Source organism: Colletotrichum navitas (genome assembly GCF_030913465.1).
Source record: "Colletotrichum navitas strain CBS 125086 chromosome Unknown LY79scaffold_35, whole genome shotgun sequence".
In the NCBI taxonomy this organism is placed as follows: domain Eukaryota; kingdom Fungi; phylum Ascomycota; class Sordariomycetes; order Glomerellales; family Glomerellaceae; genus Colletotrichum; species Colletotrichum navitas.
Genome location: NW_026850581.1, coordinates 19,134 through 80,081, shown reverse-complemented (window position 1 = coordinate 80,081; position 60,948 = coordinate 19,134). Strand labels below are relative to the sequence as shown.

General features: G+C 50.6%; 17 protein-coding genes across 17 annotated transcripts; 8 read left to right on the top strand and 9 right to left on the bottom strand.

The window, feature by feature from the left end:
- Positions 1 to 203: 203 nt before the first annotated feature.
- On the top strand, positions 204 to 1,875 carry LY79DRAFT_517033 (flavin monooxygenase-like protein; the record flags this gene model as incomplete). The annotated part of the gene is made up of 4 exons (XM_060554883.1): positions 204 to 243; positions 305 to 979; positions 1,037 to 1,686; positions 1,765 to 1,875. The coding sequence occupies 4 exons, from the start codon at positions 204 to 206 to the stop codon at positions 1,873 to 1,875; spliced, it is 1,476 nt and encodes a 491-aa protein (XP_060413402.1).
- A 751-nt stretch (positions 1,876 to 2,626) lies between these two features.
- Positions 2,627 to 6,519, bottom strand: LY79DRAFT_230127 (armadillo-type protein). Its single transcript, XM_060551671.1, has 3 exons — positions 6,373 to 6,519; positions 3,850 to 6,142; positions 2,627 to 3,638 (listed from the first exon to the last, which is right to left on the bottom strand). Exons 1-3 carry the CDS (start codon positions 6,416 to 6,418, stop codon positions 2,765 to 2,767), a joined length of 3,213 nt encoding a protein of 1,070 aa, XP_060413401.1. The 5' UTR covers positions 6,419 to 6,519; the 3' UTR covers positions 2,627 to 2,764.
- A 1,491-nt stretch (positions 6,520 to 8,010) lies between these two features.
- Positions 8,011 to 8,541, bottom strand: LY79DRAFT_516791 (cerato-platanin; the record flags this gene model as incomplete). The annotated part of the gene is made up of 2 exons (XM_060554860.1): positions 8,011 to 8,187; positions 8,311 to 8,541. The coding sequence occupies 2 exons, from the start codon at positions 8,539 to 8,541 to the stop codon at positions 8,011 to 8,013; spliced, it is 408 nt and encodes a 135-aa protein (XP_060413400.1).
- A 2,611-nt stretch (positions 8,542 to 11,152) lies between these two features.
- On the top strand, positions 11,153 to 12,370 carry LY79DRAFT_516841 (homoserine kinase; the record flags this gene model as incomplete). Its single annotated transcript, XM_060554863.1, has 3 exons — positions 11,153 to 11,582; positions 11,650 to 11,948; positions 12,020 to 12,370. 3 exons carry the CDS (start codon positions 11,153 to 11,155, stop codon positions 12,368 to 12,370), a joined length of 1,080 nt encoding a protein of 359 aa, XP_060413399.1.
- LY79DRAFT_230011 (PfkB family carbohydrate kinase) lies at positions 12,257 to 14,065 on the bottom strand. Its single transcript, XM_060551670.1, has 3 exons — positions 13,721 to 14,065; positions 13,399 to 13,593; positions 12,257 to 13,332 (listed from the first exon to the last, which is right to left on the bottom strand). Exons 1-3 carry the CDS (start codon positions 13,866 to 13,868, stop codon positions 12,581 to 12,583), a joined length of 1,095 nt encoding a protein of 364 aa, XP_060413398.1. The 5' UTR covers positions 13,869 to 14,065; the 3' UTR covers positions 12,257 to 12,580.
- A 164-nt stretch (positions 14,066 to 14,229) lies between these two features.
- Positions 14,230 to 14,568, bottom strand: LY79DRAFT_670267 (uncharacterized protein; the record flags this gene model as incomplete). Its single annotated transcript, XM_060563760.1, has 2 exons — positions 14,230 to 14,391; positions 14,515 to 14,568. 2 exons carry the CDS (start codon positions 14,566 to 14,568, stop codon positions 14,230 to 14,232), a joined length of 216 nt encoding a protein of 71 aa, XP_060413397.1.
- A 1,671-nt stretch (positions 14,569 to 16,239) lies between these two features.
- LY79DRAFT_516879 (uncharacterized protein) lies at positions 16,240 to 16,957 on the top strand (the record flags this gene model as incomplete). The annotated part of the gene is made up of 2 exons (XM_060554868.1): positions 16,240 to 16,566; positions 16,610 to 16,957. The coding sequence occupies 2 exons, from the start codon at positions 16,240 to 16,242 to the stop codon at positions 16,955 to 16,957; spliced, it is 675 nt and encodes a 224-aa protein (XP_060413396.1).
- A 3,973-nt stretch (positions 16,958 to 20,930) lies between these two features.
- On the bottom strand, positions 20,931 to 21,912 carry LY79DRAFT_633316 (uncharacterized protein; the record flags this gene model as incomplete). The annotated part of the gene is made up of 1 exon (XM_060562212.1): positions 20,931 to 21,912. Exon 1 carries the CDS (start codon positions 21,513 to 21,515, stop codon positions 20,931 to 20,933), a length of 585 nt encoding a protein of 194 aa, XP_060413395.1. The 5' UTR covers positions 21,516 to 21,912.
- A 1,702-nt stretch (positions 21,913 to 23,614) lies between these two features.
- On the top strand, positions 23,615 to 24,109 carry LY79DRAFT_555932 (uncharacterized protein). Its single transcript, XM_060557969.1, has one exon. The coding sequence runs from the start codon at positions 23,822 to 23,824 to the stop codon at positions 24,038 to 24,040; it is 219 nt and encodes a 72-aa protein (XP_060413394.1). The 5' UTR covers positions 23,615 to 23,821; the 3' UTR covers positions 24,041 to 24,109.
- On the top strand, positions 24,085 to 25,278 carry LY79DRAFT_608318 (uncharacterized protein). Its single transcript, XM_060561906.1, has 2 exons — positions 24,085 to 24,663; positions 24,769 to 25,278. Exons 1-2 carry the CDS (start codon positions 24,493 to 24,495, stop codon positions 25,258 to 25,260), a joined length of 663 nt encoding a protein of 220 aa, XP_060413393.1. The 5' UTR covers positions 24,085 to 24,492; the 3' UTR covers positions 25,261 to 25,278.
- Positions 25,279 to 25,644: 366 nt separating this feature from the next.
- Positions 25,645 to 27,537, bottom strand: LY79DRAFT_229919 (WD domain-containing protein). The gene is made up of 3 exons (XM_060551669.1): positions 27,027 to 27,537; positions 26,509 to 26,960; positions 25,645 to 26,427 (listed from the first exon to the last, which is right to left on the bottom strand). The coding sequence occupies exons 1-3, from the start codon at positions 27,291 to 27,293 to the stop codon at positions 26,070 to 26,072; spliced, it is 1,077 nt and encodes a 358-aa protein (XP_060413392.1). The 5' UTR covers positions 27,294 to 27,537; the 3' UTR covers positions 25,645 to 26,069.
- A 1,261-nt stretch (positions 27,538 to 28,798) lies between these two features.
- On the bottom strand, positions 28,799 to 30,237 carry LY79DRAFT_590752 (uncharacterized protein; the record flags this gene model as incomplete). Its single annotated transcript, XM_060561195.1, has 2 exons — positions 28,799 to 29,543; positions 29,615 to 30,237. 2 exons carry the CDS (start codon positions 30,235 to 30,237, stop codon positions 28,799 to 28,801), a joined length of 1,368 nt encoding a protein of 455 aa, XP_060413391.1.
- Positions 30,238 to 33,466: 3,229 nt separating this feature from the next.
- On the bottom strand, positions 33,467 to 34,692 carry LY79DRAFT_516904 (phosphoglycerate mutase; the record flags this gene model as incomplete). The annotated part of the gene is made up of 3 exons (XM_060554870.1): positions 33,467 to 34,186; positions 34,243 to 34,467; positions 34,540 to 34,692. The coding sequence occupies 3 exons, from the start codon at positions 34,690 to 34,692 to the stop codon at positions 33,467 to 33,469; spliced, it is 1,098 nt and encodes a 365-aa protein (XP_060413390.1).
- Positions 34,693 to 35,706: 1,014 nt separating this feature from the next.
- On the top strand, positions 35,707 to 37,895 carry LY79DRAFT_555923 (cytidylyltransferase). The gene is made up of 4 exons (XM_060557968.1): positions 35,707 to 36,016; positions 36,079 to 36,196; positions 36,260 to 37,034; positions 37,155 to 37,895. The coding sequence occupies exons 1-4, from the start codon at positions 35,917 to 35,919 to the stop codon at positions 37,506 to 37,508; spliced, it is 1,347 nt and encodes a 448-aa protein (XP_060413389.1). The 5' UTR covers positions 35,707 to 35,916; the 3' UTR covers positions 37,509 to 37,895.
- A 4,034-nt stretch (positions 37,896 to 41,929) lies between these two features.
- Positions 41,930 to 43,865, top strand: LY79DRAFT_229797 (branched-chain amino acid aminotransferase). Its single transcript, XM_060551668.1, has 2 exons — positions 41,930 to 43,177; positions 43,245 to 43,865. Exons 1-2 carry the CDS (start codon positions 42,080 to 42,082, stop codon positions 43,416 to 43,418), a joined length of 1,272 nt encoding a protein of 423 aa, XP_060413388.1. The 5' UTR covers positions 41,930 to 42,079; the 3' UTR covers positions 43,419 to 43,865.
- Positions 43,866 to 44,956: 1,091 nt separating this feature from the next.
- LY79DRAFT_516863 (uncharacterized protein) lies at positions 44,957 to 45,793 on the top strand (the record flags this gene model as incomplete). Its single annotated transcript, XM_060554866.1, has 1 exon — positions 44,957 to 45,793. One exon carries the CDS (start codon positions 44,957 to 44,959, stop codon positions 45,791 to 45,793), a length of 837 nt encoding a protein of 278 aa, XP_060413387.1.
- A 1,134-nt stretch (positions 45,794 to 46,927) lies between these two features.
- On the bottom strand, positions 46,928 to 48,757 carry LY79DRAFT_580288 (alpha amylase; the record flags this gene model as incomplete). The annotated part of the gene is made up of 1 exon (XM_060560092.1): positions 46,928 to 48,757. The coding sequence occupies one exon, from the start codon at positions 48,755 to 48,757 to the stop codon at positions 46,928 to 46,930; it is 1,830 nt and encodes a 609-aa protein (XP_060413386.1).
- Between the last annotated feature and the right edge of the window lie 12,191 nt (positions 48,758 to 60,948).

Here is a 60,948-nt window from a genome sequence, read left to right as displayed (position 1 = left end):
GCGCCTGACTCTATTTGATACGTGGGCCAATGACCAGGCAGTAAACGAGTGATATTGCCATGCAGACCGCAAGTATGCCTGTCAGCACTACTCCTGAAAAGAGTCGTCAGCCTGTCATACATGATATAAGTCAAAGGCCCCCGCGAAGAATGCCGCCTGCTGCTGTAATCGTTCGTTCTGCACGCTATCACCCACGGACGAGGATGGCATCGCAAAGCAAGCGCGTCGCCATCATCGGCGCAGGTAAGTCTCGACCGGCTTCGAGCCCGGGAAGTCAGACGCTAAACGCTGTTTGCGCATCCAGGCCCCAGCGGTCTCGCGGCGATCAAGGAATGCCTCGCCGCCGGGCTGACGGTGCAATGCTTCGAGCGGGCCCACGCCCTGGGCGGCCAATGGCTCTATGAACCGGCGCCGACGGCAGACACCCACTCGTCCGTCTACGCCGGGGTCATCCTCAACAGCTCGCGCGCCATCTCGGGCTTCAGCGACTTCCCCATCGACCCGGCGCGGTACCCGATATACTACTCCCACAGGTTGCATCTGAGGTACCTGAACGAGTACGCGGCGCACTTCGGCCTGGAGAAGCACGTTCGGTTCAACACCTCGGTAGTCGGGTGCGTGCAGCGCCCCGACGGCGGGTGGGAGGTCAGAGTGCGCAGCGGCAGCTCGGGAGGCGACGACGGGGAGGAGGTCCTGACGTTCGACGCAGTCGTGTCCGGGAACGGGCCCTCGAGCAAGCCCGTCGTTCCTGAATACGAAGGGAGGGAGCGGTTCAAGGGCGAGGTGCTGCACAGTCACTATTACCGCATCCCAAGCGCCTTTGAGGGAAAGAAGGTCGTGGTCGTCGGGCTGGGGTCGTCCGCCGTCGACATCGCGTGCGAAGTCGCCCCCCTGGCCAAAGAGCTCACCATCGTCAACCGCCGCGGGGGGTGGGTGCTCCCCCGGTTTCTGTTCGGGAAGCCGCCCGAGGCATGGGATAGTGGGTTTCTCTCGTGGAGATCTCGGGACGGTCCCGTCCGCTGACAAACTGCAACAGGCCGCGCCAGCCAGTGGCTTCCAGCAAGCGTGCAGGAGTACCTCTTCCAGGTGGTCGTGGGACACGCCGACGGCAAGATGCCGGCAGAGCTCCAGCCGGATCACGGTATCACCAGCCAGCTCATCACCATCAGGAGCGACTTCGTGGAGAAGCTGCGGACGGGCGTGCTCTCGTTCCGCCGGTCGACGATCGCGTCCTTCACCGAGACGGGCGTCCTCCTCGCGGACGGGACCGCCATCGACGCCGACGCGGTGATACTAGCCACGGGGTACCGCATCTTCGACCAGCCGCACCTGCCCCCCGGCGTGCTGGCGAGCCAGGACATGCCGGCGCCTCACGTGGACCTGTACAAGATGGTCGTCCCGCCGCGCTGCAGGGGCCTCTATGTCCTGGGGCAGACCGAGCAGGCCGGGCCCGCCAACGGGGTCGCCGAGGCGCAGGCGCGGTTCGTCGCGGCCGTCATCGCGGGTAAGGTGCGGCTCCCGGGCGAGGAGGAGATGATGCGCGACGTCCGCGCCTTCCGGCGCTGGCAGCGGGCGCGCCTGATCGACTCGGAGCGGCACGCCGTGTGTGTCGAGTACGTGCCCTACGTCGACGGCCTGCTGGCGCCGCTCGGGGCCGTCCCGTCGTTCCGGAAGCTCCTCGGCCGGGTGTTCACGAGCGGGCACCCGCTGCGCGCGCTGAGGGTCCTCTCCGCCGTCATCTTCGGCGTCGCGGCCCCCGCGCAGTGGAGGCTCTTCGGCGAGGGGAGCGCCGCCGAGTTGGCCGAGGAAACGCTCTTCAGGACCGGCGCGGATGCCGAGGAGCTGAGCGAGGGAGAGAAGGCCGTCCTCCTCTGAGATATTGCCTGTAGCGATAGTGGAAAGCGAGCAGGGTGTGGTTTGGGGGGACTTTGTGTTGTGTAGTGTTGTTGTGGTCTATTCACAGCTCCGCCACGACCCAGAGCAACTAGGGTTCCAAGCCTGGCTATAGTGCAAAACTTCTCTGATCAGAGAGCCTCCAAGGTCTGATGAGAGAAGGGCAAGCTTAGCACGAGGCAAAAAGACCGGCTCCAGTTCGGATTCCAAGAAGAAGAAGCATACGCAAGTGTGTTGTTCTATTTTAATTATCTATGGTGGTCTGATAGTTTAAAGGGAATTCCAAGTGATCTGTCTAAACAACGGAGGCAATATTCCCCATCCCCAACTCCAACAGCCATAGTGCTCTCTGAAAAGGATGCCACCAAGGTCAAAATCTGCCTCGCACAACGTGAAAGGTTGATCTCGGTGACGGTTTCACGCTCCGGGTTGCTTTGCTCGTCGGTGCTGTCGGTTTACATGTAGCCTTCCCGACCCCCGCTACGTGTTTCCTAATAGAATAGGCGGATGTTGGGACCACCGTACGACTGGTGGAGATGCTCAAAAGGCCGGACTTATTCAGGGCGCAGGACGTGCCCATGTTGGAGGAATTCATCTGACGTGTCTACTACATCAACACAGCGAGCTTTTTCCATTGGTATAGGCAACGTGTTTAAAACATGACAAAAAAAAAGTTGATAGAGCATTGGGAATCGTCCAGGAATCCTACCCTGGTAAGTCTACGAACCTATCTACAGACTTTTGAAAAAAATGGGGGTCTCGTCCACTCATCACTCATTAACAGCCCATTGGGGGCAACACAAAACTTTTTCTCCGTTCACCAATCTCTCTCTCCCCCCGCTCTCCTCTCCAGAACATACTGAACGACGATCTAGTGGAGCAGCGAGACAAGCTTCTGGATGAGCTGGCGGGTCTCGGGCTCGAGCTGCTCCTCGGGCGGGCTGAGGACGGACTGCAGGATTGGCAGGATCTTGGGGGTGAGGTTGCCGACGGTGGGGTTCTGCTGGTCGTACAGCTTGGCGATGGCCTGGTAGATGGGGGCGTTCTCCTCGTAGTCCTCCTGGAGGGGCAGGACGCCGACGACGGCGGGCAGGACGCGCTCGACGAACTCGGGGTTGGGGTTGCGGAGGATCATGCGGGAGATGCAGCCGGAGACGTTGTCGACCATGCGGGACTCCTTGACCTGCAGGAGAGGCTCGAGCTTCTCCAGGATGGCGGGGTACTGGGGGATGGTCTTGTCGGTGGACTGGGAGTTGAAGATGAGCTGGCCGATGGCGTAGGCGGCGTTGGACTTGGCGAGGGAGTCCGGATCGGTCAGGCGGTGAGCAAGGACAGGCAGGAGGGAGTCGGTGAAAGGAGTGACGGCCTCGCCCATGTATTTGATGGCCTCGGCGATGACGCCGACGGCGGTGGAGCGCTCGAGAGCCTCCTGGGAGCTGGCGAACTTGAGGATGGGCTTCTCAAAGATCTTCCACATCTCGGCGAAGTCGCCGCCGAGGGCGGTGGCGAGGCCGAGGACGACGTCGAGGGCGGTGTCGATGACGAGCCAGTCGAACTCGGAAGAGCCCTCGGCCTCCTGCTCCTCCTCCTCGTCGCCCAGGTCCTGCTGGCAGGGGTGGGAGCGGGTGATGAGGGTGCCCAGGATGGTGATGCTCTCCTTGAGCAGATCATCGTGGGTGAGGATGGAGGGGCCGCAGGCCTTGAGGGTGGCGGCGACGTTGCGGTTGATCTCGGTGATGACGCTCCTGAGAGTAAAATCGTTAGTATGAGTGTCCAACGAAACAAACAGTCATCATGAAACATCAAGTTGCCCAATGGGTCAGACGTGATCAAACGTGTTCTCAGCAACCGCACACTTTGTGTGCGTCTGAGTGAGCTGGGTATAACGCGAGTTGCTCATCCTTTTAGGGCGGGGAAATTTGGGGGAGATGAAGAAAGAAACTGCGTGAAACATACCGTTCCGTGTCCTCTTGCCAGACGCCCTTGGTGGCGTCGACGACCATCTGGCCGAGGTTGAGGATGACCTCGTCGGGCTGCTGCTTGGGGGGGAAGCCAGCCTGCCACTTGGTGCCGGTCGACTCCTCAAAGAGCTGCCAGACACGAGCATAGGAGCGCCAGAGGGTGGAGATGGCGGCCTTGCGGGCACCGTCGTAGGGGTGCTCGGCCAGGGGGGCGACCTTGCCCATGGCGTCGCCGAGGTACTGCCTGATGGCATCGGCGCCGCAAGAGTGGGTGATGACGTCGCCGAGGACCTCGAGAGCGATTTCCTGCTCGAGGGCAACGGCGGTGACACCGGCGAAGTCGTCGAGGTCCTCCCAGTCGGCGTCCATGTCCTCCTCGTCATCCTCGTCAACGGCCTTGAAGTTGAGCTTCTTGCCGCCGGAGAGGAGCAGACCCTCGGGGATGTCCTCCTCCTTGAGGCCGGGGATGGAGACAGACTCCTCCTCGAGCTCGAGGCAGTCGAAGAGTCCCTTGAAGACGCCGGGGAGGAAGTGAGCGAACTCGCTGCCGTAGACCTTGGACAAAGAGGCCCAGAGGATGAAGCTGGTCTCCTTGAGGCGCGCGTTGTCGAGGCTGAGGGCCTCCTCGCTGGCCTTCATGAGGTCCATGACGTAGGGCTGGAACTCCTGAGCGCCGACAGCATCGGCGATGCGGCCCATGGAGTCGCAGACGGACGAGCGGAGAGCGAGGGCCTCCTCGCTGTCCTTGATGGTGACGTACTGACCGAGGGCGCCCATAACCTCCTTGAAGTAGGGCTTGAACTGCTCGCCGCCGAGGGCGGAGGCGATGGCGCCGATGGCACCGGCAGCGGCGGCCTTGACGGCGAAGTCGTCGTGGCCGAGAAGCTTGCCCATGGGCACAATCAGCTTGGGGCCGAACTCCTTGATCAGCTCGTCGTCGAGACCCTCGCCGATGAGGGAGTCGAGAGCACCGCAGGCAGCACGAATGATCCTGACACCCTGCTTGTCGGAGGAGCCGGAAACAGCCTCGAGGTTGGTGAGGAGGGCGCCGATGAGCTCACGGTGCTGGGGGGAGAGCTCGTCGGCCATCTCGTCGGCGAGGTGGATGAGGCCGACGAGGGCGGCGTGGCGGACAGAGGCGTCCTGGTCGTTCAGGAGCTGGAGAACGACGGGCAGCAGAGGCTGGAGCTGGGTGGCGATGAAGTCGGGAGCGCCCTCGGCGGCAGTGCCGAGAGAGAGGATGGCGGACTTGCGGTGACCGGGGTTGGGGTTCTGGGCGAACTGGGTGAACTGCTCAAGAAGGGGCACGATGACCTGGCGGGGAGGCAGGTCGCTGGCCAGCTGGTCGATGAGAGACAGAGCGGTCCTGGCGGGAGAGTTGTCGTCGTCCTCGTCGTCGGTGTCGATCTCGGTGACGACCTGCATGCTCTTGACCATGAGCAGGGCGCCCATGTCCTTCATGGCCTGGAGCTTCATGCGACGGTAGCGGGCGCACTGGCTGAGGAAAGCCAGGGCCTGCGAGCGGGCGTCCTCCTCGACCTCGGTGTTGACGGCAAGGTCGATCATGAAGTGGATCAGGTCCTTGAGGTGGGCAGCGAGGAAGGCGGAGTCGTAGGCCAGGAAGGACTGGAAGACCTCGAAAATGTCCCTGTACTGGTCGTCGTTGCCCTCAGAGATGGCGTTCTTGAGGATCTCGACCATGGGCTGGACGAGCTGCTGGATGAGGTTCAGGCTCTGGGTGTCCTCCTCGGGGTCGACGAGCATCAGCAGAGCGCCGACGGACTTGACGGAGCTCAGGCGGACATCGGCGCTGGCAGGGTCGACGATGGTCTTCTGGACGAGGCCGAGGAGCTGCTGGGTCTGCTCGGCGAAGTGGGTGGGGTCGTTCTCGAGGAGAGCGAAGAGAATGTAGGAGCCGACCTCGCGGTGGGCGACGTTGTCCGAGGTGTTCAGGGAGAGGACTCCGCGAACAAAGTCCTGGCCCTCGCCATCCTCGAGGTCGAGGCCAACGGCGCAGGCCAGAAGACGCGACTTGGAGTGGCGCGAAGAGGCGGACTGGTCGTTCAGAATGCTCTCCAAAATGTGCTTCTTGGCCAGCTCACGCTTGTCAGCAGCGAGCTTGGACCAGTGTCTGGGCGTCAGGCGCAGAGCCTGGACGGAGGCCAGCTGACGGATGGCGGCGTCATCGTGGGAGATGGTGATCTCGATGAGGAGGAGAAGAGACTCGGGCTGGGAGTAGTAGTTCTTCTGCAGCTCGGCCGTGACGGCCTTGACCTTTTCGGTGTCGGCTGGAGAGAGGAAAGCAGGTTAGCAAGATATATAACTCCCGAGTTTGCCTGGTTCCGGAGGATGTCAAGAGGGAGGGAAGGGAGGGAAAAAAGCGACGTATGATAAATAGGCGAGAGCCACAAAGCTAAAAGAAGCGAAAGCGAGGAAATGAAGGAGGCTGGCTTTTGACTGGGTTTGCTGCCGGGGTGGCACAGGGCGACGGAGGCGTGGAAGGGGGGAGAAAACTCACGGATCTGGCTCGCTTGGAGCAGCTGGACCAAGTTTCCTTTGTCCATCTTGTGTTATATTTTGGGGGTATCTCGTCGTCCTCCTTCGCGCAAAAAAAAGAAGAAGAAAAGACAAGAGGGAGGGAGGTGAGAAAAGGAAAGGAAGAAAAATAGGACTCGGGCGACGATTTTTAACCCAGAACAGAAGGGGAAGGAAAAAAAAAACCAGGACGGGGTTTGTCGGCCAGACGTGCTATTGATGCCCGAACCACCTATGACAGCGCCGCGGCTCTCGAGGACAAATAATATTGGGAAGGTAAAATGAATAAAGCAAAATAAGGGGACAAAAAGTCACCAAAGTGACCCTGAACCACACAAATTCTAGGGGACCAGCGTGAAAATTTCGAGATGAGCCCCGCCACGTCAGATAAGATAACGAATAATTTACAGCCGTTCTGGAAGAAAATTTCCTGCAAGGCGGGGTTTATGTCCAGGTACCCCTCCTCAAGCAGAATTTGCTACCTACAGGTAGGTACGGTACGTACCTCTCTCTGCCCCTCCATTCACGTGTACCCGAATGCCAATCCCGCCTTCTTTACTTCTTCAGGGAGCACTTTTTTTTTCCCCTTTTCTTTTCTTTCCAATCGCAGATTAATGTCTTGGGAAGCTTCCGATTCCTACATAGCTACTGTCAACGCTAGGCGGCCAAAGTAGCTCTCTGGCACTTGCCTTGTTGGGACCAGGGGCAGGACGGACGGACGGACGGACGGACAGACAGCCACCCATCATCTGCCACTGATCTCATTGCGCAGCAGGCCATGAACTACCCGCAAAACCTGTCCCGTCCCGTCTTTGCCACATATGAAACCCGAGTACGCTGTATACCCAGTCAATATCATGCTAAGAAGGACAATCTCCCTGTCCTGTTCTGTGCTGTGCTGTCCCAGTAACACACGCGACATGTCCCTATGTACAGGTATAGGGGAGGAGGAGGAGGAGGGGAGGGAGCCTACCCTGGAAGCAGAAGCTCTGCCATGGGACTATGCAGAATTTTGCGAGGTCTTGCCGCATGAATTGTGGGCTCGGGCTGGTTTCAAGACAAGTCTCATGCCGACCTCGAGTCCTCACCGACACTTGCCGCCGCCCGGGTCGGTGCCCCACTCCGGACCTTATCTCCAACTCGGTATCTGTATCCACAATTAATCCGGGTTTCGGGGCTGGCTGCGGTGCTCCGGACAGTCTCAAAGACGTGGACCTGTGCAGGAGGCGCTTTCGAAGCCGGGTGTCTGAAGTCATTCACCGGGTAATCTATATCGATACGCAACTAAGTCCTGATGCACTGTACTTACCTTGAAGCCAAACCACAAACCTATTGTTTTCATATGTCGAGGTAAATCGCAAGTAAAGGGGCTTTGTTGTCGTTTGCAAGATGATCGAAAGTTCCAGGTCTGGCCATGACAATAAGCCAGGCCGCATTATGATTTAGTGTTTTTCTAAGGAATGTATCGTAATATGCATATGCCAAATGATTGAACAGCGCCGGTTCCATGCAATGTCGAATGCCCGTCATTAACCCCCGCTATTGATAAGCCCAATTACCCCGTTTGTCGCATCGTGACCATGGTCGTCTTTGTTTCTCTCCCCGTCTTCCTGTCGGCCATTTACAGACCACAGGCAACCTGGGTGGCCTGGACGTCGATGCGGCCGAGCTGGGCAGCCTGGCCGTTGGTCAATTCGTTCATGGCGCCGAGGGCGATGTTGAAGCCGGAGCTGACGTGGTCGATGACGAGCACGTTGATGCTCTTGCCGTTGTAGGTGAGCTGCCAGCAAGTGCCGCACTGAAGGAGAAGTGTTAGTCCCGTGGCCTTTTTACTGGAAGAGACAACAAACGGTTGTTGTTGTTTTTTTTTCTCCCTCTCCTTGTCTCGAAAAATACGAGAGGGGAAGGAAGGTCAACTTACGTTGGGGGAGTTCCAGCCGCCGACGACGTCGGCGCCGCCGATGTGGGGGAAGCCGGCGACCTGGCCCTGGTTCTGCCAGCCGTACTTGGTGATAAGCCCGTTGGCGCCGTCGGAGCAGGAGACGGAGGTCAGGGAGCGGGAGCCGTCGTCGTAGCCGGTGTCGTAGGAGAGGGAGACGGCGGCGGCGGCGGCGACGGAGGAGAGGAAGGTGATAAGGCCGGAGAGCTGCATGTTGGCTGAGGTGTGCGCGTTTGTGTGTTTGAGGGCGGCGAGAGTGGTGTTTGTAGAGGGGAGCTCGAAGGCCTTGGAGTTGGAAAAGTTGTAAGTGGTGGTTGAGGAGGTTGATGGAGAGGAAGCTGATGAGGATGAAGGCTAACAATGAGATTCCAGACGAGGCGAGAGAAGTGAGTCTCTTTATACAAACAACTTGGACATCCCATTGCTCCATCACCAGTTGCGAGCCGAGGCGTGACAGGTCCTCCCCTGCGGTAAACGGAGAAAAACACAAACGAAGGCACCAATGACGTTGTGACCCCTCGGGCAAAAACGAGAGAGCATCATGTTACAACATGACCGGCGCAGGGACCCGGGGCCCAGCTTGGCGCGAGTGCCCCATCCTGCATATCACGTCGTATGGGGCGACTGCCGGAATGGGCGCAGGCCTCACTATTCCTCCGGTTCGTATTTGCGGGTGAGAGTCGAGAGTTGGGAGGCGGACAAAGCCCGATACCACCCTGCCCAGGAAGGCTGGGGAATGCGCAGCGCCGATGACAGATCTGGGTATCAATGTGGGGAAGAGAGAGAGAGAGAGTGTGTGTGTGTGTGTGTGGATGCCTGTGTGCTACGATAAACCGTGAAGGAAGAAGCGAGCATCTCTGCTCGTATTCACTAGCCTCCCAGATCCCTGGCCCGGCGTTGGTACCCGTTTGTCTTTGGAGAAGGGAATGGGAGGAGAGAGAATGTTCGTTTCCTCCCGTCATGCTGCTGTTTTTAGCATCAAAAGACCGCTAGGGTCGGTTCGGGGTTAGCGGCCGTAGCCAGCGAGCGCAGAACGGGACATCAGCAGACTCAATCAAGCACTGCCGCAGTAGGCGGGATATCCATCCGTAACTTTCTAAACTGCCTACCTAGTCGAGGTCTTATGGCTGTCGATCTCGTTTGATTCATTCAGAGAACCTCCTCCCCGTGTGCCTCTTTTTTTGTTTCTTTGGTTTTTTTTTTTCTTCTCCTCCAACACAGATCTTGTTTCTTCCCTCTTTTTTTTTGTTTTTCCCCACACCTGTAGGTGGGTCCCCTTCCTTGGCGGAAAGGCGGGCCAGCACCAGTCAGGTGGTCTTTCTTCGTGTTCGCGGAGAGACGAGAGACGGAGAGTGGGCGTCTCTCGGCCGACGCATGCATCTGATTGTCGCCCTGTTTGTTGCTGCCGCTTTCCAACCTCTTGCCCTGCCTCATCATCCGTTCGAGAACTCGATCCTCTCGAGCCTCAAGAGTGGCCAAGAATGAGGCTAGCGGCTGTGGCGAACGCCCATTGTCCTTCCTCCACATCCTGTCACCATTCCTACATGCGTAACTGAGTAGGCGACCACGATAGGAGGAGACCAATAGACGTGACTGCGCTTCTTCACGCTGACCGATCGCGGCGTCGGGCAACGTTGCAAGCGCCCAAGCGCGGATCGGCGGTCGGTCAGACTGACTAGTGATGTTACCTGACTACGGTTCGTCCGATGCATCCGCAACTCGCCGCTTCCCACCGGCCGAGAATAGACTCGGAACTCTGTCGAGTGGCAGCTCCTTGAGCATTACATAGTAGGTGTCGACTGTCTGCCGACATGGACCGACCAACAGGCATCCGCATGATAGACGGTGGAGCTCGCGGAACACGCCAGAACACGAGCTCTAGTCTCGTTTCCCCCCGCTTGCCTCGATCTTGGAAGCGGTGTACGATGGTCGCCTCGAGAACCTGTCGGGTCCCAAGAGTCGTTGCATCCAGAAGTGATACTCTGGGGAAATAGTCGCTCATAAAGGGGATCCGCAGAGTTGCGTGCATGTGCAACCTTACGAGAGATCGCCAACTGAACTCGTCAGGGTCGGACAGTCGTATTTGATGTCTTGGCGCGAGAATGCATGGAATCCCATTTGACGTCAGGGCCGCCATGCCCGCCCTTCCTATGGTTGAATTGGCCAGCGTTGTAAAGCAGTCGTATCATCAACCTCGTCAAGGCCTCTGAGCATGAGGTGTGGTCGGAAGAATAGGCCACCATTGGCAAGAGCCTCGAGCCGAGAAAAGCGTAGAAGGAGGGTTGAGGGAAACCTGTGCGAAGATAAGATAAGAAGGCTGCGGGCAGCATCACGCACGCATTGGCCAATGCAAGGCTTAGAAGGCCACCCCGCACTCGACCAGGTAAGAATGTACCTAGATAATTTTACCTACCTACCTAATCTAGGTACCTACCTCCTCCTCCCTACTGATGCGAATAGGGCTGCCCCCCCACCACCACAACGGCTCAGCCGCTGAGACGCTCCGGTCATCGGGGTGACCTCAAATTTTTGAGTCAGGAACAACATCAGTCGGGTATCGCGTGATAGGCTCTCACTTTCGCTCACAGTTCCCCGCCCTTTTTACAGTCGAGCTCATTATCATCTTATTCAGAAGTTAGACTTTCATACGACTGAATCGCCAAATCTGCCTCAATTGCTTTCGTCATCGGCCGCTTGCCTCCGTGCCTTACCCCTCCTTTCACCTACCTCATCATCGTACGGCCGGTCTCCCCCCCCCCCGGCTCCCCTACTAGTCTACCCCCCCCCCCCCCTCCCTCATCACGACTTACACCGCCTGCCCGTCATGACCAAGGAGACGTTCGTGATCAAGACGCCCTCGTCCTCCGCCAACATTGGCCCGGGCTTCGACGTCATCGGCCTCGCCCTGTCCGTCTACCTTGAGCTCCACGTCACCGTCGACCGCTCCCGGACGGCCTCCTCGGAGCCCCTCAACTGCCGCCTCACCTACGAGGGCCAGGGTGAGGGCACCGACGACATCAGCCTCGACCCCTCCGTCAACCTCATCACACGCGTCGCCCTCTACGTCCTGCGCTGCCACGGCCAGCGCATGTTCCCCGTCGAGACCCATGTCCACATCAAGAACCCCATCCCCCTCGGCCGTGGCCTCGGCAGCTCCGGCTCCGCCGTCGTCGCCGGCGTCATGCTCGGCAAGGAGGTCGGCCACCTCGACCACCTCGACCTCGACAGGCTCTTTGACTTTTGCCTGATGATTGGTGAGTCCCACCCCGTCCCGCGCCCGCGCGCGCCTTGTCGTCCATGCTCACGCAGGAAACCCCACAGAGAGACACCCCGACAACGTTGGCGCCTCGCTGTACGGCGGCTTCGTCGGCACCTACCTTCGCCCCCTGAAGCCCGAGGACGTCCAGCGCATCGAGATCCCCCTGAGCGAGGTCCTGCCCGCCCCGGCCGGCGGCGTCGACACCGGCGAGACCCCGCCCGAGCCGCCCCACGGCATCGGCCACCACATCAAGTTCCCTTGGGCCAAGGAGATCAAGGCCATCGCTATCATCCCCGACTTCCAGGTCCCCACCCACCTCGCCCGCGAGGTCCTGCCGCCTCACTACACACGTCCCGATGTTGTAAGTGGCCATTCCCCCCCCTCTCGCCCCTTCTGACTCCGTCACTCATCTCCGGCTGACTCCCAACGCAGACCTTCAACATGCAGAGAATAGCCCTTCTTCCCGTGGCCCTTGGCACCTCCCCGCCCGACCCGGAACTCATCCACCTCGCCATGCAGGACAAAATCCACCAGCCCTACCGCCAGACCCTGATCCCGGGCCTGGGCCAGGTCGTCGAGAGCATGTCGCCCAGCACGCAGCCGGGTTTCCTCGGCGTGTGCCTGTCTGGCGCTGGCCCCACCATCCTGGCGCTCGCCACGAGCAACTTTGAGGAGATTGCCGAGAGGATCATCAAGATCCTCAAGGAGAACAATGCCGACAAGAATGTCGGCTGCCAATGGAAGGTCCTGGAGCCCGCTGAGGGCACGCAGGTCATCCGGTGAACAGGGGGTCATGAGAGTCGTTTGTTTTTGGAAAGGAAGGGACATGGAAAGGAAGGGACAAAAAAGGGGGGGTTCTTGTTTCGGAGAAGAACATTATAGAGGTTGGGAATTCTAGAAACTCCTTATGATACCCACATGACCACCGGGATCCTCGTGACGATACGGTCCCGGTTCTCTCTATGCGCGTCGTGTACTCGGGCTCGTCGGCGGTCACGTCGCCACCTTGGCCTTGTACTTCTCGAGCCTGTCCTCGAAGCGCTCTCCGTTCCAGACCTCTTTACCGTTGACCACCTCCTTCTTGGGCGGCCCGATCTGCTCGATCACGAAACTGGCCGCGACGGCACCCCACGCGGATGCCAGGGCATCGTCCCCCGTCTTCGCGAAGGCGACCGCGAATGCGCCGAGGAAGGCGTTGCCGGCGCCCGTGGGGTCGACGACCTTGGGCGAGCCGTAATCGTGGAACGGGGGCCGCCACACGGGGCTGCCACCCCGGCGAACGGTCAGGCAGCCTTGGTCGCCGCACCTGATGACCGTGATTCTCCTGTCGGACGTGTCGGGGGCGGAGGGGCCGCCCGGGAGGTCCTCGCCGCCACCGCCTCCGCCGCCTCTGGCGAGCCGGACGGCAAAGACCTCGACCAGCGCTCTGTTGTAAGGGATCCCCGGACCCTCCTCCACGCCCATCATGCGCAGCAGCTCGTGGTCGTTTGGCGAGCAGACGTCCGACCAGCCAACGGCTCGCATGTGGTCGTCCTCCCTGTCGGAGATGCCGATGGGCGAGGGCTCCCATGCGACCAAGGGGTGAGGGCTGTCGGCGCCTGCACGGCGCGCCATAAGGGCCGAGACATGTCGCTCGAGGTCCTCGGGCGTCGCCAGGACATGGACGACCGACGACTCGAGGAGCGAGGCCGGAAGCCGGTCCACGGTTGGGTGGAGAGGGGGCGTGGTGTACCGGAACGTTTTCTCTGCCCATCACCGTCAACACGCGCTCTGCGTCAATGAAAAAAGAAAAAGAAAGGGGGGGGACGGACTCCCAAAAGCGTCATTCTCGTACTCCAAGAGGCCCCTGGTCGAGCGTGCACCGGGCACCTGTTCCAGGTGCACGCTGACGCCCCATTCCTCGATTTTTTCCCTTACCGAGAAAGGGAAGTCGGACCCGGCCGTGATGAGGCAGCAAACGGTCGCGGACTCGTCCTGCGGGACGGCGAGGCGGGCGCCGAGAGTACCTGTTCACTCAGACGTGGCTCAGCAATGCGCCCCAGGTCTCGGCGGGCAGTTGGGGGGGAGGAAGATCCCCAAAACAGGCTTAGAAAGAGAGGGCAAGGGGAGCAAGCAAGTAGGTAGGGCATGTACCGTAGAAACCGGAGCCGCCGGGGATGTCGCGGAGGATCCTGCCGTCCGGGAAGCGAATCTCATCGAGGACGACCATCCCGAGCGATACGAAAGCCAGAGCCGGCGCGGGGAGTGGGTCCGGAGGAATTCGGGGCGTGGGTGCGGTCATGATTGGGCTGGCACGCGCAGGAATCACGTATAGACTCGTGCATCAAAGGGAAGGGGGGCGGTTGTGACTTGTTGAGCCCGAAGTGAGGACTCACACTCTCCACAAATAACCCCTCCCCGTCAATTGTGGACGAAGAGGAACGCAACCTGATTGGATCGCCGGCGTCGCGAGAGCATCGTCGTGCCGGCGGAATGCAAAAGCGAATTTGTTCCCTCTTCCCGCGCTGCGACAAAACGGTAGGGAAGGCATGCGATTCGGTAACTGAGGTCTCGCTGGGGCCGTGTATAAGACCGCTGTCGAGTGCACTCCCTTTAGAAACACAGCCTTCTAGCTGTACCGGACCGGAAGCCTCATTGCAGCGCTACCGGTTTTTCTGTGGGTTGAGCGTGACAGCGGTCCGGTGGTAGATACCGCTTTCCGAATCTAATCCAACTTTTGCGAAGAAGGGCCCGATGTTGTCGGGCTTGACAAAGCTGCTGAAATGGCCTATCGCGATGATGGCATCCCATACGTCAGGAGACTTCTAGGTGAGGGCCGAATCAGTAATAAGCACGATGGCTGGGGGCGAGTTCTGTTGTAGGAGGTTGAGGGCACTGGCTTGCTCTTTAGCCTATTGGATGTTTGCCTTTTCTAGGAGTTGACTAACCAGGCTGGCATATGTCACTTCAAGAGAAGGGTTGTAGTTTAATGAGACGGCCATGACGAAGGCCTTCGATTGGGTTGTGGCACTTATGATGGTGATGTGAAATGAATGCGTCTTTATTGTTTAGGCCTTTATTGAGGGATGAGACTACGGGAGGTAAGTATTACATTCCTAGGTGATTATGTAAGGGCTGCGTATATAAGTATATATACGCTTACAGTTCATTAGCTGCATTGCGTCGTGCTGCTGCTGCTTGCTTTGTCCTGGCTAATTAGCTGCCCTGAAGTAATAGGAGGGCTCATATAATATGTAAGATTCGTTAGTGGTTTTGGGGTGGGATATGGACTAAATCTAGCTATATACCTAACCTTGGTACGTACGGATAATCTATTACAAAAGCAACCCCATCACTAGTTGTAAACATGCATACACTAAGGGGCTGCACCTGTATTACCGCGCTGTGTGGTATACAGGCTGCTAATAGACTGATAGACTTTATACTATTATTGAACCCCCATAACTTATAAGGAAGCCAACTACTGACATCAGTACCGAGGGCCCCTAGTCCTCTGACTGTATTCTGCGACTTGGAGACAAAATGCAATTGGCTCATTATATTGCTTTCATTACTTATAGTTTCAAAAGACTTTCAGAGATAGCGTCAGCTTGTATTGAGGAGCCGTTAAGCCAGTAGTGGCTTCTCATACGACTTAATTGTAACAAGGTGCAAGGAACTGAGAAAGTTGAAAGTATACAGGGTCTACTTTGGGTTCTAGAGGGCTACACAAGTGGAGGTATGTTGGCTATTGTACTTAACGTTAGACAACAGCTGAATTAGAAATTTGTTTATAGAAACGCTGTACTACGGTTTTCTTTTTAACAATGTACTAAACATTAGGAAAAGTTGAATCTTGAAGAGATTAATGCCACTCCAAGACCTTGAACCATCATATTAGAGTAGCAACAGATATTACTTAAAGTTGACTTATGTTGTAGTGGCTTTAGAACCTTGAGAATCGAGGGAAATTAACACCGATTTGCGCAAGCGTATTAATTCCAGCTTCAGGCTATGATACAAAAGCTCACTTCAGAAAAAGGGGTTTCTTATCTGCTCTGGTGGAGTTAAGGGCACGCCTTCCTCTTCCGTTAGTTCCTAGTTCTGTTGCGATACCTAGAGGCATGTATAACCCAGGAACTTTCACGGGACAGATTCGGGCGTGTTTACCAGTGTCACAACAGGGCCTGTCGTCCGTCAGCCATGATCCTGGGGTCGTACTACTCTTCTCCGTCTTGGTTCCTGCAGGAGAAACTGTGTTTCCACGCTCGATACATTTCAGTGGTATAGAGATGTTCGGGTAAGAGTTTGGATGATTAGATAGACTTACTAAATAGCGTGTGTCATTATGACTTGTGTTGGGAATGACAGCGCCATTCATATACACAGGAAGCTAGGTAGATCACAGTCCTACGTATAGGTCGTCAAACCGGACAGAAGCCAAGAGATCACGGCAAAATGGCTGTCGCACTACTGACCGATAAAGAGCCTATTATAAGTGCCTGCCAGCAGAAAAGCTTAGATCACGGACTAATTCGCTATCAATACTTTTTTTGGTGTGCGCACAGCAGAGGACTTAGGAATGTTAGCCTAGATCCCCTCCCTAGTCTAAGAACGCAGCCGGATTCACCTATTTGCGTTTCGATTCATTGTCATCTACCAGAGCAGTTAGCATGAAGAATCTCCCGTTCTACGACATCGCTCGGTGGCAGGTACACGAAACTGAAGATGACTGCGACCTCATTATACAGACCAATAACAGACAAGCCTTCTATTGCACAGTCTTTCCGTCAAATTTTCAGCGATCACTCCAGCTCACAGACCAGTGGACTAAGTCTTACCGTCCATCAGATGTTGAGATATTGTACAATCGCTCTGAAGACGTGTTAATCAAACGACTACACAGGGTCCATGTTGATAGTGTAGTCAAGTGTCACTTCAAACCTTTTGGGCTCTCATTTGGTGCAGCACGTGCAAAGAAGGAGCTTGTAACGTTAAAAGTAATCACTACAGCGTGAATACCTCCTCCCCCTGAAAGCATAGATCTGTTGCCTACACAGAGTTGTTTACGACAGGGACAGGTTAATAGGAATACTGTCTATTTGGATTAACACAAAGGGGGTGCTGTTAAAAGCAAGAGCAGAGCAGAACCCACCCGATCTGAGGAAGCGTTGGAAAACACAGATCAACACATCTTTGGAGAAGCTGCACCAGAAGGGCATCACCTGGGGCGATGTTGAAGATGAGAATGTTCTTATCGACAGGGACGACAACGCATGGATCATCGACTTTGGGGGCAGTTATACCTGTAGATGGGTTGACAAGGAGAAGGCTGGGACACTGGCAGGCGACGCACAGGGCTTAGCAAAGATACTCGATATTCTTCAGTAAGAGACATGGAACCCAGCGCAAAACAGATGTGGCTCACCGGTTCCTAAGACATGAGATTGTTTGCGCTACATCGACTTAGCTACCTTCCCCAAGTCGGACGCGTCCTGTCGCTCTGCGCCGCTGACAACGTCGTCTGAAGCCCATTACGAATTGTCCCAACCTCACCGCCTTTCGAAACATACAAGAACCGTCTTTTGAGACGAGAGTCGGGGTTTGGCCAGTCTTGGGGGCAGAAACGTATGTTCCCGGAGGAATCCATCATCGGTCAAGGTGTATAATATCCAGCCATTGTGATCAAGGAACACGAGATTACCATCAATGTCCCCAGGGGCATGGGCACTTCTTAGGAACTTTTTTTTAGCAGTTTCAATGACTTTTGTGGATGTGTCACAGTTTGGAGGGCTTTTGCCTATTCCAGAGTGCAAGTCGACTGTATGTTAGCTTCTGCTTCAGTAACTGCTTTAGCCGCTGAATTGATGTTTTCCGTAATCACTTTAGCCCCTTCCCCTGCGCCCTGTTAATAACCTTTATCTTCGCTGCGTTATACGTACTGTATTTCCAGATGGTCGATGCGTAGTTCTTGTGGGTTCCATCACTGCTACGAAGTATTGTCTCGCTGTTGACAGCGAAAGGAGCTGAAGTTAACTGAGCTCCAGTACAGCTTCACGGCTGCTTGGCACCATTTCTGCGACGTGGTGCTCGAACTGGAGATCGGTATCCAACCCCCCCCTAGAACCTTTACATGGTCTTTAGACCGACGATGTCCCCCTTGATATGGAAATGGACCAGTCCTCTGGCTGTCGCCACGCTTGGCACATTCACTGGAACGACCACTGCCTGAAAATATTGGAAGATTCTCCAAGAGTGTCAACGTATCTTTGCCAGGGAAACACCTGACAGCTCCACGACAGCCTTGTGCGGAAAGAGGCAACCACTCTTGCATCGCTTAGAGCTGTGTTATCAAGACTGAGTGGCTAATTGTATTGGGTGATGCAGCGACTCTACACATGTGTGGCTGCAGACAAGCGGCCAAAACAATTGATTGTTTATTCCATGCATACAATGAACAGCGTTAGAGCTGATTATTAGGAAATCCTCTACTAATTATATAGTATTTTTTCTAGTTAGATTACTAGTAAGCGCTAGAGAAAACACCATAATATTACCATCCTGTTGCGTAATAATTACAATATGCTAGCTTCTTCCTGCCCCAGGTGCTTCGGGGGGGCGGGTTTTCTGCGTTCCTCCTTGGGCGTGGCCTCAAGTTGAACATCGTCTCCCTGATGATCATCCGAAGGTGCCCCCCATCCTCCCCCAAGGACAGAATGAGCGGTGAGCCGGGGGGGCGGCCGCGACCTCTATCATGTCTGCCCAATAGGAGAAAATGGAATGCCAAACCTGGCGTTCCTGATCGAAACTCTCTAGCCCCAATCCCGCAAGGTGCTTCCTCGTCGTGGTGCTTATCTGTTGTTCTATATCGTATAATCGGTCGCGTACATACATCGATCGCATACATACCTACCTTCTCAGACAGTCTTGCATTCGCATCCTGCATACAGCATGCATGCACATCATGGCGGAAAGGCGTAGGAACATGTCTGTTTGTCCCAGTCTACGCATAGCACGTCCCTCGATTGCTAATCGCCGCCGCCGCGGCCACACGAGCGAGTCAACGCCAGGCCGGACGCGGATAGAGCGTTTGCCAGATAGGGGCAACCGGCCCTTCAGTCCCCTTTTGCATCATTCCAGCTTGTACCTGCTCGACTGGTGTGCAGATTCCCACGGCGCGATCCGCCTCGCGGGGGTAGTTCTGGTTCCTAAACGGCTGACGGGAGAAACAAAGCCCATAAACTAGCCAAGTACTACCATGGGCGAATCGGCCCCGACACGCGAGATGCGTGGCAGCGTGAGCACGGCCGCTGACGCCCGACGCCGACGCCGACGCCGCCTCGAGCGCCGAGAGGTGCTAGATATACAGGGCTGGGTAAAGAAGGAAGAAGAAAGGAGAAAAATGAAAGAGGACAGACTGGAAGCTCATGGCCCATCTCGAAGAATTGCTTGGGGTGCCAGGCCACTGGTTTTCTTTGGGGTTTCCCTCGCACAGACTCGCTCGCCCTGTGCTCCTCCAGGACGGGAGGGCAAAGCAAATATGTACGAACGAACCCCCACGGCCACGGATTGGTCTTAACTTCGGCGGCATTCCCTCCCCTTCGGGTTCTGGGGGCAGGTCGTGTCACTGTCTTATTTTCGCATGGGCGTGGGTATCAGAATGTCACGTCTGCATCGCTGGCCTCGGGCGCTTCTCGAGACAGCCGTCGTCACTGACAACACACGTCCTCGGCAGCCTTTGCGTCGTTTCGCCTGTCTCTGAATGATTTCACAGGGCAAAAAGTAATGCCGAGTTCTTATAACCGGCGGACAGCAGCAGATCGAGACGCCGTCCGATGTGTAGCCTGCATAAGCTTCTTGGTGAGATTTGGGTGAGAAGAGCATGGGTACGGAGCCAGTGACGAAGCAAACGCTGTATTTGCAATGAAGAAAGGCGATGGGGCGATGGAGGGTGCCTGACGTTCGCTCCGGGCGGCAGCTGCCACTCTAGCCAGCGCCTCTTACGATGCACGCTGCGTTGTCGAGTCGGAGACGGTTTGCTGTGTCGATGGCGAGTCGGCGACAAGCAAGCGTGGTGGAGGGAGCAGAGTACGGGTAAAGCGCAGAGGGAGGTTCCCAACGATCTGGCCATGCCGCCGATCGCCCCGCCCGCCTGACCAATCACGCCGACGGCATTTCCAGGAATGTCGACGAAGCACGGCGGGCGGCACCCCATCCCCGGAGCAGTGGACCCGTCTTGCCAGCCCCGAACCCCAAGCGGTGAGACAAGAGAGCTCTCTGCGAGCTCGCCTCCATCTGAGATTCTCACCGTGTACCCGGGGGTCCTGGTCGTTCGCCCTGTCCACTATCTGCCAGGCTGTCGAAACCTGACTATGCTTTCCTGCCCCCTCATCATTGACAAAAATTGCAATTTCCACCAGGTAGGTAGTTTTTTCTTGGCCCAGATCGATCGTCGAGGGGGAGGTTCAGGATAACGACATCCCCTCCCCCCCTTTTGGAACTTCTTGTTCACGACATAGGGCCAATCAGCCAGTCAAGTCGATAGAGAGAACCTCATTCGGGCATGGCCAGCCGAGACGCAAGCGATCATGGGGTCGCAGGTTGCAAATCCACTCCCCCCAGCACCTTAAGAGGGACCGCCTTGAAGACGTGCCTTAGTGCCTGCCCCCCAGCGGCAATGCGGCAGGGAGGGAGCAACGCTTGCCCCAGCATGCCATGGTAGACAAGGCGTGGCAGGGGGTGGAGAAGCGAACCAACCCTCCTGGGCTCCAGGGCGACAGACGGGCGAGGAAGATGCCAAGCACGTATTTGTTTCTAGACCAGACACCAGGACGTACCGTATCCTCTCAGTAAATTCGCCCATAGCTAATCCACGAGCTAACGGCAAGGGGTATCGCGGCCGCTGTAAGAGGTATAGTGTGCTGGCAGAAACAGGGATCTAGAACGGCAAAAGCAGGGATTAGTCATTTACGTCAGCAGGAAGTTAAGGCGTCAGAACAGTAAATAAAGGGCAAGTGGGCAAGTTGGTGGATAAGTGGATAGGCTGACCGCTTTCTATAATAGGTTTAGCGCCACAAGCGGCCACTTTGCTCCTTGCCGTTAGCTCGTCAATTAGCTATGGGCGAATTTACTGAGAGGATACGGTAATCGACTCGAGAGGGTCAAACACCAGAAAGGACGTGGAACCGGGTAAGAAAGAGGGAAGGAAGGCATTGAGGTGAGAGAGAGAAAAAGGAAAAAAAAGAAAGAAGGAGAAGCGGGAATGGATACGAAGAGGGGACGAAAGGGGGAGGTGCCAATGCGCGTCTCGGTCGACAATGGCCAAGCGGGAGACCAGCCGTGCCTTAACGGTTCATCCGAGTGCTTAAGATGGCTCGATTGAGGTGGATTGAGGTGTAGGAGTGACGGCTGTCAGTGGTGCGAGTGTGAGAGCTCTCCTGCGTCCTGCGAGTATGAGCCGTAAGCTGCGAGCAGTGAGCTGAGTGAGTGAGTGAGGGTTGCCGTGTGAGTGTGAGTATGAGTGTGAGTGTGAGTGTGTGTGTTTAGTGGTGCGTGTTTGTTGGTGTGTGGTGTGGTGTGGTGTGGTGTGGTGTGGTATGGTGCGGGAAGCAGCCAACAGAATCCTACTCAGGTGTAGGGAAGGTGAGGTACGTACACTGTATGCTATGCAAGTACTTAGGTACCTACTTCCCTGCCTGAGCATGTACACGAGGTACGTACCGGAAGAAGGAGAGGCCCGCAAACTGGCCCAAGCTCCCTCAACGTCTCGAAGCTTTGGTCTCTTCCTTCTTCCTTCCAGAGTCTGGCATGGCGCCCAGTCTCCTGGCCCCGGTTCCGGTTTCTGATCATGTTCATGTTCCTGCTCGCCTCGAGTTTCCCCTGAGAGCTGTTGCACCCCGGCAGCTCTATGTTGCGTGGTCAACAAGCACAGTACAGCACAGCATAGCATAGCATAGCCAGACCCGACTCAGCTCAACAAGCATTTTCGATGGATACGGGCTCGGTACCGCATGATTTGCAACGCTGCCGTCGTATCATCCCTGAATATCTCGCGGCAGAGAGGCAATGCCGTACGCTACGTACGTGGTATCTAACACTCAGTGACTGACTACGTGTACGCACTCCCGACTCCATACCAAACAAACAAACAGACAGGAATAGCAAAGCCCGGTGGAATACCACACACGTACGCGGGTCGAAACAGATCCGCAAGATTGGCGCAGTACGTCGTAGAGATGAGACTTGTTCATGCAGCGGGGCCTACGGTGCCGGCCAGCAACAAGCAGCTGCGGTGGCTGGCTGGCGAACCATCCGTCTACCAGTTATGCACAGAGTAGAGACTTTGATTGTGTATGTATTTGGTTTCTGTTGAGAACCTCTAACTGTCGTCACCCCAGCCCGGCCCATTTCTTATCGGTATCGCCTGGGGTGGTGTGGAGGAGGGCTCCACGCAGAGAGAGAGCTTGAGCTTTTGGAAACGTCGGAACGTGTCTGTCTGAAGTTCGCTCTTGGCTGTCTGTCTCTGCTCTTTTTTTTGGTCCGCAAATCAAGGAGCGATCAATGCAACGAACGACGACTGGACACCTCTCTCCCTTGGGTTTTGGAAGATCTGGGATCTGCCGTCACCTCGGCCTCGAGTTTCCCTCGTTATTTCCTTCCTCCTTTGACAGTTCCCGCCCACTCGGCCAACCCTGCGTGCGAGATTGATAGATGGCCCGGCAATCTTTTGACACGCGGTATGGATTCGTAAAAATATCACCGTGACACACGGACGAGTGCTCACAGCACACTGATGCCTGCGACGGCTCCCTCCGCCCGTCGTCGTCCGAGCACCTTGCACGCTATGGCAACGCATGCACACTATTCCTCCATCCCGCCTGGGTGCTCGCCTTGGCAGGGTCACGAAGCTGCTTCATCAGAGTGCCTGATCGCTCGGATTTCCTTTCCGGGCTGGCTTGTGCTCCGTAAGCTGAGACTGTCCATTCGTCTCTCTCTCTCTCTCTCTCTGTCTCACTCTCTCATTCTCACTCTCTCAGGCACTTCCTCGCTCTCTCGGTACCATTTGCCCTTTTTCACGTCGCCTCATTTCTGCATTTATTTGCCAAGGCCCTGATCATCCAACCCCACTATGCAAATCAATTCTGCAAACGGCAGCCGTTCCAGCCTACTGCTATGCAGCATGGCAGAAGCCCCTCCAGAGTCCAGACAAGAGACACGCAGGCGTTGACGGCAGCGTGTCAGTCTACTAGTAATATTAGCCGGCGCCTCGCGCGAGAAAGTCGGTCCACGAAACCTGATCCCAGCTCGTCCAGATTCAGCGGTCAACCTCATAGATTCCCACCGCTGAGCATGCCACTTCTGCACCATCACCCACCCCCCTCTTCCCCGTCGACAGCTCACGCGCGTCCCTCCCTCCCTCTCTCCCGTGTCAACTGTAGTATACATAGTAGTGTATCTGCAGATCGGCCGGTTCTGGCCCCCACTCCTACCTGTAGACCCTCTATTGGGTAGTTTCTGTTATGTCTGACACAAGTCTGTCTCCGAGAGAGGTCCAGTGCTCGCCTCATGTACGAGCAATAGCATACATAGTGATGGTGTTAAGAGTAAGTAAGACGACCCCAAAACATACCTTTGAATGCCGACACGTACATCGCATGGCCCCACTCAACCAACCCAGTATGTAGTGTAGTACGGGTAGCGTACATTGACTCTCGTCCCCTGTGTGCTTCCCCCCTGCTGACCCTGATTGGATCCCTCCTCAACAATACCAGCCGATACTTTGTACAGGGGCCATGTCACTTACTCGCACCAGAGCCTCTTTCCCTCTTCTCTGTCTCTCGCCCGACTCACTGATTGGGGCCTACAACTTGGGTGTGTGCTGACCCCCACAGGTCCGGTACACAGAAATCCCACCGAGTAATCAGCGAAGAAAATGGCTTTTCGACAGGGACAGCCCACCCCGCTCCACATCCCGGCACCCGGCTCGCCATCCGCCAAAAGCCAAAATCCAAACCGCAGACGGTACCTAGTCAGTTGGGCCAACAACGCTGCTGTTGCTGTTGCTGTTGCTGTTGCTGTTGCTGTTGCTGCCGATGCTGACCTTGCGCCTCCCCATCCGCCGTACTGTCCACACCGGACCTCCGGGTACATCCACTTCCTTCGTACCTCTCACACGGACGACGGGTGTGACCTGTACCTGATCCCCAATTCCCCGTTTCCTACAACGTCAAGTACCCTTGTTTTTATACCATTTTCATGTCCCCGGCGCCCTGGTTGCTACCGCGGAGAGAGCATCCATACCGTAAAGCCATTCCACCACCGTTCTCGTCCCATCATCACCCAAAAACGAACCCAGACCTGGGACGCCAGGGCTCCCATCCCATCACCCCCAATCCAAACCTGGCTTACCTGGCTCTAGCTCATCTCTCCCGCTTTCAGTTCCAGGCCCAGGGGTGTGAACGCTTGTCCTTGTGAGAAAGAGAGAGAGAGAGAGAGAGAGAGAGAGAGAGGAAGGGAGAGAGGGAGAGGGTGGGCGGCTGTGGGTGCGTGGTGGTATCTGTAGCATGTCTCTGATCTCCAATCCGTCTCCCGCCCTCCTCGTCCCTCGTCCCTCGTCACTACCTCTGTGCGTATATCTGCCGTGCGAACCCCCCTCCTTTCTCTCCCTCTCTCTGCTCCCCTCCCACCGTCCATCATCTCTGTAGCTTCCAACTCCTCCACACTTGCTCATCGTGCCACCATACTCATCACCGACCAATCTCCCAGTTCTCGTCTCTCTTCTCACCAACTGTCCAGACCATCCTACGTCTCCTCATCCCAACCACAAGCAAACCTATACTTCTAGCCTGGTCGGCACTTGCACCACTTACACCACCCACCTTCATCGGAGCTCCCCCAACCACCACCACCACCACCCAGCCGTCACCATGTCGCGCATCACCGCCCCCGTCGCAAAGCTCACCCGCTCCCTCAACTCGGCCGCCACGGCCAGCCGCTCCAGCGGCCTCCTCGAGTCCCATTACAATGTCAACAAGGGCGCCGTCCTGATGCCCAAGTACGCCGAGCTCCTCAAGAACCGGAGCCCCCGCGAGCACGATGTAAGTTTCATTCTTCCCCCCCCCCCCCCCCCCCTCTCCCCTCTCCCCCAACTTTTTCTCGGAGAAATTGGAAAAAAAGATCCACGGACTAACACCCGCCGCCAGTCCGCCCGCACCCTCACAACAACCCACCGCCCGACCCCGCAACCTACGCGCGCCTCCCCCTCCCACCGCCAGATGCAGACCTTCGCCGCCTCTTCGGCGCCCTCCGCCGGCGGCCCCGTCGCCTCCATGGACTTCACCACCCTGCCCATGTCCTACGAGCCCCTCCCCGCCGCCAACGAGTTCGCCGGCATGCGCATGCCCCTCCTCCCGGACGCCTTCACCACGAAACACCGCTCCCTCTACGAGCAGTCCCCCGCCGACGAGGTCCTCCCCTCCTCCAGGCCCGAGATCTCCATCGTCGCCGCGCACCCGGAGAACGTCACCGCCGCCGCCCTCACCGAGGTCGAGGCCTTCGGCGTCGACGGCGTCGAGCTCAAGTGGGCCCACGAGAGCGAGCTCGCCGCCGAGGAGGCCCAGCCCGGCTTGAGAGACCTGTGGAAGGGCCTCGTTGACGACGTCATGGGTTCGCAGCAGCAAAAGGCCGCCTTCTAGACGGCGACGAGGGGGGGGGTTGGGGGTTGGGGGTTGGGTCACATGTATCCCACTCGCAGAGACGCCCTCCTCTTTTGTTGAGAAACCAGACGATACAGAGAGACAGAGAGACAGAGGAGCCGACGATTATCATGATGTGAAACTACAAAGCAAAGCGGTTGATGCTCTTTGACGGTTGAATCTGCTCGGGAAAGAAGCAGTTTGCAACGCTAGGGGCTTTTTTTCTTTTTTCTTTTTGGGTTTGATTACATGTTTTTAATCGCTACCTGATGAGCGGGTATGGATACGGAAACCGAGGGACGGGACGGGAAGGGACGAAGCTATTTATCCCAAAAGGATGAGAGACTGCGAGATGTTATAACTGGGCATAAGAACCCGTTATGAATTCCACGGCTCCAATTGATGATCCTGTGAAACGATCAGGAAAATACAAAATATAGAAATAAAGGACGAGATCCTGGTCAAAACACATTCTGCCCCGGATGAACACTTGGACAACTTTGTGATTTGTGATAACTTTTGATTGCCAAATTTGGTATCGCCCTGTGCCCAACACTCCTATATCGCGAGCATGATACCACGATTCCGTGTGAAAACTAGCTGGTTTGCTGACATCTGAAGGCCCTGATTCCTTCCACCCCCCTCCCTCCCACATTACATAGGCATCCCGGCGCGGTACCTTCTGCTTGCTATCCGCCTCGGACGCTTTACGCCTAGTCGCTTGGTAAGGCATTCCCCGTAGCATGCCCCCCGGATGCCCAAAACTCCGTCCCCACGCGAGACTCCCGCCTACTTCACCGCTGCTTCGCTCATCGCTTCTTCATCGTCGGACGAGGCTTGCACTCGTCCGCCTGGACGGGGTGCAACATCACCTTGATGGGGTACTGCTGAGTGTTGTGCTGGAAGCCCTTGCTCCAGTCGTAGCTGATACCGTATGCGAAGATGGATCCGTTCTTGTTGAAGGTGGTAGCCGTGATGCTGCCGCCTACGTTCGGATATCCCTTGAGGCGGTGCTTCGCGTCCTTGTCCCAGAAGTGGAAGGTGCCGTCCGAGCCGGCGGTGCTGAAAGTGCCGTGGACGGGGTGGAAGGAGATGTCGTTGACGGCGTAGACGTTTGTGACGTTGTTCGCCGGGGGGTCGCGGTGGCACTTGAAGGAGAAGTTGGAACTGTAGAGGGTGTGTTAGCCGACTGTCTGCCTGCGCGCCTTGCGTTCGCGGAGGAACTCGTGGCCATCGTCAAAAACTTACCTAGCGTCCTTGTCCTCGACGTACTGGATCGCGCAACGGCCCTCGATACTGCCGATGGCAAAACCAGCGGCGTCGGTGAAGCAGCTGACGACCCTGGTCTGCCACTTGAGGGGGCTCTGGAGCGTCTTGTAAAACTTTGTCGGGTTCTTGAGGTCCACAACATTGATGTACCGGTCGGCGGTGCCGATGACGAGCAGGTCGTTGCGCACGTCGATGGTGTAGACGCGCTCCTGGCATGTGAGCGTCGCCGCCGGCGTGGGCGACCGCAAGTCCCAGTACTTGACCGTCTTGTCCCAGGAGCCCGACACGGCCATGGTGCCGTTGGCCGATTCGAAGAAGCGGACGCACTTGACCGGCTGTTCGTGCTCGCCGATCTTGATTGTTTGCTGCGAAGCAAGGTCGCATGCCTTGACCGCCTTGTCGGCGCCGCCGGAGAGGACTTTCGTTCCGTCCTTTTCGGGGGTAGGGTTAGCAAAAAATGCTATACACACATCCGAGGGTGTGCCATGTCATCTTACCTTGGAGAAGTCGCAGTTCAACACGGGTCCATCGTGCTCGTAGGCGTGCCGCCCCTCGCTCTGGCCATTTTGGGCAATCTCGTATATTCTAACCTTCTTGTCCCAACTGGCCACAGCCAGAAAGTCACTCGCCTGATTCTGGGCCGGGGAGAATGCAAGGTCCGAAATGCTGTCCTCGGGAGGGTTGTTTAGCGCGACGTCCTGCTTCAAATCGCCGACAGTATTGCTCGAGGAAGAAGAAGACGCGCTGCCGAACAGGCCCGACATGATGTCGTTCGTAAGCCGATCAATATAGGTGTGGAAGAGCTATCGATTCGGAGCGTTCGTGGAAGCGGATGTGCATCAATTGGTTTCGGTTTGCTAGGTCGAACGGTTAAAGGAAATTCAAAGGTCGACGCCAGCTTCATATAGCTGCTGAAATCGAGTCTTGGGAGGAAGCTACGAGTAACCCAGGCAGGAAGGCAGTCGCGATGCGAAAAGTGAACGCGGCTTCCCTATTGGTTGTAAAGCCACAAGGCAGGTGGTGCCTGCGTGCCTGCCTTACGAAAACTGCAAGCACTAACCAACGTAGCTGGATGTCAAGCCACAACTGGGACCTCAGGCTGGCGCTAGGTCTAGCCACAGAGGGCGCCCCACCTGCGGCTCGACTTTTTCTTTATAAAAAAAACCCTTCGAGCTTCACACATCCTCTTCCCTTCTTCTTCCTCTCCAACCCCCCTCGCCCGACAAATCGCCATCGAAGCTCACAAACAGAGACGTCTTTTTTTCTAAAAAAGGCGTCTCGGTCCCCTGGACCAACAGCGCTTTGGGAGAAAGTCCCCGGACACACGTTATTCTTCCCCCTTCCGGGGGGGAGGAACAAAAACGCCGCGGAAACGCGCCGCCATAGAAGCACAGCGGCTGACCTCCAAGACCTGCGTCCGGACGTAATGGCCTCTTTTTTTTTCTTTCACGCCCCGCCCCGTCGCTACATCGTTGGTGTTCTGCTCCTCTCGAGACCCGAATCTGCCTTGTCCCGGGACCATCTGGATGAAGATATGAGTCCGCGCCCGGGACCGGGGAGGCTGGGTGCGCTTGTGCGGAGCAGGTGCCTTCGATGACGAGGTGGCCGCGTGGGAGAGGTCGCTTGCCGGGCGAATTCAAGGGTTCGTCGGAGGGTCTTTCGTCGAGATCGATAGGTATGCGATTGCGCGCCCTCCTCTTCGCCGGGGGAGGGCGGGTTACTCGATGGGGCTTATTCTTGGTGCGAGGGGGGTTCAAACCAAACCTGGACATTTCTTGCCTGTCCGCAATGGGGGCTAGACACCTATACTCTGGACTTCGTGGGAAGTCTCTTTCCGTCAATGATGCCCCGGACTGGCGAGAGGGTCCTATTTGGATAAACTCCTTTCATGTTCGATGATGATTACCAAATAGAGTCAAGCACTGAGGTGAGAGTCCTTAGGGGCCGCCATTGTGACGACAAAACATGCGTTATGGTATCTGATGAACACTTTTACATACATCTTTCTTTTTGCATTATCAATATCAGCTGTTTTCAGCCAGAGAATTCTCTCGCCTTTGGCCCACGCACAAATGTTACAGTCAAATAGTAATAAAACATAATCCTTGGTATATATTGGAATGAAGCCTTCAAGTCGTGAACCGTACGCCAGCCCACCCTTTACCATTTCTCGTACACCCACCCATTACCCCCCCACCCTCCTAATAACTCCATAAACATGCAGATTATTCATTTCACGGCATTATGCCATATGGCGTGTTCCCGGACATCACATTAAGCCCCCGAGCACAACCTTGCCGATGTTGCCCATCTCCGTCTTGATGTGCGTTCTGCTGTTGTCCTCAAACTCCTTGACGACGCCCTGCACAATGATTTTGCGCACCTTGGCGTCCGCTTTCGCAAACAGTTCTGCTATCGGTGTCGACGTCTCCCTCGGCGTGGGCACCAGGGTCAGGACTTTGGTGTAGACGTCGATGAGCACCTCGCACAGCGTCGCAAACGTCTCGTAGAAATCGGGCTCGAACGGCAGCGACGGCGTCAGCAGGTGCGTGTAAACCTCGCCCGGTAGCAGGTCGTTGTCGCTGGACGCGAACGACATGACGCTTGCGCCCGCGCTCGACGAGCCCCCGATGCCGCCGTAGCTGCCGCCGCTCGCGGGATCCGAGTCAGTCGGGTACCCAATGTCATTGGCGCCACTCGTACTGCGCCGGGACTTGGCGCCCTGACGCCTGAACATGGACGGCAGCCGCGCGCGAGACAGCGAACTCGTGGAGCTGCCGCCTTCGCTGTGGAGCTGCTGGAACGACTCGAACTCCTGGAGGAGGTTGTTCAGGCTGCGGAGGAACTCGATAGGGGTGTTGGCATAGAGATCCACGATGGTGGGGAGGGAGAGGCCGAGCAAGAGGTAGTTCGTGGCGCGGCGAGCGAGTTTCCGCGATTCGTAGGAGGGCATACGGGCCAGATCGGGCTTGTCGAATAGGATCGTGTTGAACCAGTATACTCGGCCTTCATGGCTATCGGGTGCCAGTCAGCCGCCGTCCAAGACATGTCACGAGAGAGGTGAGGGGAAAGGGGGCACACATACGCTTTGCGCAGGTAGTCCAACGTGGATATCCTCTTGTTCGCCATTTCTAGCATCTGCATGTGCAGCACGACTGACTCACTCGACTGCCACATGTTGGGGTGCGTCGCAGATGGCGGGGGTTGCAGGCGGTCGCCGGACGCGAGACTCGTCGAGCCCGTCTGCGTACGGCCCAGCATCCTGGTGAAGCTGTCGGTGGAGGCGGGGCTCTGGATATTGTCCGTCTCGCGGGTGATCTTTGCGGCGGCGGCGAGCGCGAAGTCGGGGAGAGCGGGCGGGACGTTGCGGTCGGTGACTACGACATTGCCCCCTCCGCCGGAACTGGAAGCGCGGCGCTTGGACTTTGAGGGGGAGCTGAACGAAGTCTTTCGGCTGAAGGAATTCTTGCGATCCTTCAGCAGTATGCTGGAGCCGGAGGACGGCGGGAAGAAGGGCGAGAGCTGCGGTTGTGGTATTTGAGACTGGGGCTGTAGCTGCTGAGGTTGTTGCTGTTGCTGCTGCTGCTGCTGCTGCTGCTGCTGCTCGCCTGATGATGTGCCGGGGCGAGACTTGGAGGAAGAAGAGAAGAAGGAGGACGAGAAGAAGGGTGTATTGGCGGACGCGGGTAACGCGCCTGGTCGCTGCATGTCTATTTGAGTCCGCCAAAGGACCAGGCGGCTAGTCCTTGGAAAGAGCTTGCCGACGGGGGGTGGATGGATCTGGAAGTCGGAGGCGACGGGGGCCGCTCGTCAGGAAAGCGATAGAGGGAGGGGGCCAGCAACCAACAACCAGGTTCAGGAGTGTGGCGACGGAGGGCAGCGGACAAGACGCCGATTCGGTCAACGGGCTTGGTGTTGCGCAGGTCCAGATGTGGTGGACAAACAGGGTTGTAGTGTTGGTATGTCGCGCGTGCGTGGGACTATCGAGGAGCGAGTGACTTTCTGCTGCTGGGCTCCCGGGGTTGCGAAAGGCCGGGTTTCCTTTGTGCCGCCGCGGTCCTCGCTAGGTAGATTCAATTGTCCGTCGCTGGCGGGTGTGGCTCGCCTTTCTCCCCCCTTGCTTAGCACTACGATGGCTCGGATTGCTTCGTCTGCCAGGGGCTCTCTGGTTGGCCGGCTCCGCGTCCCGAGACCACTTATTTGCTAGGTTTCTGCTGACAAACGCTGTCATGCAGGGTGGAAATAGTTTGGACGCTCGCAATAGAAGCAGTTGGTCCGCTCTTGTCGTGTTGTTGAATGCCGGCGAGATGGGGGAGGAGTTTAGCTTATGCGTGAAATTGGGGAGGAGTTTAGCTTATGCGTGAAATTAATGCAGTGTCCCTTGCTGCTGGGCTTAGGACCGGCTAGCTACGGGTTGAGTTTAATGAAGAATGGAGACAGGGAGGGAACACGGCGCCGGGCGACGAGGGTTGCTTCTTGCTGTTCGAATCCTGACGAGCACCTGCGACGAAGCGTGATGCAAGTAAGACGGGCAGGGTGAAGCGTCAAGCGTCTTCAAGCGGGAGATATAGTAGCGGTAGTTGTACTGTTTACGTTTGTGTTTGGTTTATTATTGCTTCGACGGTACGAAAAGTGGACGAGCACAACTAGGATGTGATATCCTAGGGTGTCTGGAATTCCGAGTCGCCAACAGGCACGAATGCTTGGACCTTGGACGTGGGTTTGGCCGGTTAGGTGGGGGGGGGGGGGGGGGGGTTGCGGGGAGAGAGGGAAAAAGAAAAAAAAAAAAAAAAAAAAAAAAAAAAGACGCCGTGCGTTTTGTGTCTGTATGCTCCCCTCCCTTAGGGAGTTAGTAGGTAAGGATCGGATACCTGGGTAGGACTATGGACACGGAGTGGATGTGTCGCTGAGAGGACTACACTAGTGTAGCTGTTCCCAAGAAATGGGCCAGTGATTCCCGATGCAACGAACCTGTCCGTTTGCGCCTTTGTGTAGCTTGGGAAAGCGAACCTCGGGAATTGTAACTCGTTTTGGTTACTTTCTGAGGCCCTTGGCGGGGACCGGAGAGTTTTTATTTCTTCTAAAAAAGGCTGTCGAGTCGCCGATTACAGGACGAGCTTTTATCAGGGGGGGGGGGGGGGGGGCCTTTCCAGCTCGATACCACGTAAAAGAAAGAAGAAGAAAGAAGGCATCAATAAGAAGCAACAAGAGGTGGCGGGAAAAACTCGAGTGCGCTGGGCCGGAATTACAATAACAATCAATATACATCAATCATCCCTCTCATTTAGCAGCCGGCAGGCGACAGGAAGAGAGTTTCGAGGCCTAGCCGCTCTAGGCTCTCTCTCTTTCTCCTCCTCTTCCTTATCCTCGTGCAGCAGCCAATTGACTCAGTTCGACCATGCCGGCAGTCCGTTGTCCAAGCCCGCCCTTGCCGCCTTAATCCCTGCGGTCAAGCAAGACTCCTCTTGGTGACTGAGCGCCGTCGACGGCCGTGTCTGGGCCGATGTCGTGGCCGTGTTTCTCCAAAAGAGTCCAGACACGCCTCCATTCCGGACCCCTGAGTGGCGAGGGGTAAGGCGAGAGCCACCTGGTTTACTCTCGAGCGAGGCGAGGTCTTGGGATGCCGAGTTTGGTTGCGGCTTCGGCGGAAGAACCCTCCTTCGCCGAGGGCTGCTCGAAGGGGGAATGTGCTAGGAACGGGAACCTGGCAGAACCGCGCAAGCCACATATATACACACGCATGCCTCGCTCGGGGCGGCGACCTTCAGGGCCACGAGTTGACACTTATCCCTTGTTCTCGCATCCACAATTGGACAGAGGTCTCATATCACCGCCTTCATGTTTTGTCTGCCCAACGGCCGGGGGGGAGTACAATACAACACAATCCCTGCAGACAGACTACTGGCCTGGATGCGTTTCTTCATCAGAATCCCCCCGGAGGCCGTGCTGTGCATCCCCCCTCCCCCCCTTCCCGTTCCGGCGCTTCTTGGCCGTTATGTGCAGTGCTAAATAGGTCTGATGCCATCGTGAAACCCTTCTCCCCCGCCTCTTCACCAAAGCACATCTAAACGTACGCTGCTTCTCTTATAAACCAAAATCGACCGTCACCAAGGAAACGCACCGATCTTCCCCACCCTCATTCCGGGGTCGGGGAGATCATCTGCCTTCGAGAGGCCGTGCACAAGCAACATGCGCATATTCGCGCTCCTAAGAGCCACTGACGCCAGGCCGTTACGTCTAATGTAGTAGTCTGGGTCAGAAGGGGAGGGGGGAAACCTCGAACGACCACAGATGCGGTGCCCAAAGCGCAGAGAGAGAGAGAGAGAGAGAGAGAGAGAGAGCTACGGCCCCTCCTCGCCTGTAGGGCAGACGAGCACGCGCCTTGGTTGATCCTCCTCATTCCACCGCCTGCCATCCTTTTTCCCTTCTCTCCGGAAAAGACACCAAAAGGTTCCAGAAGCTCAGACTAGATTCCACGTGGAACGGACGCCCGACGAGTCTCTACCATGCCGCAAGCCGCGCGACTGTGCTTGTTAACTACCGAACGGTCTCGTCGCCACCGTCGTCAAAGACAGGTCACCCGTCGTGCCATGACCCGGGAAACTACCTAGCTCGAAGCACTGATCCGCACCATCCGTCTGATGAGATGGAGCTTGCGCCGAATGCCAATTAGTTGCTTCCCGCACCAGACGTCCCTTGCATCACGTAGCCATGCCGTCTGCTCTAGGTGAATCCGGGTGGCTGATCCGGATTCTTATCAGGCGGCTGCTTCAGATCGAACTTTAGCGGCGACTCATCCAAGTCCGAGGCGTGCAGCTGGTTGGCTATGTCTCATGGTCTCCGTCCTTTCTGTTATTACTATTGCTATTGCATTACCATTACAGATATCGGACCAATATGGCCCCAAAACTATGACGACACGTAAACCCCATCCGCCTTACGCCGCAATATGCGTCGCCGCTGGGAGCAGAGCCGACGTGGCCGTCGCGCAGACACAGCCTTGGCCCGCGATGCTCGTAATCGGCGGGGCGTCGCAGGTCGAGTACGGCTCGTACGCCTCAAAGGTCGGGTCCGGCTGCGGCTCGATGATCTCGGCCTTGACGAGGACGGGGATGATCTGGCCCGTCGACAGGCGGAAGGCGCGGTGGTTCAGCGACGCGAGGAGCTTGGTGATGTGGCCCGAGTGGGCCGTGATGCTGAGCCACGTCTTGTCGTCGGTGCGGAAGACGTCGTCGAGGACCGCCTTGGACCGCGCCGCGTGCGCTTCGTCCGTCTCGCTCTCGTTGCGGCGCCAGAGCCCGTCGTGCTCGGTGAAGCCGGCCTCGAACTCGAACGAAGGGAACGTCTCGGCGATGTACGTCTTGTCGGAGCGCCGGTTGCACGTGTGCACCGTGATGCCCTCGCGGAAGCCCTCCTTGACGATGGGCGCAAAGGGCTTGTCGGCGGGCACCCCGATGTCGCCAAAGGTGATGTTGGCGGTGTAGCCGCAGCGGATCAGGGGACTGGTGTAGTACGACTCGAAGTAGGGCATCTTCTGGGTCGCATAGCGGTCCTTGAAGTAGGCGTTGGCCTTGTAAGCCTCGGCCTCGCCGGCCGGCGTCAGGAGCGGGTCGGCCCAGCGCGCGGTGCCGTTGCCTTCTTGCTCAGCCCAATAGCACTGAATTGTTCGTGTTAGCCGGTGGAAGCGCAACGGGTATCTCGTCGCAGTCTTACGTTCCAGGCGGGGGTTCCGTAGAAGGACTCGGCGGCGTTGTGCCAGCCCTCACCGTGGCGGCCCATGAACAGCAACTTGTACTGGACGCTGTCGTTCTTGCGGCAGCCCGAGTTCAGGTACCGAACCCAGTGGTCGAAACGCTCCCATTGGGTCTTGACACCCTCGGGGTCGAAGTGCTTGTCGGTCGGGTACGTCCTGTTGAGCAGACCGAAGTTGACAGTCGCCTAGGTTACAGGGGGTGTGTGTGTCAGCGATCACCGACTCAACTCGCACGCGACAGGAGGTGGTGGACCAACATAGTCGAAGCCGGTCGGGTTGGTACTGGCGTCGTCCTGCAAGAAGTAGCCAGGAACAGACGTGAACTTGATGTCCTTTCCCTCGGCCTGCGGCCAGGCGGCGAGCGCAGTAGGCGCAAGAGCGAGGACGGTGGAAAGCACAAGAACCTTCATCTTGCTGGAAAGCGATCGTCGACAGGAGGCGCGAGAGATATGAACCTGGGGAGAGCTACACTGCAGCGTCGCATGCGGGAGGGCCCTAGATAAATACCACCAAATGTCGACGTCCAGCCCCCCATCGCGGCGGGATCCCCTTCAATCTTTACAGGACCATTGACGCGCCGTGCCGGGTCAATTTACCTAGATAGATCCTCGGGGAAGCTCAAAGTCGAGATCTCGTCCGAAGAGATATAGTACCCCCGGGGCTTGGAGAGTTGTGCTGGGTGACGGAGATCCCTGGCGGCGACCAATGGCAGGGCAATCTGGCATGCACGTGGGTGGTTTTCTAATGGGTTCAGCGTCCCTAGCAGCGGATGGGACCCAAACACGTTTTTGTTTGGTCGTTCCTGAGTGCCTGGGTTGTCGTTCCCGATGGAGACAGCCAAGAAGCTGAAATAAACTTATATGGGGAAGAAAAGAGATATCGATAGCATTATTGGATAAGTGTCCCCTCAGTGGACGGGATTCTTCGGTGAAGATGCCGTTAGAAGGACTTGCTTTCCTTCCGGGTTGAGTGCACCGCGGCGCTTCCCGTCTTGAACCTCTCTATCTCTATCGGCAGAGCCCCCTCCTCAGTGATAAACGGCATGGGTAGGCAGATTAAGTCAGGAAACCCCCGGAAGAAGTTAAGGCTCTCTTAGGCAAATCAGCTGACAAAAGGCTTCGCGGCAGAGGCGCGTAAGGCACCAAGAAGCCAGTTCAGGAACATGTGCCAATGCAGTCCGTCCGATGTCGTTTTCTACCTTATTTTCTGTTGGGACGAATTGACAGGTGGTGATGAACGGTCAACATGTGAAAGGGAGGGGCCACTCTGAAGCCACTGTGAGGAGCCATAGTGGGAAAGAGACCCCGTGCTCGCCGTTGCGTGGCCGGTCCGGCCGCTGGGAGCTCAGGTGGGTCTCGGCTATCGCAGTGGCGCTGGAACCTCGCCAATCACACAGCACCGCTACGGGAGCGGGACATCGCGAGTCACCACCACCACTACCACCACTTACTACTCTCCTCCTCATGTGAAATCCGCCCAGTCGGTGAAACGGTCGGGACCTCAATTGCCTTTTATTGACGCAACACCAACGACCAACCTACTTTTAACAGACGAAACCCCCGTCTCGTTCGGCCCAAACCCCCGAACCACCAACCCCCCTGCAACTGAACTCCCCAAATTGCCATTATTTAACAATGGTGAACTCCGACCCTGAGCACCCCCCCGGCGAGCCCGCTCCCGAGATCTTGGAGGAGCGCATCTGGATCGATGGCTGCTTCGACTTTTTCCACCACGGTGAGATGCCGAGGCCGCGGTGAGCCTGCTGCCTTACGCCAGTTTTGCTAATGTTCACCGAGGCCATGCCGGAGCCATCGTGCAAGCCCGCCAGCTGGGCAGCGAGCTGTACATCGGCGTTCACTCCGACGAGTCCATCCTTGAGAACAAGGGCCCGACAGTCATGAACCTGCAAGAACGGTATGTTTCTCCCCTTCCGGCGTGTCCCAGAAGCTCTGTCAATGTTACTCACATCATCACCAGCCTGGCCGCCGTCGACGCCTGCCGCTGGGTCACAAAGTCCGTCGGCCGGGCCCCCTACGTCACGCAGCTCGAGTGGATTAGCCACTACGGCTGCAAGTACGTCGTGCACGGCGACGACATCACCTCGGACGCCGACGGCTACGACTGCTACCGCTTCGTCAAGGAGGCCGGCCGCTTCAAGGTTGTCAAGCGCACCCCGAGCATCTCCACCACCGACCTCGTCGGCCGCATGCTCCTGTGCACAAAGACCCACTTCATCAAGTCCCTCGAGCGCCAGCTGGCCGGCGAGGAGGGCGAGGGCACCTCCCAGGCCGAGATCAAGGCCAACGCCGACGCCATGACCGAGCGCATGAAGCTGTACGCCACCGACGAGACGGGCAAGAACCCCGGCGTCGAGGTCTGGTTCTGGTCCGCGCCCGACGAGGCCAAGGCCGAGGCCGCCAGCGAGGAGAAGGGCGACTTCCGACGCTTCTTGCCGGGCAAGGGCCCGAAGCTCGGCCAGCGCGTCGTCTATGTCGACGGCGGCTTCGACCTGTTCTCGAGCGGGCACATTGAGTTCCTCCGCCGCGTCGTCGAGGCCGAGGAGGAGCAGGCCCGCAAGGAGGGGTGGTACTCGGAGCAGGCCGTAAACGAGCGCGTCGGCAAGGGCGGCGACTACCCGCCCGCCTACGTCGTGGCCGGCATCCACTCGGATGAGGAGATCAACCACTGGAAGGGCATCAACTACCCCATCATGAACATTTACGAGCGTGGGCTGTGCGTGTTGCAGTGCAGGGTAAGGCGTCGATGGCCCCATCCATTCCCTCCTCTTGATACTCCTACCCTCCACTCCTATCATCTACATCCCTTATAGCATGCCCCCTCCCCCCGTGTGTCCGTGCTAACAAAACCGCAGTACATTGATGCCGTCGTCTTCGGCGCGCCCTTCTCGCCAACAAGGGCTTACCTCACGGCGCTGCCTTGGGGCACCCCGGATGCCGTGTACCACGGCCCCACGTCCTTCATGCCGCTGACGTACGACCCGTACACGGCGCCCAAGGAGATGGGCATCATGCGCGAGGTGGGCGAGCACGAGTTCGCCAGCGTCAACGCCGGCACCATTGTGCAGCGCATCATGAAGAGCCGCGACATGTATGAGGAGCGGCAGCGCAAGAAGGGCATCAAGGCTGAGGGGGAGACGGCGGCGCGGGACCGCGAGATGCTCGAGGAGGAGCAAGCAAGGCGGGAGGCCGAAAGGGCGCGCAAATAACGAGGGGCGCAAGGAGACGGGACGGGGGCGGCTTTTTATTTCGTTCGGGGGCTGCGGGGATCGAGTCGTATTTTCGAGTCGCGCAGGGCGATATCATGTTTAATATGGATACCTTTTGTGAGCATACCTCATTCACTACTTGAGGGCCAGGTGCTGGTTGGCCTTCAACAGGCCCGAGGGGAGCCCAAGCGAAGGAGGGACACCCGCATCAGACGATGCGGCGGGGAATCGGAATAGCAACGACACATACCATTCTTATCTGCTGGCTTTCGCGTATCACGGCTGGGAATGTTTGCGCTCGCGTACATGTCTCGGTATAATTAAACGCAGCGACTGCAGGCTCAGGAACGGCTAGCATCAAGCACGCGCGCAGGCACAAGTACCCCGCCATTTCGTGTCAAGTGACTGGACCGGTGAGCGGGCGGCCGCATCCCTTGGGGCTGGGCCAGGTCGGGCGCCGAGAGGAATGCAACCCTCCCCTCACGTGTCTGTAGCGGCGAGCGGTGAGAGTACTGCAGCGGCAACGGGTCACTGCCAGCTGAACGGTGTTGCGAGTCTACGGTTCGAACATGTCGAGCACTCGGTGCAACCCAAGCAGCTCGTGACCTTGGAGGGAGTTCTAGAAGGGAGGAGGAGGGCCCTGTCCTTCGACGGTATGCTTTCGACACCTCATGATGTCTCTGAAGTTTGTGCAATCTGCGGAGCATTCTTAACGGGGAATCCCCAAGGCGTGGTAATCTGCTGCCGGATAGGTTAGGGAAAGCTCCTGGGCATGGCTTCCCTCGACGGCTTCTATATGAGCCTCCGGATGCAAGCAAATGGGTCGCGGATCTGCCACTGCCGATTCGCAACGTATCAGCAAGGATAAAGCAGTCATACAGAGCATCCCGAAGGCCGGTTATGAACTGCATCGTTGAGTATCACGCGGTCTTCTGAAGCTGCTCTGTGCCGTCCTTGCATTGTATGCTCTTTTATCAAACATCATAGGTTCTCTTTACATTCTGCTTGCATACCGCCTGGAGATGCAACAACGCGACTGGTTTGTTTCGTATAGACGAGGTTGTTGCTCTCCAGAGAGAGACACATCAAGACCGTCATTTCAAGGTCACGATTTGCATAGCATTTGGGCTCGAGGCTGGTCTATGATGAGAATCACCTTTTCGAGGGGCAGTGGATGAGGGCCACGGAGCCGCTGCCAGTCCCCGAAGGGTCCTGGAATACAACGGTATCTACATTGCCATTTCAGTTCAGCATAGTTCGTATGGGGCCAAACGTTCTATGATCTCTTGATACTATCAAAAGTTTGGTGGAGACGGAGTCGATGCATACCAGGCTCGGTACTATCGGCTGCCTCGCTGCCTACCCATCACGGCATGCTTCAGGTCTAAACCAGGTCCTCAAACTTCGACGTCGCATACAGAAGTATGAAGAAGTTGAAGAGGCGGGAAAACGCCCGCTATCGAGCATGATTTTGATCGAGCATCATGGCGAGAAGGAGCTGCTGACCAGTTTCGGCCAAGTGTACGGGGGCCAATGAGCATTTAAGGAATTAGGAGATATCTCGGAGTCTTCCGCACGAAGTCAAGAATCCCAGATATGAAGCTGTTGGCTAGGAGGGTCCTTGGAAAGTTTGCGGAGCGGTATCGGTGAGACAAGACCAATATCGATGCAATTTAGGAAGAAAACAAAAAAGTCGTACCCCGCTTTCCAAATATCCATGTTAATTAAGGTCGTGGCTGTGAATCTTAAGCTGACATACATGTATGTATACCTACTTAGGCTCAAGTCAAGAAGACGGAGTAGCAGCGCCGCCAAAGGAAAGTCTCTCTCTCTCTTTTTTTTTCTTTTTTCCCCCTATCTCGATGACTGGAGGGCTGTGTAGAAAGGGGCAGGAGGCACCCACCACACACCGTGGAAAGAGATCCGTGCCTCCGGCGCAAGAGGCTGCATGGCATGCATGCACGTCGAGTTTTGGAGGGGGGGCTATAACGGTATGCAGAGTTGCGGTGCGAGGAGACGCCAGCACCTCCCCCGGAGGTTACACTCGGCACCTTCTCGAACCCGAAGCTGCGCCAACCACCGATCCGTTGTTCGAGAACAGCATCTGTTGGGAGTCACGATGGGAAGGAATGGGAAGATAGATGGGTAGATGGGAGGTGCGATCTACCTTAGTACCTGACCATTGGTGATTGAGATGCCGCCAAGGCCAGTCCTGTCGTATTGGTCGTTGTTTCCTTCCTTCCTTCCATCCATCATCCTTCCTTCCTCCTTCGTCTATCTCCTTCCTTCTAGTCTGTGTGTGTGTGTGTGTCTGGTCACTCGGTACTCGGATCTCACCTCCCCTCCACGTCATCGCCTAGGCCCGGCTATCATCGGCTATCATCGGGAGGGGTAACATTGAAACCCCGAGAGGACAAGGAAAGAGATAGCGATAAGGCCTGCATTTGATTCCGCACTTTGACGCTTGTATGGAAGGGGAAAGGGGGAAGGGAGGGATCTTGCAGCTCTTTGGCGGTGGGGCGAACCTGTCAAGGTTCTAGGTTGTCGCAGCCATACATACACCTCTATCCGTGGCTCCCGCCCTTCTTAAAATGTCAGAAAAGCAAACGCCATCGGCCAGGCCACGTCCACCCTCAGCTGTCAAACAACGCCTTTCGCTCCCACGCCTTACGCTCCCTGTCTACATGTCGATGAAAAAGCAAAAGAGGCGTGCTTGACATGGCGACATCGGACGCCTTTGTCTCTCACCCCTGACGACAAACCTCCTATCTGAAGTCTTCCCGGGCTGGCCGGTGACATCGCCTGCTACATCCAGCACCGATTGTCGGTCGAACAAGAGGCATCATCGTCATCGCCGTCGATAGTCAGTCACCTCAGCCCAGCTGGTCTCGGCCGCGCGCAGCAAAGCCGCAATGGGGCACCAGAACGTCGACCGACTGGAGCCGTGCCCGGCCGACGGCTTATGGTGGGACAAACCACGATGCGACGCTGCTACGCTACGGGTTCCGTTCGCCTCTGCGGTGTGCCATGTACCTGACGCTCCATTGACTAATCCCCGACGAATGGGCGGCCGCGTTGACCTCTTGTTTCGTCACAGGTTTGATTTTTTATTTGTCTTGTCTGCCCCCCCCGAATCGAGAGCGCTTGCTGGACTTCAGACGTAGCTGCAGCAGCGTACCGAGTAGTGTATGACCATTGCGAGGCGGGATGGCCCCGGCTCTACCGGCTGGGGTGGTTGTGTTCTTGACTTCTTTTTTCTTCCTTTCGCCATCATCCTCGGCTCGCTTCTGTCTTATCTCGGGAGAATGAGTGGCGTCTACTCGAGATGGCTGGTGGGGACTCGAGAGGAGGGTAAAAATAAAATAAAATAAAAACGCCTTGCTTCGATCCAGGAATGAAGCCCGATCCGCCAATGACCAAAGTACCTGGGACAGCTGAGAGATGAGATGTGATGGAAGAGAAAATTCCATCCCAAGTCTACTGCCACGCCGCTTCAGAAGTGCTCATGCGGTAACGGATCCCCGGCCGGGATCCACCTTACAACTAAGTCCTCGGGCTCGGCAACTGGCATCCGGCCATCATCGATGGTCCTTTTGACTTGGTGCTGCTCGATGGCACACATTCATTCCTAGGGAGTCTGTTGTCTCCCTCACTTCAAGTGTCAGCTGGACGTACAGGAAAGATGAACTGCGAATTCCTGTCAAAAGATGTGGCAGGCACTATGGTCACTTGGCCCGATATGGAACCCCGGGACAAGCGGCGGCATGGATGCTACGAAAAGCCATGTAGCGTACCGGCCGGCTCGACTTGGAAATCGACCATGGCTACCTAGATAGGACGTGCATCGTTCTCGTTGGCGTCCGCCTGCTGGTCTCCTCTTTGACTCGGTGGGGTTGTTGTGTTCCTTCTTTTTTCTACTCCCGTTTTTTTGGCCTTCCAAGTCCTTGCATTTTCCCTCCTGTTCTCCCAGCTTTTCCCTTCATTACACGCATCTAGACTGTCACCCATTCAATCAATTACCCAACCAACCAACCAACCAACCAACCAACCCAGCCGCCAGGGAACAAGACCAGACGATGGCTTGCTGCATTTCCCCGGTCGTCATGCTCCTGCTCGCTCTTCCCGTTGCCCTTCTCGCCCCATCCACATCCATGCTGCATGCACTGCACAGGCCAAAGTCTCCATGATGTTCCCTGTTATCTGAAAACGCCCCTACCAAAAGACCGGACCCGCTGCCCCTCTGCATTGGCCCTTGAGTCACCTGCTCCATCTGTCACTAGAACCTTGAGCCAAGCCAAGCCCAACAACCCGTTGTACTTAAGCTCTTGTCTTCACTCCTTCAGCCGAGTCTCGTGGCTTTGTTCTCTTCCTCTCCCCCATCTTAAGCCGAACATCGCCCCTCCTTCTTCCGTTTTACACAGCCATCTGCCTAGGTGTTACCACGGTTCGTGCTACTCGTCACCTCGCTTAGCCATCCATCCCGATCCTCCGTCCGAGATATCCAAGACATATCTCGCTCCCATCGCTGCACTTGCACACCACCACCTCGAACAGACCTAAACGGCAACCCAATGGCTCCCGGCACCATCTCCCCTGGCCTCCACCATGGCAACCAGGACGTCGACCTGACCTCTTCTGCCATCGAGCACAAGCTCGAGGCCATCCCCAATGGCAAGGGCACTAACGGTGACGCCAACGGCAAGCCCGCGTACCGAGAACTTGACGCCTCCAAGCTCATCTACAACCGTACTAAGAACCCCCGTCAAGTCCCCGATCTGGCCAGCGCCAATGCCGGCCCCGAGACCATCGCCACCGACCACATGATCGCCGCGACCTGGAAGGCCGGCGCCGGCTGGTCCGCCCCGGAGCTCAAGCCCTACGGCCCCATTTCCCTCATGCCCACAGCCTCCGTCTTGCACTACGCCACCGAGTGCTTCGAGGGTCTCAAGGTCTTCCGCGGCTTCGACGGTGCTCTCCGTCTCTTCCGCCCCGACCGCAACTGCGAGCGCATGCTCATGTCCTCCACCCGTATCGCTCTGCCTGGCTTCCCTCCCGCCGAACTCAAGAAGCTCCTCATCGCTCTGATGGCCGTCGACGGCCCCAAGTGGCTCCCCCGCGACCGCCCCGGCTCCTTCCTCTACCTCCGCCCCACCATGATTGGAACCCAGCCTCAGCTCGGCGTCCAGGCCCCCTCCGAGGCCATGCTCTACATCATCTGCACTTTCATGCCCGTCATGGACTCCCCCGTGGGCGGCATGAAGCTCCACACGAGCCCTGAGGACATGGTCCGCGCCTGGGTCGGTGGTTTCGGTTATGCCAAGGTCGGTGCCAACTACGGCCCCTCTCTGCTCGCCACCGCCGAGGCCCGCAGCCGTGGTTTCGGCCAGATCCTCTGGCTGTACGGACAGGAGCAGTACTGCACCGAGGCCGGCGCCAGCAACTTCTTCGTTGTGTGGAAGAACAAGGAGACCGGCAAGACAGAGGTTATCACCGCCCCCCTCGACGACCGGTTGATTCTGGACGGCGTCACCCGACGTAGTGTCTTGCAACTTATCCGTGAGCGCCTCAGCGACGATGTCGAGGTCGTTGAGAGGAGATACACCATCAATGAGGTCATTGAGGCCTACGACGAGGGCCGTATTGTCGAGTCTTTCGCAGCTGGCACTGCTGTAAGTCGTCACGTCCTATTTGTTTATTTACATTTCATTTCTCAACGACTGACCAACTTGCGAATAGTACTTCGTTTGCCCCATCTCCGTCATCCACCACCGGGGCAAGGATGTCAGCTTGAACATGGGCAGTGATGGCCAAGGCGGCAAGTACACGCTCCAAATCAAGCAGTGGATGAAGGACATCATGTACGGCGGCGAGCAGCACGAGTGGGGCGTCGTCGTCCAAGAGGAACTCTAGACGTTTTCCCGCTTCCTGCACGAAAAATAGAAAAGAGAAAAACTGGGGGTGAAAGAAATGAAAAGACGGTGAATGGGAGGAGATATACACACATATGTACCTCGAACTGAGGCTGGTCGGTCAAACAGACACGAAAACAACAAAAGTCACGGCTGGGGCGTTGGATGGCATTCTGTACCCCAAAACGGTGAGTTTTTTGAACCGGGGGGTTTTTTCCCATACAAAAAGACTTGGTGCATTTGGCATGATATACTTGGATTTATCACCTTAGCATCAGCAATTCACATCATTTAATATGCATTGAGGGGAAACCCGGACAGGTCTTGAATCTCTTGGCAAAGGCCGAAAATAACACGGCTCAGAGACGAAGTCTTGAGACCAAGCATATAAGGATAGGATCAAGATTCAAGAAAGGGCCTATTCCTATTAAAGTAGAAATGTGAAGAAAAGATCCTAAATATGGGTAAGTGATGCGAGTAATAAGTGAAAGACCACGTGATATGGCACATGGCAATCCATCTGACAGGTGCCGTATGAAGCTATCGTGACATTATTGAAGACTGTACTATCCTGGACAACGCGTCCCCTGTCTGAGAGAGAGATCATTACACAAGGATTCCATTAAGAGCGGAGTGCGTGACGCCAATAAGCAGTTGTACAACATCACCCGGAGACCTTTCTTCAAGCAAAAAGAAATAAAAAAAAGTCCTATGCTTCTATACGTATCAGCACAGTAACGAATCGATGTCCCCTTCTCCACACCAATAGCTTCATAGCAATATGCAAATTAACCACATGTCATATACAGGGCCACCGGCCACTTGCCTTCTTGGTGACAAAACCATGACTAGTTGACGGGTTGTTACAATTGATCATGAAAAATGGTGAAGACGAGTTTCTACAGAGGATATCTGACGGCTGCGGCATCACATAACAACGGATAACAGGTTCAAGAAGAACCTTAATATGGCTGTAGAATCCGATCAAGGGCAGCTGGCAGTTCGAAATTATATCGAGGCAGAGCTCGAACCAAAAGCTTACACGCCTATATCGCTTTGAACTAAACTATTGCCACGCATGCACAGTTCATGATGATGAGGTTAAGCTTAATACCCTGCCAAGCTGCCGTTGAAACACGCTTTGCCCGGCAAGAGGTGAAAACGTGCCTGCGTCGAATTGGGTTTCTTGTTGGGAGACCAACAGATTGTCAATGCATCGAAGTTTCTATCCAGCCACCGACGAGCCCATTGTCCAATTGGAGCGCCGACTTGGCGTCTTAGGCAGGTAGCCGCATGTAGGTATTAGGACATATGTCCATGACGATGGTGGAACCTCGGTTACTAGTCATTATGAGTCATCCTGAATCATTTGGATTTACCCCGTAAAGTGTTGCGAAGTTGTGTAAGAGCGAATCCGGTAGCTGGAGCTATGTAGACTATAAGTAGTAGAATCACTCGATATAGTACCATTGTTCAATCGCGCCATTCCTTCTCGTAAGACGCAACACCAGTCCTATCTTACGAGAACAGCCAATCATCATGCCGACTACACCAAACCCGTCCAGCCCTATCGTCTTTTACGACATCGCCCAGCGGCCACCCGTGGAGAAAACGTGCTGCGCGCCAAACCCCTGGAAAACCAGGCTGGCTCTCAACTTCAAGGGTCTCCCATACTCCACCACGTGGGTCCCCTTGCCCGACATATCCAAAGTCCGCCGCAGCCTCAAGGTACCGCCCTGCCGTAAATTCGCCGACGGCTCGGACTTCTTCACGCTGCCCATCATCGAGGACCCCGCCACCGGCTCGCTGGTCGGCGACTCGTTCGACATCGCCGTCTACCTGAACGAGGCGTACCCGGACTCCGGCGCGGGCGACCTGTTCCCCCCGCAGGCGCTCGACTACACCTTCGAGCACAACGGCATCCTCGTGCCGCTGTCCTCGTGCCGCGACGACGCGTTCCCCGAGTACGCCCGGTTTAACATGAACGTCGACGCGGCCTTCTCGATGCACGTGCAGCTCACGACCGACGGGTTCCCGTTCGACCCCGCCACCGCCGAGGCCAGCAAGGCCGAGTTCGTCCGGCGCGCGGGCGTCTCGCGCTTCGAGGACTTTTCCCTGGTCGGCGAGCGGCGGGAGCAGATGAAGGGCTCGCTCCGGGACATGCTGGGCGGCCTGGCGAAGCTGTTCCCGAGAGACCCTAGCGGGCCGTTCCTCCTTGGGACCGAGGCCAGCTACGCGGACTTGGTCGTCGGCGCGTGGCTGCGGATGATGCGCGCGACTCTGCCGGGGAGCGAATGGGACGAGGTCCGGAGTTGGCACAAGGGTCTTTTCGGGCAGCTGCACGACGCGTTAGAGGCGTATGCGGAGGTGAAATAGGGCGGGCGGGCCAACAGATCTTGGGTGGGGGACGGGCATGTAAGAAGCATCCTGGTAGATGGAAGGGAGGGTCCTGAGGGCCGAAATATAGTGTTGTGGCGTTTTTATTTTGGTATTTTGGGGGTCTAAAAAAGGGAACAATAGAGATGAGCGTGGCTTTCCATTGGGATACACCAAACAACGATCACGACGCAACAGAACGAACTGAAGAGTCACACAGAGTGGTAGGCAATGTAATGGATGATTTGGCTTTGTGCCAGCAAATGCGAGTTGTGGCTTGTGTCAGGTAAATGCAATGTGTCATTGAGCAAATATCTTGTCCTCACGCGGTCTATGTAACCAAATTTGGTCTACAATTTCATCCGCTGGCGAACTGAGATATCCTAAGCTCTTTCTACTATGTATCATATCATCTCGTTCTTGTTCTGTAGAGCTAGTATCACGCGTGCTATCCCTCCCCTTTTGAGATCTGACTTCCAACGTCTTACTGGATGAGGAATATTGACGTACACAAAGTGGATAGCAGAAATGATCCCTGACGCCCAATATAGGTACAACATGTATTATAACGCAGAGGAAAAAAGACGGAATCATGTAGATAGTACTTTACGAAAAGGAACATGTCGAGGGCCACGCTATGACTAAATGGGACTCTTGGCATTGTACTGGCGTACAGTTCAGTGCTGCCGTTTTTGACGATAGTCAGGCTGTTGTTCTGCTTCGTGTTCAGTCGAGAGTCTGGCTGTTGTCTGGTTTAATGCCGGGAATATCTAGGTTAGCTTACGTTTTTCCCGTCTAGCAGCAACCTACGGGACAATTTTGATCAGAAAATCTGAGCGGGACGGAGCTCTTGGTGCTTCTTGGCTGGTGCGGCCACAAGAAACATCTACAATGCGCATCCCTTTTTCGCGAGAAGAACACTGTGCACGCGGTATGGGTATATAACTTTGAGTTCTTCGTTTCCTTGAGTCCGTAAAGGTAATGGATATCCGCCTGGCTGCTAAATCGCCTCAAACGACGTGAGTAAATCATGCCTACCGACCGTATAAGACGTATTGTAACAAATCAGAGATATCACTCTCGTTTGAAGGTTCCGTGAACTCTGTATCCAACCCTATAGAAGGCGCCCAGGTATCACTTCTGAACCTCAAAATTGGTATACACTCTCGACTCCCATCCGCCGAGCACGGGAGCAACCCCCTTGACCAGCTCCCCGCCCTCTCGGGTGCCGACCAGCAACCTCACCTCGCTCGCCTCGCAGCCAAGCAACGCCGGCACGTCGCCCGTGCTCTCCTCGCCCTTGGAGAAGTTCATCACGACGAGCGCTCTCCTCCTCCTCTGCACGGCCCCCTTCCCGCCCACCGGCGCCGGACCCTCTTTGAGGACGACCCACGTCCGCTCGTTCTCCGGGTCGATGAGCCGGTGCGCGCCGTGGATGAAGACGTCGCGGTGCCGCTTCCGCAGCCGCAGCAGCTTCTTGTAGAACTCGAGGACCGAGTCCGGGTCGCCGCGTTGCTTGGCGGCGTTGATGGCCTCGTAGTCGTCGTGCACCCGCATCCACGGCGTCGCGCCCTCCCTGGCGAAGCCGGCGTTCGGGCCGGCGTCCCACTGGAACGGGATCCTCGAGTGGTCCCTCGCGAGGATGCGCAGCCCGTGCATCGTCTTCTCGACGCGTCCGCGGTCGCCGGACGCGACAGCCTCCGAGTAGAAGTTGGCGCTCTCGATGTCCTTGTACTCCTCGATGCCCCAGCCGGCCGGCATGTTCGTCATGCCGATCTCCTGCCCCTGGTACAGGAACAGCGTGCCGGACATGGTCGCCTGCCACAGCGCGATGGTCCTGGCCGAGGCCCGCCACAGCGCGGGCGTGGAGTCGTCGCCGAACCGCGACACGGCGCGGCCGTTGTCGTGGTTCTCGCAGAAGGCCGTCGCCCACGCGTCGGTGCCCTCGAAGAAGGACTGCCACGTCGCGGTGTAGCCCTTGAGGGTCGACAGGGGGAAGGGCTGGTAGATGTACTTGGCGCCGAAGCCGTTGCCGTTGCCGAGGCGGATGACGGAGAACTCGAACACCATGTCGAGCTCCCCGGCGGCGGCCGAGACGTAGGGGATAACCTGCGACGGGTGCGGCGTCAGGGACAGCTCGCCGACGGAGACGGCGTTGTAGGGCGCGAGGGCCTTGCGGTTCATCTCCCGGATGAACTCGTGGATGCGTGGACCGTTGCACCACATCTCGGGCGCCGGCTGGTGCGGTGACCCGGGGTCGGTGACGGGCGCGTCGACGAAGTCGGTCCGTTTGGAGTACTTGTTGACGGTGTCAATGCGGAACCCGTCAACGCCGCGGTCCAGCCAGAACCGCATCGTGTCCTCGTAGATGGCCTCACGGCAGGCGTCGTTGTCCCAGTTCAGGTCGGGCTGGTCGGGTGCGTACAGGTGCAGGTAGTATTCCCGCGAGTGCTCGTCCCACGTCCACGTCGGACCCGCAAAGTAGCCGCGCCAGTTGGTCGGCGGGTGGCGCACGCCATTCTCGTCGTAACGTGCGGGCTTCCAGATGTACCAGTCGCGCTTGGGGTCGTCCCTAGACGAGCGGGACTGCTTGAACCAGTCGTGCTCAACAGAGGTGTGGTTGACGACGAGGTCGAGGATCACTTTCATGCCGCGGCGGTGGCACTCTTCCAGCAAGGTGTCGACATCGTCGACGGTGCCGTAGGGGGCGTAGATCTTCTGGTAGTCGGAGACGTCGTAGCCCATGTCGGCCTGGGGGCTGTCGAAGATGGGGGAGACCCAGACGACGTCGACGCCGAGCTCGTGGAGGTAGTCAACCTTGCTGATGAGACCGGGCAGGTCGCCCCAGCCGTCACCGTCCGAGTCCTTGAAACTGGCCGGGTAAACTTGATAAAAGGTTGCGTCCTTCCACCAGGGCTGCTTGCCCACCCAGCGGTTCTCGTCGTCCCAGACGGAGGACCCCATTGTGACGGATGTGTGTTGCCGAGAGATCTCAAGTACCTTTCCCTCCCTCTCTCTTCTCGCTCGCTGTTTGCTAGTCGTAATGGTGGTGGTTTGGTCAAATGGGACAGAAGTGGCACGGCGGGGTGGCACAGGAAGATCAAAAGAGGAAAAGGCAAAAGGGAGCATCCGGAGTCAAGGGGCAGAGTCCAGGCGCGCCGGGATCGATTCGCATTTTGACTGTGCGCCGCCGGATGGGCTGCTCGGGAATATGGGAACGGTCGTGATTAGCGGCTGCTGCAGAATCCGGCGTCATAAAATGACTTGCAGACAGAGGGGAACTCGCCACACTCACACTCCCGGCCCTTTCCCGGGGTGATTGTATCGAAACGCAACCAATGCCGCCCGCTCTACGGCAACAATCTTTACCCTTATCTGAAACCACGTATCGTCCACATCCACCTCCATATGGAGTGATGCATCGTTCCGTCATGTTCCCCGTCGTCGCGTCGGCGGAGAGTCCGATGAGATAGAGGACAGAGATCCCCCGCATTTTGCTCTCCAATTGCTGAGTTGTTTGTCGGGTTGTGTGGGTGGTTTTCCCCTCTCGCCCACTTCCCCTCCCTCGGACTCTCCACGCCGTCTTGCCTTCATGCGGAAGAAATGGTAGGCTTTGCAGGTGAAGAAGCGGGGATGTGTGGTGTCGTCTTCTTGGCTCTCGGCTGCTTTCTTGGCCTTTTTTCTTTCTGCAATGCAATAATCCTATAATATGGAGCCGAGACCAAAATAGACTCCGCAGCAAACACCTGTTGTTTAGGGCCTCAGGCCATCAGAGCCTGAGGCAGGGGCCCTTGTGGCCTACAAGGGGGTTCTTCTGCACCTACCTATTTAGATAGAAACCTAGACTATATACACCCTTAATTAATTTATAATTAGCATAGGTTTTTATCCCTTTGCTTTAGTGCTAATTATTTTCTAGTCTCCTCTTCTAGAAACCTGCAAGAAAAATAAGGCTATTATCTACTTTTACCTTAAAGATTTAATTAATTTAAAAACTATTTATTATAAGTTAAATACTACTCCTTGTTAAGAGTAAATAGTTAAGGCTAAGAGACTATTATCCTAGCTACTAATAACTAATAGCTTTATTTATCCCTTAGTAAAGCTAATATAGTAGACTAATAGCTACTATTCTTACTATTTTACTTTTAGCTTAGTAACACTAGCCTAAAGTTATTATCTTTAACTATAAGAATACTATTAGAATCTAAATACCCCTTTATAACTTAGTTACTATTATTTAGAACTAATTACTAGTAACTTAGGTAGTTATTTACTACCTTATTAAAGTAAATATTTTCTATATTATTAATAAGTAAGCTAGTAATATTACTATTTTTATTATTTAAGACCTCTTTTTTAGCTTTAAATAATACCTTTATAAAAGATAATATTATAGTACTTATTAAGGAGGCCTTTTAGTAGTAGGAAACTATATATATTAAGACTACTATTTAGTACTTCTAAGCTTTTACTTTTTCTAAACCTACTTAGTAAGTACTAACTAGTAGGATACTACTTTTATATTATTACTTTACACTAACCCCTAAGCACTTACTTAACTTACTAACTATATTTAACTTTATAGAAAGTATAAATATTAATATATAGATACCCTTTAACTTATACTTCTAGAGGTCTTAATCTAAGCCTATAGCTATAGAGTATAAAAATATCTAAGAAGTTTATAATAATAAGAATTTTTATTATTAATAGTCCTATATTTAAGACTATTAGTTTAATACCTAACACTAGTAAGACTATAATAATATTAATATAGATAATATAGATAATACTTATTATATATATTAAAGTAGTAGCTATTAAGGTTATTAGTATATATTTACCTATATTTAACTTATATAGTAAGCTTAACCTTAACCTACTTAGATAAATCTAAGCTAGTGTTAACCTTTATTTTTAGCTATTATACTAAGTTTTTCTAGTTTCTTAACTTTTAGTAGTAATACCTTTATTACCTAGTAGTTATTATATCTTTACTTTAAATTTAAAAAGGCCTAGATATAACCTTATATAGTTCTAGACTAAGTTATTAGAATAATTAATATATTCTATAATAGTAAAGTAGCTAGCTTCTTAGATAACTTTAGCTAGTTATTAGATATTATCTATATAGCTTAGTAAAGGCTAATAATAAAAGTTAATATAGATAAGGTTAAGTAGGCACTAAAGGATTAGTTTTTACTATAGTTAAATAATAAACCTAAAGAGACTACTAATATTTAGATACTTTACTAGTACCTTAATAAGTTACTCTCTATATACTATAACTAAGCTTATATTTTCCTTTATTATACTAGTAGTTAAGACCTAATACTAGCTAACCTACTATTACTAGCTAAAATAATAGTCCTAAGGTAACTAGTCTAATAGTTTATTAAAGGTATTTATAAGGAGGACTTATACTATATAGCTATAGACTATTTTACTACCTAGGCTACTAGCCTTTAAGAATCTTATAATTCTATCTAACTAGCTTAATTTATCTTAAATAATTACTACTAATAAAAATAAGCTAGAATAAAGTATAACTATACTACTATTTTAGAATAGATCTTTATTAACTAAAATAATAGTTAGCTAATTAATAAGATTATCTAGTATTAGTATAGGTTACTAGTAAGTATACTATTATTAGACAAAGGGATCCTTTTACTTTCTACTCTTTTATTATATTTATTATACTAAGTTACTACTATCTTATTAGCTCTTGTTCTTTTGCCTATATATACCTAGACTTACTAACCTTAATAAAAGAATAATAAATTAGCTTAACTATATTCTTTATTAGTACTACCTATTTAGTTCTACTTATTAATAAATAAAGAAAACTAAAGGTAATATACTTAAGAAGATAAATAAACTAGAGGATATTAGAATATTCTTAATAGCTTATAATTATTAGGACTATATAGACCTTTACTACTACTAGCTTAGTAAGGTTATAAACCTTAAGCCTTACTTTAGAATTAAGGCTATTAAAACTAATTATATAGACCCCCTTAGGTCTAAGGACAAGGTCCCTAGAGACAAGATTACTAGAATACTTATTAGACTAGGTAGTCTACTATAAAAGTAAATTATTACCCTCTAAGTAACTTATAATTATACTAGTAACCTACTATTAGGTAATAACTACTTACTAATATAACTAAAGGTTTTAATACCTTAGACCTTAGCCTTTTAAGCTTACTTAATAAATCTACTTCCTTAAACCTATATATAAATAAGACTTATATACTTAATTAAGAATATAACTTTATAATAATCTTATATATTAAATATAGATATAAGGGGTATAAGTTACTAGAATATAATAATTAGCCTCTAGCTACCTAGGAGAAGGTAATTCTTTAGAGTATTATACTTTTATTATTATAGAGCTAGAATAAAGAAAAGTTTCCCTTAGCTAGATAAATTAACGTTTACTTAGTATAGATTTATTTATATAATATTATATAGTAAGAGATCTATTTTAACCTTAATAATAAAGATAACTTATTAAATAATTAAGATTAGCTTAAGAGGACTATAACTAGTTATAAAGTTAAGAGCTATATAGTAGAACTTATACTACTACTATATATAAAAGAGAAGTAAAAAGATAGTCCTAAGCCTTTAACACTAATAGCCTTAGCTAAGGTCTAGGTAATAACTATATTAAATAATATAAGTAGGTAAGTCTTAGAAGTCCTTGTTAACCTTAACTTAGAACCTACCTATTATATTTAACTATTAGTAGATCTAATAAAAGCTACTCTTTTTATAGACAGTTAGGCTAAGAGGACTATATTCTAGAAGAATATTATCCTAGGACTATCTAATAGGGGTATTTATTAGAGAGGTTAAAAGCAATAGACCTTAACTTAGTAAAAGTAAGTATAGAAGAGGGACCTATAAGGTTACTGTTAGGTATAGAAAGGTCTTAGCTAAGATATAAATACTAATTTAGATAATAAGATAAGTAATAAAGGCTAACACTAAAGCTAGACCCTTAAACCTTAAACCCTAGGCTTAGAATAACCTTCCCTTAGTTATTAATAACCTACTTCTTAAGAACTAACTTATTAGTACTAACCTATACCTATTTAATATAAGCTAGCTATACTATTAAACTTTTTACTTAACCTTAGTTATAACTCTAAGCTAAAGAAAAAGGCCTAAGCCTAAAGGCATTAAATAGGCTTAAGCCTAATTATTAGATAATAAGGTTAAAGGGCCTTTAACTAGGTTAACCTAGCTTAAAAAATTATAATACTACTAAGCCTAATAGACTTTTAGTAAATTAGCCTATAAGGTAGTAAAAAGTTTTAATACTTATTAATACACCTATATAGTAAAAAAAAAAACTAATATAAGATATAAATATAAGCTATAAAGGCTAATATTATTAGACTATTAAGATAACTTAACTTTAATTTAGATATTATTACTACTTTAAATATAATAGTAAAAACTAATACACTAAGTAAGGTTTATTTATAGACTTAACCTTTTAAAGTTAACTATATTATTTTAATTAGTAAGTATAAAGGGATCTAGTTATTATTACCTTAAGACTTTATATAAGCTAATTAAGGCTTAGAATTAAATCTTATTTTACTTAGCCTAGTTAAACACTATAACTTACCTATATATTTACTCTAAGGTATTAGATTTAATAGTCTCTAAATCTTTACTACTAATAACTATACTATTCTAATAAAGTAGTTTATTACTATTAATATTAAGATATTAGGTATTAAGTATAAGATCTAGGTATACGTTAAACCTAAGGGTTAATATATTAGCTTAGTAAAGCTACTGCTAAGGCTTCTATAGCTTTAGGTAGTAGATGCCTAGATTTAAATCTATTAAGTAGTCCTCTAGATTAGTAATATATTAATTAGTAAAAAAGTAGTTAATATATTTAGCCTAGTTATAACCTTAGACCCTACTTAGTGCTTAGTCTTAGGCCCTAAGTCTATTAATGTCTACTAATAAGCTCTAGATACCTAAGATTAATAGTACTTTAACTTTAATAAGTTAACTTTAGACTTTAACTAAGAGGACTTATTAACTTCCTCTTTTTCTTTAAACTAACTAACTAAGGACAACTTAGGTCTATTATTAGTTATAACTTATTAGACCTAAGATACCTAGATATAACTTAGTTAATTCTAGATATATTACTATAGGTTTTTTTTATTGTTTACTACTATTATTATAGCTTATAGTTTATATACTTAAACTTTTAATATCTATAGGAATCTAGTAGTAGTACTATTACTTTAAGAGTCTAAGTATATAGGTTAAAGTAAATACCTTGTCTAGAGTAGCCCTTAATAACCTCTTAATTATTAGTAATAATTTTCTATAAGGTATATTTAGTCTAAAGGAGCTAAAGCTTAATTAAACTAACTTCTTAATAATATAATAGATTATTTATTATCTAATTAATATAGATATACCTATATATATTATAAACACCTAGTTTATTTATTTAAAGATTACTTTTAGCTTATTAGTCTTAAATAATATACTAGAAATTATTAAATAAATATTATTTATATACTAAGATCTTAGTGTAGATTTAATCTTTAGTATAAAGGTAACTAATATCTATATATATATACTACACCTAAAGCTAAATATTATCCCTTAGAATTAATTACTATAAAAATATATAACTTCTACTAAGGAATACTAGCTTTAATAACTTATTACTAAAGGCTATAAGGTAAGTATATTTAAGGGGACAGTAGTAGTAAATAACTAGTTATCTAACTAGAGAAGTAAGCTAGTGTTAGTTCTAAAGAATCTAGACTAACTAGATAGTAAGTATTAACTTACTTTTAATTACTTATATATTAATAAAGAAATCCTAGGTACTCTTATTCTATAGCTCTATAAAGTTTATAATAAACTCTTAGACTAATGCATAGGTTCTTACTTAAAGTAAGACTTAAAGAATATATACTAGTCTATCCTAGTACACCTAGACTAGTAATATATCTATACTTTTTTAGTACCTTATTAACCTTAACTTTAGCTTACTTAAATACCTTAAGGGGCAAAGACTAGCTATTACTTAATAATAAAGATAAGATAAATTATCTTAGGTCCTATTCCTTTACTATAACTAGAACCTTTCTTCTTTTAGCCTTAAGACCTTAGAGAACTTTAATAGATAGTTAATTACTTTAATAATATATTTATATTATACTACACCTTTAGAGAAAAATAGGCCTTTATATCCTATTACTTTTTACCCTAAATACTCTAAAGTAAATTACACTTGTCCTAGAAAAAAGTAGCTATTAGTATAAATAAAGTTAAAGCTATAGGTTAAGTCTATAAAATCTATAGGTTAAAGGTAATTAAGGCTAATTAAGTTAACTAAATCTATAAGTAGCTAGTGCTAATAAATCTAACCTAGGTTAAGGTATTTTTAGGTATAACTAGTCTATACTAATAATAGATAAAAAACCTTACTAAGATAGCTTAACCTCTGTATTACTTAATAGGTAAAGTTAAATAGTTATAAGGTATTACTAAGTCCCTTGCTTTTTCCCTAGTTAAAGACCTAATTATTAAAGCTATTAACCTATATAGATATAAACCTAGTTAGCTAGTAAGCCTCTTCTTAGATACCTTAAGCTATACTAGTAGCTACTATATTACCTAACAACAAGGTAGAAAGATAGTAAAATAGGGCAGAATTTTAGGTTTTTCTTTAAGTAGTTTTTTTATAAGTGTTTTTCTAGCTAGTAAAGCCTTAATTATCCTAATTAGGATATTAAATACTAATTAAGACTAACAAGATAAATAGGACATAGAATTTAACACCTATAAGTTAACCTTTACCTTTAACTATAACTTTATTATTATAGTAATATATCTAATCCTAGATATTCTTTTAATCTTATATACCTAATTAGGCCTTTTTAGCCTAATTAAGCACTTTATTTACCTTATAACTATATAACTAAATAATAAGACCTTTTATATATAGTTTTATACTACTTAGTAATAATAGTATTACTAACTAAGTTTAACTACTAACTAGAGATAGATATTTAATTAATAAACTATAGCCCTAATTAGACTAAGGTCTATTAATTAACGTTATTATCTTCTTAGATAAGGGTTAGTAAGTTACCTTTGTGTTTATAGGCGCTTAGGGTACACTAGTAATAAGACCTTTAGGTAAGTTATTTAGATTAGTTATATATATACTAGCTATCCTACTGCCTTATATATTAATATCTACTTAGTTTTAATAGTGCCTTATAGTAGAATTAAACTACTAATCTTCTTATTACTAATATAGTAGTAACCTTTTCTTATAATAAAATAATAACTAAATAATAAGAACTAATATAAGAATAATAAGAACTAACTAGACTAGAAAAAAAGAATAAACTAACCTAATTAGATATATAGGTATATATTTAACCTTAAAAAAGACCTAACTAAATAAAAGATAAAGAAAGTAAGAATTAGTACTATCTACTAGTAGTATAAAGATAAGACTAAGAATCCTATAACTAGCCTTTTTTCTCCTTAATTAAGGAAAGCTACTTACTATTATAGAGATAGTAAAGAATAAAGACAGTAAGAACTAGACTTAAATATAGAAACACTAAGATAATAACTATATTACTAGAACCTACCTTCTTAGACTAAGGTATAACACCTTAATAACCTTTATACTAACTAAATCTCTCTTTATTATATAATTTTATAGAACTATTAGCCTAATTAGGTTAAAACTAATCTTACCTATAGAGAATAGTGTTTTATAATTAATAAGACTATAATAAAGAAGTATATATAGGCCTTTAGCCTTAATCTTAGCCTTATTTACACTAAGCTTTACTAGAGATATAGTAATAAGTAAAGCTTTATACTTAGAAGGTATTATATAATACTTTTATTACCTTAATTAAAGTTACTTCTCTTTAGAAATAATAATATTAGCTTTTAGTAGTACTAATATTATTTTTTTATAAAGACTTTTTACTAGTTATATACTATTATCCTTTAGTTACTAAGATACCTAATACTACCTTATTAGTCTTAATCTTTAACTTTAACCTAAATATATCTAATTAGACTATTCTTAGCCTTAGTAAGTCCTTCTAGGGATACTATAAGACCTAGGTGCTTAACTTTAATTTAGACCTAGGGTAAGTAAAAGACTTTAGTACTATAGCCTCTTTAAAGATATAGAAAAAAAAAGAAAAAAAAAGTAACTAGTCTAACTATTCTAATTAGGCTAATAAGACTTCTTTAATAACTATTAGTTAAATACCTCTTAAGGATAGCTTATTTTTACTATATATAACTATTATACTTAGTAAAATATAATAACTAAGCTAGTTACTTTTACTACTACTAACTAAGAATACCTTTAATATAGAACTAGAAGTCCTTATAGTCCTTAGCCTTATATATTTATTAAAATACTACCTCTTAGTTCCTAGGAGCACTACCTTTAATAGCTATAATATTACTTACTTCCTAGATAAGTATAAAGCTTTAGTAAGGTTAACTAGTTACCTTAATTAGAGAAAGTAACTACTTTACTATAGTACTACCTAAAGAACACTAAGTAACTATTAAAAGTAAAGCTAGTACTTACACCTAGGCTTAGTTAAAGAATACCTCTTAGAAACCTATAGCCTACTTAATAAAGAAGTTATCTTTAACTTAACTACTATATTAAGGATTACTTTAAGGCCTTTAATTAAGGATAATAACTAATAATAACTATAGAGCTATTCTAGAAGGTTAAAAGTATTTAAGAGAAGGCCTATGCCTAGGTAAAGCCTATTATACTTACCTAAGAACTAATTAAACTATTTATAAAGTAATATACCTAGGAGATAATCTAAATAGTAGCCTTATAAATAAGTATAACCTTTACTAATCTTTTTAAAAAAGAAACTTTAGCTTCTTTAAAAAGTATATATTAGCCTAGATTAGTTAAAAAAAAATACTAATACTACTATAGTAATTTAATACTATAACTATTAGTATACTTATTATAGCCTAGGCTAGTGTTCCTAAGACTAAGACTAGGTCTAATTAAGGTAATATAATAGTTAAAGGTATAATAAGAATACTAATATCTATATTTCTACTAATCTAGTTATAAAGCTTTCTTAAAGCTTAAAGCCTTAGCTATAATAATTAAAGGTAATATTAAAGGTTAAAATATAATTAGTTATTACTAGTAGCTACCTAGAATTATAATATAGCTAGAATAATAGTTAACTAAGGCTTTAGTCTTTATACTTACTTTACTTATATTTTTTTAAGGCCTAGTTTTATAAAAGGTAATCTTAATTAGTACTAGTATAATAAGTATAATAGTAAGTAGTACTAGAAATACCTTTAACTAAAGGAAAATAAACTTATAGGCCTAGTCTTACTAGACTATAATATCTATAAGTATAGTAGACTAACTAGACCTAATATTAAGGTTAATAAAGTCCTTAATACTATTATTATAGACAAAAGACATTAGTACTTACTAATAAGGTTACTATCTTTAACACTTAGTAAATAACACTATTTTCCTCTAAGTTAGCCTAAGTAGCTAGAAAGTACTTAATTAAAGTATTAGAAGACCTTAGTAATTAAAATTAGATCTTAATAACCTTAAGGCCTTAAGATACTAGAGTTAACTTAGTTAGTGTATACTAGACTACTAACTATATATATAATATTTTCTTAATAAATAAGGCCTAAATTAATACTATAACTACTCTTAGGTAACTTAACCTTAAACCTTACTTTATTATCTAATTAAGTAAAGCTATATACTATTTACTAAGGATATATTAGTAAAAACTAGTCTAGTATAATAGTAATACTAGTACTAGAGGTAATATTAAGAATATAGATATAGACTAATAATACTAACTAATATATTTTATATATTTAAGACTAATAACTACCTTAATTAAATTACTAGTAGTGTCTAGTAGTATAGTAAAGCCCTAGAAATAGACCTTAGTAACTAACCTTACTAAGCTTTTATACCTAAACCTAAACCTAATAAAGATAATAATTAAAATATATACTTAATTAAGATAAGATTAATAAAAAGTAGTATTTACTTAAGCTATTATAAAGAAGTTTAAAGAGAATATTTTAATCTTGCTTAATATAGCCTTAAGAGTATAGCCTTAGTTTAAAAAGGACACTATAATAGTAATCTAAGAGATACTAATAGTAATAAGTTCTTTAATATATATCCTAAAGTGCCTACTTACCTAATTAGAAAGTTAAGCTATAAGAATAATAAGAAGTAAAGTAAATCTTAGCTATATATAATAAAAGCTTACTAAGACTTAGCACTAATAAGCTAAAGTTATAATAACTAAAGTAATTAACCTTTAAGCTATTAAATTAATTATACTTACTTTATAATACTATACTTTATTTTAATATTTAAGTAAGTAGTTCTAGGCCTAATTAAATAAGTATATTAAGCTATTATTAATAATAGTTCTTAGACTAATATTATCTTAAAATTATATACCCTAAAGTATAGCCTAAAGCTTACCTCTATAAGACTAAGGATAAAGACCTTTAACCTAGTAGTACCTTAGATAAACTTCTAAGAAGTTACTATAGTGCTATTTAGGTAAAAGGCTACTATATTTTAATAAGTATATTTATTATAAATAATAATTAAATAAGTAATCTATTACTTCTTAAAGACTTTTCTATTTATACTTAAAGATTAACTTTTATATAAGAATAACCTAATTATAGTAATTTTATTAAGTAAAAACACTTAGCTTTATATATTACTATATTTATTAACTTTAATAACCTAAGGTTACTTTTAGAATATATCTTTATATAGGACTAGTATACTATAGAACTTAATAAAACTCTTCTTAATTAAGGCTACTAATATATTATTTTAGAAAACTAGAGTCTAGTAAAGACCCTAGGACCTTTACTAGAATTCCTAGAATTCCTAGAATATATTAAAAGATAATAATAAAGAAGTAGTCCCTTTTAATAATAAAGAAGTAAATAACTTTATTTAAGTAGTACTTACTAAAGCTATAGTACTTACTATATAAAGAATAGTAAAGTTAGTAAAAATAATAAAAAATATAATAAGTATAATTACTAATACTTTTCTATAAAAAAAAGACTTTACTAAAATATAGATTATCTTAATTAGGTTTAATAGCTAAAGGTCTTTTTTTCTAAAATAATTATAAAAAGAATAAAAAAAGAAAACTAGTATCCTTAAGTATATTATAAATAGTTTTAATAACTTTACTAAAGTATAAAGAAGCTAAACCTTTTATTAAGCTATAACTTAGATAAAAAGGTTATTATTTTATATAAATAGCCTAATTAGACTAAGCCTTTAGCCTAAGTGTTTATAATATATAAGACTAAGGACAAGAAGATTTATCTTTATAATAATATTCCTTTAATAGATCTATACTAAAAAAGACCTCCTCTAGAAAGTTAAGAACCTAGTAAAGGCTAAGAAAATAATATAACCTAATACTAGCCTATTTATAGGCCTAATTATACTAAAGTTCTTCTTTATTTAGCCTTATTTATATTTAAGCTAGATAAATTAAAAGAACTAATAAAGATAGTTAGTTACTTAATAAAAAAAAAAAGAACTCTTCTTAGTAGTCTTATTAAACTATAAAGCTATACTTTACTAAGAATTTAAGAAGTATAGTTTTATTAACTATAAAGTAGCTTTACTTTAAGTAATTAAATAATACTTTATAAAGCTTAGAGAGAAAAGAAATCTTAATTCTAAAAGCCTTAGAAGGTATAGCCTTTAAGATCTTTTATACTTAACTTTAAAAAGAATCCTTAAAGAAGGTTATAAGGTAGTTAAAACCCTTAGTTCTTAGTTAAGAAGAAGAATAGTTCTTACTACCTAATTAACTTAGCTACTTAAATAAATAAGGTTACTATTTATAATACTTTTACTTCTCTAGGAGTAAAGAATTTCTTAAAAGATTTTAGTATATATAAATACTTTTACTATTAAATATTTAGTCTAAGTATAATTAGGTCTTTTAGTAAAGAAATAAAGATCTAATAATATTTACTACTTTACTTAGCTTACTTTATATATATACTTTACT

What these genes read in the sequence shown, in the direction of transcription:
- LY79DRAFT_230127 (XM_060551671.1), bottom strand. Translation starts at nt 6,418, where the DNA reads ATGGACAAAGGAAACTTGGTCCAGCTGCTCCAAGCGAGCCAGATCC. An exon ending in GCTCCAAGCGAGCCAGATCC is followed by an intron (nt 6,143 to 6,372) that starts GTGAGTTTTCTC and finishes TCCTCTCTCCAG; the next exon opens with CCGACACCGAAAAGGTCAAG. An exon ending in TGGCAAGAGGACACGGAACG is followed by an intron (nt 3,639 to 3,849) that starts GTATGTTTCACG and finishes TTTTACTCTCAG; the next exon opens with GAGCGTCATCACCGAGATCA.
- LY79DRAFT_230011 (XM_060551670.1), bottom strand. Translation starts at nt 13,868, where the DNA reads ATGACCGCACCCACGCCCCGAATTCCTCCGGACCCACTCCCCGCGCCG. An exon ending in CGGCGGCTCCGGTTTCTACG is followed by an intron (nt 13,594 to 13,720) that starts GTACATGCCCTA and finishes CTGAGTGAACAG; the next exon opens with GTACTCTCGGCGCCCGCCTC. An exon ending in CGAGAATGACGCTTTTGGGA is followed by an intron (nt 13,333 to 13,398) that starts GTCCGTCCCCCC and finishes GGTGATGGGCAG; the next exon opens with AGAAAACGTTCCGGTACACC.
- LY79DRAFT_555932 (XM_060557969.1), top strand. Translation starts at nt 23,822, where the DNA reads ATGTCCCCGGCGCCCTGGTTGCTACCGCGGAGAGAGCATCCATACCGT.
- LY79DRAFT_608318 (XM_060561906.1), top strand. Translation starts at nt 24,493, where the DNA reads ATGTCGCGCATCACCGCCCCCGTCGCAAAGCTCACCCGCTCCCTCAAC. An exon ending in GGAGCCCCCGCGAGCACGAT is followed by an intron (nt 24,664 to 24,768) that starts GTAAGTTTCATT and finishes ACCCGCCGCCAG; the next exon opens with TCCGCCCGCACCCTCACAAC.
- LY79DRAFT_229919 (XM_060551669.1), bottom strand. Translation starts at nt 27,293, where the DNA reads ATGTCGGGCCTGTTCGGCAGCGCGTCTTCTTCTTCCTCGAGCAATACT. An exon ending in TGAACTGCGACTTCTCCAAG is followed by an intron (nt 26,961 to 27,026) that starts GTAAGATGACAT and finishes ACCCCCGAAAAG; the next exon opens with GACGGAACGAAAGTCCTCTC. An exon ending in GTCGAGGACAAGGACGCTAG is followed by an intron (nt 26,428 to 26,508) that starts GTAAGTTTTTGA and finishes CACCCTCTACAG; the next exon opens with TTCCAACTTCTCCTTCAAGT.
- LY79DRAFT_555923 (XM_060557968.1), top strand. Translation starts at nt 35,917, where the DNA reads ATGGTGAACTCCGACCCTGAGCACCCCCCCGGCGAGCCCGCTCCCGAG. An exon ending in CTTCGACTTTTTCCACCACG is followed by an intron (nt 36,017 to 36,078) that starts GTGAGATGCCGA and finishes ATGTTCACCGAG; the next exon opens with GCCATGCCGGAGCCATCGTG. An exon ending in TGTGCGTGTTGCAGTGCAGG is followed by an intron (nt 37,035 to 37,154) that starts GTAAGGCGTCGA and finishes ACAAAACCGCAG; the next exon opens with TACATTGATGCCGTCGTCTT.
- LY79DRAFT_229797 (XM_060551668.1), top strand. Translation starts at nt 42,080, where the DNA reads ATGGCTCCCGGCACCATCTCCCCTGGCCTCCACCATGGCAACCAGGAC. An exon ending in CTTTCGCAGCTGGCACTGCT is followed by an intron (nt 43,178 to 43,244) that starts GTAAGTCGTCAC and finishes ACTTGCGAATAG; the next exon opens with TACTTCGTTTGCCCCATCTC.